The 72,089-nt window shown below is 38.6% G+C and overlaps 1 long non-coding RNA gene across 2 annotated transcripts; it reads left to right on the top strand.

Annotated features, from left to right (window-relative positions):
* The first annotated feature begins 34,889 nt into the window (after positions 1-34,889).
* On the top strand, positions 34,890-38,745 carry LOC146002127 (uncharacterized). Of its 2 annotated transcripts, none has more exons than XR_014443680.1 (4): positions 34,890-35,122; positions 36,228-36,399; positions 37,005-37,131; positions 38,511-38,745. It is a non-coding gene; the product is annotated as an uncharacterized LOC146002127 (long non-coding RNA). The 2 variants fall into 2 exon arrangements; XR_014443679.1 differs by having other exon boundaries at positions 34,896-35,122; positions 36,228-36,389.
* Positions 38,746-72,089: the final 33,344 nt, after the last annotated feature.

A 72,089-nucleotide genomic window follows, 5' to 3' on the forward strand; every position in this document is an offset into this window, starting at 1 on the left:
TGAAATCCGAAGAGCAACACACATTAGACTGGCTTTACGATGGGGGCTTCGCACAACAATTGCGCTCAAGGTTACCAGAAGAGTATTCCGAAAGAGCCTAGTATTCCAAGGTCTGTGGACCACCCATCCATGTTGATTCAAGAAGTATGTCACCCAAGTCAACGGCCATACCACGCATAATGAACGGTCGGAAGAAGGCAAAAACATGACTGAATATAATTCCAGCGGATATGGTTTTGTTTTATTTTATTTTTACCAACAAAAGATGTTGCGAGGGAAGTTTTCCATTTTCTTCTTCTTGCACAAGTATAGATTTTGAATCGTTTCTCTAATCAACATAAGCAGGAAAACTAAATAGGCAACGGTAAACTGATTTACTAACAAATTAGTAGTCCGTTGGGATATGAAAGAATTGTAGCTTCCATCGTCTGTCCATGAGGGACAATAATATATAGTAGTGTAATTGATACTAATATAAACTCGATGAAGTATGAGCCCCCCTCAGGCAGATTTGCTACACTTAAACCTAGCTCAAGATGTGCATATGAGCTTATTGCTCAAGTGTAGTACTCTGTCTAATCCAAGATTTTTGTAAAAATGCCCTCGGGAATTTCCCGTGAAAGTATGAGCCCCCCTCAGGCAGATTTGGCTACACTTATAAAAGGCACTTCTGTGAGATTGTTGTCCATAAGCTTGTTAAAAATATTGTTTTGGATACACTTAAAACTAAGCCAAGATGCTCATAAGAGCCACCCACACCCACCCACACCCACCTACACCCACACATATTTACTTCCGGTCCACTTCCGGTCCACTTCCGGTTTACCCACACCTACACCTACCTACACCCACACTTACCTACACCCACACTCACCTACACCTACTTACACCCACACTCACCTACACCCACCCACACTCACCTACACTCACCTACACCTAACCACACATACACATACACACACACACATACACACACGCGCGCATATACAAAGTATACAAAGCGCACTGCTGAACCCAACTGATATTTTTTATTAAGTATAGAGTTTTGATTTGAAACCCAAGAAATTTTATATAATAAACCAACAACAAAAATACCAAAGCCAAACATATTTACACACTAAGTATACACACTAAGTATACAGGGTTAGTCAAAAGTATCGTGACAGGCCAGTAATAACGAGATGCGTGGACGGAGCAAAATCACATGTTGCAAGTGGGTATTGGTGCGGAAACTGCATTGAATAGGGGTGTGGCCATCATGGCAGCCATCTTGGATTCCGCCATATTGGATATCACACAATATTTTCAAATGGAAAGGGGTATGTATGACACATCAATTTAGGCTAGTGTTGTCCCACAAATGACAATCCGAACTCATTTTTGACCTATCGCCATTCGTGGAAGAGACAGGGTGTGCTACGTTTGACTGCAAAAAATTAGATTTGTCTGAGAGAGACGTTTGGACGGAGGACAATCACATGTTGCAAATTAATATTGGTGTGGAAACTGCAATGAATGGGGGTGTGGTCATCATGGCAGCCATCTTGCATTCCGCCATACTGGATATCACACAATATTTTCAAATGGAAAGGGGTATGTATGACACATCAATTTAGGCTAGAATCGTCCCACAAACGACAATACGAACTCAGTTTGGACCTATCGCCATTCGTGGAAGAGATAGGGTGTGCTACGTTTGACTGCAAAAAAATGAGATTGGTCTGAAATTATTGTTTACTGTATTCCTGTGGGTAACTGTACACTGGAAATTACAGAGAGCATGAACAAGAAAACATGACGTTGAGTTACAGAATGCATCAAAGGAAGTGCTCAAACTGCTTCCCGTCGACTGTCTGACAATATGCCAACCGATCGTAAAAATTGAAAAGTGCACGTTGAGCATATCCCAAGAAAGTCCTCTTGTTTCGTCCACAATGCGATTCCGTAGATCATTCAGGGAGTGTGGTTTGGTGCGATACACTTTGTCCTTCATGTGCCCCCATAGAAAGTAATCCAGGGGTGATAGATCGGGAGATCTTGCAGGCCATTCAATCATACCTCGTCTTCCAATCCATCGTTGTGGAAAGGTTTCATGTAAGTATTGTCGTACATCCCGTCCATAGTGGGGCGGCGCTCCGTCCTGTTGGAACCAAACACGATTAAAGTCCTGTGTGGACACTTGGATAGCAGGGACAATCTGTTCACGAAGCATTGTCAAATATTCTCACCTGTCAGATAGCCGTCAATGAAGAAAGGGCCAAGAATGATGCCTCTCATCATTCCTACCCAAACATTCAGTTTCTGTGGATACTGCGTATGATGTTCCATCATCCAATGCGGGTTTTCATCGCTCCAATAGTGACAGTTATGTCGGTTCACCTGCCCGTTTAACATAAATGTTGCTTTATCAGAGAATACAATGTCATTGAGGTGAATACTATCGTTATTTACATTTCGCATCGTTACTTCGCAAAATTCAATACGGCGATCAAAATCATCTTCCATCAGTTCGTGCACTAAACTCACTTTGTAGGGTTTAAACTTACTGCGCACTACAATTCGTTGCACTGAACTCTGGGAAATGTTCAGCTTGTTGGCAACGCTGGTTGTCGATGTTTGCGGATTTTCCACAAATGATTGTAACACATCTAAAGAAACTGCCTCGTTGCTACACGATTTCGGCCTTCCTGATCCCACACGGTTCTTAACACTTCCACTTGCTGCAAAACGTCGAATGGTTCTTTCGACGGTTGACTTTGAAATTGGGTTACGTTCAGGGAATGCAGAATTAAATAACTGTCGCACCTCGGTATACGGTCGCTTGCGATCTCCATAGCCACGCATCATTAATAACGTAATACGTTCTCGTTCACTGAGCTCCATTTTGACCACTGACACAGACACAAATCTCCTTCCTTTGGCACAACACTCACCAACATGAGCGACATGCAGAACCTTCGCAAGGACGATAACAAATGCAACTGACCTTCGAGGAAGTTGACTACAATCTACAAGGGATGTGTGCAGGAAGAGTCCATATCCAGATGAACACTGTTATTGCTGTCCGTGGAAGGGAAAATAAAACAAACACGTACCTGATGCTCTTAATTCGTCGAATAGGATTGTTAGCTACAAAAGAGTATGTTACGCTGTTGTAAGGAAGGATTTTTTAGACTGGCATTATTCGGTTATTTGCAATATTATTTTTTTCAACATACTATCAAAACAAGCCGGGGAAAGGACTACAGGCAGAAATGGAAGAAACGAAGAGAAGTAGAAGTCACGGCCTCGAAGTAAGGTTTCATCCCGGCATTCGACTGGGGGAACTGAGGAAAACCAACTCCCGATCTATCACCCCTGGATTACTTTCTATGGGGGCAAAGTATATCGCACCAAACCACACTCCCTGAATGATCTACGGAATCGCATTGTGGACGAAACAAGAGGACTTTCTTGGGATATGCTGCAATGTGCACTTTGCAGTTTTTACGATCGGTTGGCATATTGTCAGACAGTCGAAGGGAAGCACTTTGAGCACTTCCTTTGATGCATTCTGTAACTCAATGTCATGTTTTCTTGTTCATGCTCTCTGTAATTTCCAGTGTACAGTTACCCACAGGAATACAGTAAACAATAATTTCAGACCAATCTCATTTTTTTGCAGTCAAACGTAGCACACCCTATCTCTTCCACGAATGGCGATAGGTCCAAACTGAGTTCGTATTGTCGTTTGTGGGACGATTCTAGCCTAAATTGATGTGTCATACATACCCCTTTCCATTTGAAAATATTGTGTGATATCCAATATGGCGGAATGCAAGATGGCTGCCATGATGACAACACTCCCATTCATTGCAGTTTCCACACCAATATTAATTTGCAACATGTGATTGTCCTCCGTCCAAACGTCTCTCTCAGACAAATCTAATTTTTTGCAGTCAAACGTAGCACACCCTGTCTCTTCCACGAATGGCGATAGGTCAAAAATGAGTTCGGATTGTCGTTTGTGGGACAATTCTAGCCTTAATTGATGTGTCATACATACCCCTTTCCATTTGAAAATATTGTGTGATATCCAATATGGCGGAATCCAAGATGGCTGCCATGATGGCCACACCCCTATTCAATGCAGTTTCCGCACCAATACCCACTTGCAACATGTGATTTTGCTCCGTCCACGCATCTCGTTATTACTGGCCTGTCCCGATACTTTTGAGTAACCCTGTATAAAGCACACTGCTAAACCCAACTGATATTTTTTATTAAGCATAGAATTTTGATTTGAACCCCAAGAAATTTTATTTAATATACCAACAACAAAAATACCAAAGCCAAACATATTTACACACTAAGTATATACACTAGGTATACAAAGCATACTGCTGACTCCAACTGATATTTTTTATTAAGTATAGAGTTTTGATTTGAACCCCAAGAAATTTTATATAATAAACCAACAACAAAAATACCAAAGCCAAACATATTTACACACTAAGTATACACACTAAGTATACAAAGCACACTGCTGAACCCAACTGATATTTTTTATTAAGCATAGAATTTCGATTTGAACCCCACGAAATTTTATATAATAAACCAACAACAAAAATACCAAAGCCAAACATATTTACACACTAAGTATACACACTAAGTATACAAAGCACACTGCTGAACCCAACTGATATTTTTTATTAAGCATAGAATTTTGATTTGAACCCCAAGAAATTTTATATAATAAACCAACAACAAAAATGCCAAATCAAAAATATTGTAATCAATGCAATAAGAATATATCCAGCCCCAATTGGGCTAAGCATCAAAAGAATTGTAATCCAGACAAATGCAGAACACCCACAAAAATACGCCCTAAATGCCATACATCAACATTGCCCCCACAACCATCTACATCTGGTCTGAAAAGGAAGTTTGAAACACCTGTTAATGCTAGACCGGCAAAGCAGCCACGCTATGAACCCATCCATAGCAGTTTTGCTGGCCAACTTAGGGATTACCGGTTTGTATCAGAGCAAAAATGTGGTATTAAGAATTTTTTGAACAGTATAAATCCTGATGTGCAGGCAATTCTAAATGCACAAAATGGCTCTTATAAGCTGTCCCTCAAATTGTTTACACAATATAAGAAACCTAATGGCACAAAATTTACACAGCCCCACATAACAGAAACTGTAGCTATATATTCAAATACAAATTCAGACAAAATAATAAGCAGTTTGATAGATCAATTGAATATTAAACACTCTGAATTTGCAGCAAAAGAGTCAGGATGGAGCCTATGCGGATCTCCACACAAGCTCTATGTTAATATTTCTGAATTCAACCCATTACAAGGATCTACATATCTGCCATTACCTGCCAATATTAAAAACAAAAGAGCCGTGGTTAACATAGAAAACAATAATGAGAAATGCTTTCTGTGGTGTATTTTAGCTGCTTTGTATCCAGTTTTAAGGAATCCTCAGAGAATAACTTATTATAAACAACATGAACATGATTTTGATGATGCAATGGAGGGCTTAGAATATCCAATGTCTGTTCAGAATATTGATAAATTTGAAAAAAAGGCCAGGGATATCAATGGTAGACAATTATCTATTAATGTTTTTATTTGTTCTACTGGCCGTGGGAATTGCTTGATAGCACCTCTCAGAATCAGTACACTTGATGATGATTCTACTGTTCCGATTGATCTGCTCTTAATTGAAGGGGATGACACACACCATTACACTCTGATACACAGTCTTGAAGCTTTAGTAAGAAAACAAATAGACAAATTTAATACAATATTCAAGTTGTGCCGAAGATGTTTAACTGTATTTGATGGTCAAAAAATGGTGAATGGGGTTCGTGAAAAAAATGCAGAAATTGCTAAAAACAAATTAATTGAACATTTTAAATACTGTGGCAACCATAAACCTGTTCATATGGTGATGCATAATCCAAATGAAAATGCCAAATTCAAAAAATTTGAAGCCTTGTTGGAACACCCAGCATATATAGTCTGTGATTTTGAATCGAATCTCAAACCTCTTGCATTCTGCAGCCCAGATCCTGATGAATCTTCAATTACATCATACCAGTTACATGAACCTTCTAGTTTTTGTTATGTGATTGTACAGGATGGTGTTGTTAGTAAAGAATATTTATACATGGGAGCAGATGCCATCAAAGAATTTGCACATAGAATAGAAAATGAGTGCCATGACATACCATCTAATGTCTTATTAAAATCAAAACCCATGTTGCCTTTAACAAAGGATCAGATTGAAGATTTCAACAATGCAGAAAAATGCCCGGTATGTGATTGTGAATTTTCAGATACAAATATCAAGGTGAAACACCATTCTCATACAGATGGTAAATTCTTAATGGCCCTGTGTAATAGCTGTAATATTAAGATCCAGAGACCAAAATTTGTCCCTGTATTTTGCCATGGTGCATCCAATTATGATTTTCATCATCTGATCAGGTACAAGGGGTTTGACAAGCAGAATTTAAATATTTTAGCAGAAAATAATGAGAAATATATTGCTATTAGCAAGATAATTAAAGTTAATGGTGTTCCCATTCACTTAAGATTTCTTGATTCCTACAGAATTCTGTCTGCTAGCTTGGCTACACTGGCCAATCAATTATCTGATGATCAATTCAAAATCACATGTGCTTCGTTTCCAAATCAGGACCTGAAATTAATTAGGCGGAAGGGTGTATATCCATATGATTATGTTACAGATTTTTCTAAATTTAATGAGTGTGCTCTGCCACCACAACAAAAGTTCTACAGCAAACTCAGAGGATCTGGAATCACTGATGAAGATTATCACCATGCCCAGTTGATGTGGAACAATTTAAAATGCCAGACATTTGGTGATTATCACAAGGCATACTTGAAACTTGATGTCACTCTCTAGGCTGATATACTTCATGCATTTAGAAAATCTTCCATGGAAAATTATAAGCTGGATCCAATGTATTTTTACAGTGCACCAGGCCTAGCATGGTCTGCAATGTTTTTAAACAGTAAAATGCAATTGGATCTGATCCAAGATCAAAATATGTATCTGTTTATGGAACAATGTATAAGAGGGGGCATGGTGCAATGTTCTCAGAGATATGCCAGAGCTAACAACAAATATATTCCTGATTATAATCCAGCACTGCCATCAAATTATATACTTTATGTGGATGCCAATAGCCTCTATGGTTATGCTATGATGGATAAACTGCCATATGCAGGGCTTGAGTGGGTTGAAGATTTCAATATTGAATATCTTCAGGATTTTGATGACAGTAACTATGGCCTGTTCTTAGAAGTTGATCTGACAATTCCAGATAATTTACACAACACATTTTCTGATCTGCCCCCAATTCCTGAGGTTGAGTGTTCACCTGGCTCTAAGCAGAAGAAATTGATGATGACTCTGGAGCCAAAACAGGATTATGTCATATATTACAAAAACCTCCAGTTCCTGATGCATCATGGTGTTCAAGTGACCAAAGTTGGCAAAGTCTTAAGGTTCAGGCACTCAAGATGGTTGAAGCCATATATTGATACAAACACAGAGCTTCGAACATCTGCAATGAGCCAATTTGATAAGACCTTGTTTAAATTGATGGTAAATTCAGTGTATGGCAAAACAATTGAAAATGTCAGAAAACATATTGATGTAAAATTAATTACTGACCCCAGCCAGAGCAAAAAATTGATTGCAAAGCCTAATTTCAACTACAGAAGAATTTATGATGAAAATATGGCACTTTTCAACATGAAAAAAACAAAGATTAAGTTTGATAAGCCTATTTGTGTAGGGGCTGTGATATTGGAATTGGCCAAATTACACATGTTAAAATTGTATTATGATGTGCTGAAACCTTTTTATGGTGATTGTGTAAAACTGATGTACATGGACACAGATTGCTTTATTCTTGATATTCAAACAGAAGATGTTTATAAAGATATGTCACAGCCTGTATTGCTTGAATATTTTGATACCAGTGAACATAGAAATATTCAACCCCACAACAAAAAGGTGCCTGGCAAGTTAAAGGATGAGACACTTGGTGATGTTATTGTGGCATTTGCTGGGTTAAGGGCCAAGATGTACAGCTTTGAAACATGTAGTGGTGCTGTTGCCAAAAAGGCCAAGGGCATTGGCAGAGTAATTGTTGACAAAGAGCTTGAATTTGAAGATTATGAAGATTGTCTCAAAACCCAGAGTTCAATCAGAACATCAGAATGCAGAATTCAGAGTGTGGATCACTTGTTGACTACAAATGTTGTAAGAAAAGTGGCTCTGGACCCACATGATGATAAGAGATGCATTTTGTCATGTGGGATACATACTCTACCATGGGGTCATTGTGACTTGATAAGTGGCAAACAATGCCCAATTACAGAGCATGATTTGAAATAAATAAACATGCCTATGAACTTATTTGGGTTAAAAAAACAGGCTATTATGGACCTGCCAACACCAGCACCCTCTCCTGATATACAATCTGTGATATCTAAACTAAGTGGTTTGTTAATTATTCATCTGAACAGCATACTTACAGATGTTGATGATAAAACAGGTAAAACATTGTACATATTTAACAATAATTTAAATCATTACCAATTACCTGTAGGTGGTCAATTACAATTTATTACAACCCCCGAGGGTAATGTCAAGATTTCAACAGGGAGAAATATTTATAGAATAAAGCACTCAAACATGATTTCTGGCACTGTATATACAGTTTCTGCTGGTGACTGCTTATATATTGAGGTCCCGGGATCCTATGACAAGCTTATACCTTTTTTTATAGAATTAAGAATTAGATATTCAATAATAAATAACCACTAAAACAAAATGCCTAATGATATATTTGGCCATACAAGGCATGAAGATCACAGTGATGAGATTCTGATGCTTGATGTCAGAGTCAAGAAATTAAGAAGTGATTTACAAGCTTTACAAACCACACTTAATGCCAGTCTTCAACTAGAAATTACAAATTTGTAATCACAATGCATGGACCCTCTCCTTAAAATTGATTCTGAACTCAAATTATTGCTTCAGAAATATACTGATTTGGCCACATTGGATAATTTTCAAAGTTTAGAGGAGGCTGTAGCAGCTCTTCAAGCCAAATTTAAGACCCAGGCCACCAACTCTGAGCAATTGAAACAACAATTGGAAGAGCAGATAAATAATGTCCAGACACAGCTCCAAACAATTGTCAAAAGCATAAAATCACAAGAAGATTTTGATCTAGTGATTTCCACTCTAAAGGAACAGATTCAATCACTACAGATACCTAATCTGGACCCTCTGAACAATGCCATAGCCGAGGTTAAAGAAAAAATTGAGACACTTGAAAATTTTATGAACAACTTGCCATCTTCTGATGCTTTGAGTGCTATAACTCGGAGTGTTGCCAACATCAAGCTGCAACTTGAAACATATGAAGATTTTGGAAAAATTCAAAGTACCATAACCCATCTTGAGGGTACAATAGCAGCAGTGCAAAGTGATCTGACAAATGTACAAGAAACTCTAGAATCCCGCTTGCCTGGTATTGTAGACACTCTTGTCAGTGTCCAGCAACAGATCACAAAGCTTGAAAACCTCAACACTGAATCTGAGCTATCTCATTTTCATGACTTGATCGATGATATCCAAACAAAGCTTGAAATTTTACAACAATCAACACCCACTCAGGCAGATATAGCCCTGCTCCAAGATGCTATGCAAAGTGTGGCTAATGCTTCTGAATTAAATATTGTGAAATTGGCACTTGAATCTTTGCAGAATACTGTATCAAATCTGCCTACATCACAGGAACTTAAAAATATTAAGAGGCAGTGAATCGCATATTGAAATCAGAAGATATCAAGAATATCCAAACAGAGATCAAACAACTTACTCAGACAGTGGCCACTCTACCAACTAATCAACATATTAATGAACTGCATGCTCTGTTTGAGGATATCACAAGACAAGTCCATGATCTTACTGCTCAAAATTCAAAATTGGCAGTTGTTGAAAATTTACAGCAAATTGTAGCTAATATCAAGCAACAGCTCGGGACCATGGAATCCAATCAAGCAAATGCTCTGTCTGTTTTTGCCACCCAGCTACAAGAGATTGTGCAACAATACAAGAAACTTGTTGTGGACATAAAGATCAAGCCAGGCCATGATGATGTTGTTAGGACTATCAATGAGCACCTTGAATCTGTAACAAGTAGATTGCTTACAGCAAAAAAAGAAATAACTGGCATAATCGAGAATCCTAAACATACAGTAATCCTTGAATTGTACAGTATCCCCAACAAAGAATATGATTCACCATTTACACCAGGTGGCAAAATATATATGCTGTCTCCTGCACAATTTTATTACCAGTTTTTTGTTGGGGGCACACTGAGACCAATCAAGATCAAATATTGGCTACAACCACAGGCACACCACTACCCTACCTTATCAATAACAAATGCTGACAACAAAGCAAAAATCACCAGTGTAGAGTTAGAGGATTTTACAGACCCCAATACATTAGAAACATCTTATGCTGAAGATGATGGTTCTCTGGAATTTAATATACAAATAGGAGACAAACTGTGTTTAGAAAATCCTGTAGTATCAGCTGCTGAACACCCTATAGTTGCAATATTCTTGTTTACAGACTATGTCTAGACAAATTATTATTGATGAATTACACAGACAAGCCAGACATAATTATAAGAGACTGCCAGTGGTTACAAAGGGCATAGATGATTTATGGCAGTGTGACTTGGTGGAAATGGCAAGTGGACAGCTGAAAAACTTAGACAAGATCAACAATTGCTACAAGTATCTACTCACTGTCATAGACACATTTTCAAAATTTGCCTGGGCTGTGCCACTCAAATCCAAGACTGGAAAATGTGTTACAGAAGCCTTCAGGACAATCATCAATCAGAGTGGAAGATCACCGCGCAAACAGATAATGGCAAAGAATTCTACAATTCTGTGTTCCAACCATTTATTAAAAGCCAGTCAATACAACATTACTCGAGTTACAGTGATCTCAAGGCCTCTATTGTAGAGAGATTCAACAAAACCCTAAAAAATCATATGTATAAACAATTTACCCTCCAAGGTAATTATAAATGGCTTAATATTCTTCCAGAACTTTTACATAGATATAACAACTCGGTCCATTCCACAATCAACATGAAGCCCTCTGAGGTAACTTCATCTGATGAGCAAAAATTGATCAAAACTGTTTATTATCCTAGATACCAGCCAACAACAAGAAAAGCCAAATACAAGGTGGGTGATCAAGTAAGAATCAGCAAATATAAGCACTTATTCAAAAGAGGCTTTACAAGAAACTGGAGCACTGAATTATTTACAGTGGCTCAAGTTAAACCTGGGACCCCTAACACATATATAATAAAAGATCACCGAGGAGAAATTCTCAAAGGCAGGTTTTATGAAGAAGAACTCAGCAAAACTAAACAGCCTGACACATATCTCATAGAAAAACTCATCCGCAGAAAAGGCAACAAGTTACTTGTCAAATGGCTAGGACTCCCAGAACACAGCTGGATCGATGCAGACAAAGTGATACTATGAACATCTGGGATGTTATAAAAAGGCTGCCAGAGCCTGAACAGCAGAATAAGAGAAATGGAATGCTGCTGCCTGATAATATTAGATGTCTTATTGTTGGGCCATCAGCTTGTGGTAAAACTACACTAATGATTGATAATTTTTTATTGGCACCCAACTGGTTAGACTGGAAAAACAGGCACTTGTGTGTCTTCTCTAAGAGCTTGGAACAATTAAAATATCAGCAGCTGATGAAGCTATATGATGGACTGGATATAGCCACTTTTGAACCAGATGTTAAGCCACTTCATGAATGTCTCGATAATTCTGTTGTTGTGTTTGATGATATTATACTGGATAATCAAAACAAGGTTAGAAATTTCTTTACACAGGGCCGACACAAAAACATTGATTGCTTCTACCTGGCACAGACCTTTTCTAAAATACCGAAGCAGCTGATCCGAGACAACAGCAATTTTATATGTGTGTTTCATCAAGACCATACCAACCTCAAACACATACATGATGAATATGTAGGTGGTGACTTGAGCTACAATAATTTTTCCAAGTTTTGCAGTAGGTGCTGGAACCAGGACAGCTATGGGTTTGTCACAATTGATATGACAAGAAAACCTAATAGAGGTAAATATAGAAATAAAATTAACAATTTTCTAGACATTGAAACATATATAAATAACCATGAAAAGGCCAATCATTGATGATCTTAAATTAAGAGATTATCTTGTAAAAAGATTTAAGGGATGGAAATCAGAGAACCGAGGAATCTATGAAAAACACAAGCAAACAGAACAGCCTATTATGGATGCTATTAGTGAATTAGGTAAAAATATCAAAACTGTTACAGAGCAAAATCAAAATTTGATCACAGAGCTTGTACCTGTAGCTGCTAGGAACATATTAGATTATCCAATCACCCCACTTTCTAGTATTCATACACCTAGTCCTGTTGCTCCTCGAAGAATTGAAGCTACTCAGGATCCTATTGAATTGGGTCTTCTTGCTCAAAATATTTAAGCACACCTAAAGACAACAAAGATGAGGTCTTTGGCTTATATGCTGACACAGAGCGTGATGGTAGCATCATACATAGAATTGGCAATTTCATAGTAACATTTATGGGAGATGATCTCATTGTATATTCAGAATCTCATCTTGGAGAAAAAGGTGGTTTTGTTAAATATCCTGGCACACCTGGATTGTGGGAACTGATGACTAGGAAGAGGCCTGGCAGCTATACAGATCAAGATTATGAGCATTACAAAGAAATATTAATAAAATCAGATGCTCTATACCAGAACAATGATCCCACACAAAAAAGAGTCAAGTCTAGCAGTGGAGCAAAATACAACAACTTAATCAAGCCCATATGGTCACAGATCAAGACAGGTAGTGGAATCAAACAATACAACACCCTGCCTAAAGAATTTGTGTGGGTTGATGATGTCAGGAAACTTGTAGATAGGTTGCTGGTGATAGCTGGGGAGGAAAATGCTGGCAACCACAATTTTTACAATGAAAAGTTTGGAATTATGGACATGATAAGCACAAAATTGTCTAATTTTATAGTGAATGACACTAAGGGCATTGGATATCTTATAAAAATTATTAATACTCTACCACCTAAAGTTTGGAATGTCTCTGAGGGTCGGGGGCTGGTTAATGACATCATAAACAAGCTGCCATTTGAACTACATATTCCAGGCTATCAGTATTGTGGTCCAGCACAAAATTGGACCATAGATTAAACAGAGGTGATCCTGGTGTTAATCCCCTAGATGCTGCTTGTAGAGACCATGACATAGCATACAACACACATACTGATCTTGACAAGAGACATGTTGCAGACAAGAAATTAGAAGAGGCTGCATTTGGTAGATTTGTAAGCAAAGATGCTTCTTTAAGTGAAAGAATAGCAGCATTGGGGACCACCATAGCTATGAACACCAAACAAAAACTGGGGTGGGGGTTGTGAATATATATATAATAAACCTACAATGAAGGCCAAGGGTGTTATGTATCAGATACCTTATGCAGGTCTTAAATCTCTTAAAACTATTGATAGTCTTTTAACCAAAAAGCAGCGCAAGAAAAAAAAACTCTTGTCTTGCCAAGGGCCATGGTATGAAATTGTTGCTTAGTACCCCCCAATTAAAAAAATTACAGCATTCTAGAAAAAAATTGCATACAGGTGGCTTCATATTTACTATCCCGGCCATCTTAGCTGCACTTGGGGCTGTTGGGAGCTTGGCTGTGGGATCAGCTGCTATAGCAAAAACAGTAATAGATGCCAAGAAGAATAAGGCAGAATTAGATGAAATAAAGCGCCATAACCTGGCCATGGAGAAACAAGGCAAAGGTGTTAAGAGAGCCATGAATAAGTTTAAAAAAACAACAGCCGTTTACAAACCAAAATATTGAAGCTTTAATCAAGCCACTGGGCATCAAAAATTTTAGAGGTGTGTACATGTCTGATTCTTTACCAGAACAACCACTTAACAAAGAGTGTGGCATAGTTAATTTGGATAAGTACAAAAATCAGGGCACTCACTGGATCTGTTATCTTAAATATTTAAACAATGAGGCATTTGTGTTTGATTCATTTGGAGGTGTTCCACCTGAAAATTTAGTAAAATATCTAAAATCAGCTAATCTTTATTACAATAATGCCCGTGTTCAAAATTTCAAAAATGTTAATTGTGGACATCTGTGTTTATCTGTTCTTAGATATCTGTCTCAAATAAATAAACCATCAATTGAAGATTTTCAAAAAGCCTTGTGGTATCTGAAACATCATGGGGGTATTCCATCTCACCAGCCAAAATTCAATATTGAAACTTAGATTACATGATGATATAGTGTATCCCAAAACAATAGCTCTCAGAGCATTTTATGGCATGTACTTGATCCCTAATATTACACACCACAACAACACAATTGCAGTTGGTAATCAAAAAATTGTTATCACTCCAGAGCAATATAATCTATCTACTCTAAATGCTCAATTACCCAGAGGTATAGTCTTAACTCAAAATTCTGTCACTCACAGAGTAGAGATTGTGTCTGCTACAGAAACAGTGGATCTGGGTACTATAGGAGAGCTGTTAGGCTTTGAGAACAACACAAAACTTGAAGCGGCCATCAAACACACTGCTATTAATATACCCAAATTCTTAGCCATAGAGACTCTGAATATTCACTGTAATGCGGCCGAGGGTATGATCACCAAATCAAATGGCATGGGCACTCACAAACAAACTGGCATCATTGCAACATTCAAACCTAACTCTGAATTTATGGAGCCAATCATCTACACTCCATCCCCAACATTATATTTTCCTGTGTGCCATAACAAAATAGATTATATTGAGTTGATGGTCACTAATGAAAAAGAAGAATTAGTTGATTTTGCTGGAGCCACAACAACTGCAATCATAGAGATTAATATTTAAATGAAAATACATACAAAAAAAATGGAAAAAATTGAGAGTTATGAGCTACAATCATTCCTTCCAAACAGGAGGACCTTTGCAAATTTAAATCAACCCAACACAGAGATTGAGGTTGATCTTGATGTAGGAGATGGCTTTATACACCCCCACAGAGCAGATCTGTACATCAAGTTTGATGTTGTAAAGCTCGATGGTACAGATTATCCGGCAAATTCAAATATAAGATTGGTAGACAATTTTGTGCCACATCTGTTCTCTGAAATTGAGATCAGAAAACATGGTGTTGTTATAAACAGAGTAGATTACCCCGGCATTACCTCCACAGCTTTGGCCACACTAAAATTATCCAAAACCGAGGCATCATACTACAAAATAGGTGGATTTAAGGCTGGTGATAAAATATTAAGCAAGAGCCACACAGTGTTGTTCCCTATGCGCCTGTTACCTGGATTCTTCTCAGATTACAAAGACATTATGTGGAAGGGTGGTTTAAGAATTACATTTAGAAGAGCTGCAAATGATAATAATGCTTTGATGAGGTACAGCACATTAAACTCTACCGGGGCAGCTCTGCCTAATACCCTACCTGATGAGGGCAAATGTATTATTCAGACTATGGAGCTAAGAATGCCAGTTGTTGAATATGAAGCCAGTTATGCTCTTAAATACAAAGCAGATATAATAAAAAATCCACAGATTCCTTTACAATTTTATACATATCAATGTGTACAGAAGCCTGCCACTGGTACCTATTATGAATTTGATGCTACAAACTCATTCTCCAGTATACAATATGACATGCCGGATTTTGTGGTGGTACTGTTTCAGACTGGAAGACACAATAATCAGGAAAAAAATTCAAGTAAATTTGATAACTTCAACATCAAGAACATTTATCTTAAAAATGGCAGAAATGAGGTGTTCCCTAGAGAAAATTATAATTTAGACATGTAGAAGGATGATTTCCTTAAATTATATGAAGCATTTACAGCATACAAAAGGGTCACTACTGGCAATACTGACATGTATTACACACCAGATGAATTCAAAGCACAGAGACCCATGTTTGTTATCAACACCTCAAAAAGGAAACAAGTTGTGGTTAATGACAGGACAAACATTAAAATTATCTGTGAATTCCACGATACACTCCCTGATGACACCATATGTAGTGTTATTCTTATAGGTGAAAAATCATATGTTTATGATGTAAGAAATGAGAGAGTCACAGAGCAATTCTAGAAGATTTCTGCATATTACATTGTTTTAGTACTAGATATGCAAGTTGAGCCTGGTGCCCAATTGAACTTAAACCGGAAGTGGACCGGAAGTAAATATGTGTGGGTGTAGGTGGGTGTGGGTGGGTGTGGGTGGCTCTTATGAGCATCTTGGCTTAGTTTTAAGTGTATCCAAAACAATATCAAGAGGGCCATATTTTTAACAAGCTTATGGACAACAATCTCACAGAAGTGCCTTTTATAAGTGTAGCCAAATCTGCCTGAGGGGGGCTCATACTTTCACGGGAAATTCCCGAGGGCATTTTTACAAAAATCTTGGATTAGACAGAGTACTACACTTGAGCAATAAGCTCATATGCACATCTTGAGCTAGGTTTAAGTGTAGCCAAATCTGCCTGAGGGGGCCTCATACTTTATCGAGTTTATATTAGTATCAATTACACTACTATATATCTTACATGATCTACTTGTAATGGCACGAAAATTCATTAAATTCAGAACTTGTATTTTTCCGAATATAAAAATGTCTGCCATTACTTTTGCTTGAAAGATCTCTCCTTGAAGCTCTGTTCTCCACACACCCTATACGCCTTCATGGCGCTGTGCAAAGCACAGGGGAGCACTTTACTTTTTTTTTTACTTTTCCTCAAGGTGTCCGATGAGAAGAAAATCCCTTCTTATGGACCATCGTCTAAGAACCAATGACAGATCTTAAATTAAGCCTTCATTTTACTAGTGTTGCCCACGAGACGAGACTTTGGCCTGTCTCGTCTCGTGGAAATGCTGTGAAATGCTGTCTCGTCTCAAAAATATTCGTTTGTATCGGGACACATGATCAATCTCGTCTGGTCTCGAATTCTTAAAAGCCTGTCCCGTGTCGTCCCGCGGGCAACACTACATTTTACACTCTCATTCTGTCTTCTTGAAACTGGATTACGCTAAGATAAAGTAATTTCCTATTACCTATAGCCCCTACACATGGATTGTCCGCTATTCATCTCCAATGATACGACAATGTCAATTCTATTTTCCAAAGTTGTAGTAACTATTGCAAACACTGTGATGCTAGTTGCGTCAGCTTACGAAGTCTCCCCCCCCCCCACTCGCTCCCCAATTCTCAAATCAATAACCGGACCGATGCCAGAAGGCATAATGACATGTAATCAAATATTCGGAAGCATATTAAGATAATATGATGTAAGGTGTCTAAGACAATGTAACCATTTATTGTATTAAGGGTAATTCAAATAATACAAGGAAAGAAGATACCTGTTTGAGTATCTGAATCTCCAAGGGTGATCGATATGAATGTTATGGTTGGATTGTAACAAGCACCAAGGTAATTAACGTGACTAAGAGAAAGGTTGAATAAAATTTTGATAGTTAAACATTAAAATTGTAAAGAGGACTAACAGTTTTCAAACCACATGAACCAGTGGCTAAGCCAGGAATCAATTACCAGAGCGGCCAAGAGAGGACCAGAACGGCAAGTGAAGGGGAGGGGAGGGGGCACAAAAAATATAGTAAAAAGTCTATTTTTTGGCTTCTCTACCTTCATGCAAGACTGTGGGATATGTGTAAAAAAAAATCCCCGGTGCATTGCAACGTGCCCCAGACGCACATGACACAGAGCTCCACATATTCTCGGCCATTGTCACAGTGGACATTTTTGCTCCATAGAATTTATTATTTATTTGAATTTAATCTTACCATATTTTCACAATTGTATTTAATATGCTTCCACTGTTTTTAGTGCAACAACAACATGACATCCATTTCAAACTAGCTATTTTCTTACTTCATTTGGGAGGAACTGCATAGCCTATCCATTAGGTGGACCGAAAGGTTACTGTAATGGATGCGACCGATAGACGGGAGGGGAGGGAGGGGGGTCTGAATACATTTTTCCATGGGAGTGAAACGTGGCAATCAGACATATTAGCCGATCTATTTTGATTTCCAGGGAGTTCAAGGCAAATAATACATAACAACATACTCCGGTTAAGGTAGGTTCGCCATCATTATTATTGTACGTGCACGAAAAAATAAATAAATAACGGTATTCTTTGTTTCAACAATAATAGGGCAAGTAATGCATATTAAGTTGATATGAGTCAGAAACATTTGTATTTTGAGAGCAGCGAGCAAAGCGACAACAATATTAATGTATTGCTGTACTAATACTTTCAAAGTAATAGGAGGTTCCCTTACAAAGGTTTGTATTGCGAGAGGAGTAAGCACAAGCAAATTTGTTGAATTTAAAGTACGAGATCGTACATTACTGATCTGCTATCATATCTACATGAAATACTGAGCTTCCAATCTATGGTAGCAATTACATCCACGGTTTTCTTAAAGTTACTTTGATCTACGCTGCGAGTTTTGAGTCAGGAAAAGTGTGTGTGGGGATGGGGAGAGGAGGTAGACGTGTGTCTGGCTGTTTGTGGCCAACCCTGGAACCCCTTAGCGTTGCCACTGATATGAACACTAGGCCACCCCTCCCAAAAACACTTATCGCTCACCGAGAATACACATACTTAACATGCTATCATTACGCATCGTTCATGCACCAGCAAAGTAGCAAATACAGTTAAGAAGTGCAATTTTACGTCACAAATTGCACAAGGAACGTTTCTCCAAAAGTAAATAAAATACCAGAGCATTTCATCCAAAATTATCCATCACTGGTTCGGAAGAAACAAGATAAAAGAAAGGAACTTCGGTCCCGAGGTAACACCATTTGCGATGAGCGTCGTAGCAGGCTGCACTGCATAATTCTCAGCAACACATTAGGCACATTACTCTTCACGCTGAAACTTTTCTTCCACACTTTAGTACTGGACCTTTCTCGACCTTAGTTGACTGATTGATTGGGTTGGTCTTTTAAGTCCACTTTATACACAGTAAGGTTAATCGGGACTGGACCTCCAGCTTAAAGTAGGATCCGAACCACTATGTGCCTCCAGTGGGTATCGAACCCGGGACGTCTTGATTATAAGGCTATTTGTATTGGATTGATTTGGTGTTTTAAGTCCACTTTTTGCACAGTAAGGCTAATCTGGACTGGACGTATAGTTTAAAGTGGGATCCAAACCGCTATGTGCCTCCACCGGATATCTAACCCGGGAACCATTGATTACAAGGCGAGGACGCTACCACTCCGCCATTGTGAGGCCCTCTCGTCCTTAGTGATAGACAACAATTCTTGACTACAAGAATAATTTCTTCTGGACTTTCTTGACCTACTTGTTGATTTCTTGACTTTTCTTGATTTTCTTGACATTGTTGACTGGTAGACACCCTGTAAATACTCGGGAAAAGCCAGAGTGGTAAATGCAAGCCCCATAAAATGACCCCCAGTTGCCATTCTTTACAACATTGGGTTCTAAGTTAAGAAAATATCTGAAATTCTCCTTTCCATGTATTATGATATTAATGCATCATACTCGCTATTTTCAATCTGTTATTTACTGATTTCAATACGCAAATACATAATAACAAATATAATAGTAATAACACGACAAATTATCCCTACAAGTTTGCGCCACTGAAAGCATCCAGTTATTAATTTCCAGCCCCTCCCGAAAAAAAATCCTGCGTACGCCAGTGCTTACAGTACATTTAAACCATTCCTTGTTACAAAATGGGGGTTTACCTCTCCCCCTTCTAAACTACGCATTTTCGTCTCAAAGTTTGTTACTAATTTATATTCCAACCAACATGCTAAACTTCGAATAAGAAAAAAGTACTGTAGTTCCATTGCTTCACAAACGTCTGAAGTCCGTGTGTTATTTTTTAAAAATTAATTTGCATTGTTTCTAAATGAACAAAACAATATACAACATAAATTGAAAATTATAATATAAAATTTGTACAGGTTGATTATTTTTCCGCCTCCGTTACGATGTCATGAGTGTAGCAGGCTTCGACGCCAGAGGTTCTCTGTCATGTTGGAATCCTGGGGAGATATTGGATTTGTGTCTATTTAATGATGTTTTTCATCGCTTCATCATTCATCCTCAGCTTGCGATTATACCAGTCCTTTTTCGCTTGAAGCGGGCGACAAAGGCAGTGGAAGGACAGACGAGATGTCTTTCGGGGGTGGGGGGGGTGGTTGGCAAAGGGACAAGGTTACTGATGACTAGAGACCGGATGTTTAGGCACTGAAAACATATAAAATAGGCAGGCAAATAAGCACTTATAATTTTCAAAATAGGCAGTAAAATAGGCATTAAATACAAATAGGCAATAAATAAGGCAATTAAATTTAACTCAAAATAATGAAGATAGACATACAAAAAGAAATAGGTGTTTAAAAAATATAGAAACATACCTGTACATTCTTTATAGTTGTTTAAAATAAACCAGGAACTCAGCATTAGAGAGAGACAGCAGTCCAATATTGTACTTAATAAATCACTGCAAACAGGAGTCACGTCAGCCCAAAATTTTCCATTGTATAATTGCTACACACAATAGTCTGACAAAATAAATTTTTGGCTACTTCCAACCAGTACGCAAATTATTTAAATATATATTTTATCACTGCTCACAGGGTTATTTCAGTTAAAAAATTTACACTATATATTCCACACAGCAGTTCGAACTAAGAATCTGTTTAAATGCATTTCAAGTTTGTACTGTACGGTTTGGCAGTCTCTGAATAAGAAGCACTAATTGCGGTACAAGGTATTTCTTCAGGTGATCAACCGGCAAGTTATGTCTGCAATCGGACAACACATTTTTTAGAATTGAAAAATATCATTCAACCTCCACAGATGTTACCGGAGCATACCTAAAGCACGCGAGAACATGTGGATCTAACTCAGTTTGTATATTTTCACCTTTCAGAACTTGTTGAATTGCCCTTAATTTGTCCAAGTTCTTATTAGCTGCAATAACTCGCTAACTGTTATTTTTAAATTTCTTGGAAGCATCGGAAACTAATCCTGGGAACAGGAAATTGTATGCACCGAGTTCAGTCATGTCCCAATTTTAAAGAAAATGCCTAAAATAGGCAATATCTGGCATTTATGAAATAATATAGGCAAAATAGGCAAAATTAAATTGCCTTTAAATGAAGCTAATCCCTACCCCCTGGCCTTCGCAACATTCGTTTTCATCATATCTCTAACAGGAAAGAATAGGCATTTTGCCTAACATCCGGTCTCTACTGATGACAGTTTTATGAGGGTCGCGTCAGCCCCAGGTTTCAATTGCCGAAATACTATATACAACACCTTTCTGTTTCCTGCGTGCGCTTGCTGTCATGGTCATCAATCATGAACCTGATTTCCTGCATTTGCAATATATCATAATATTATATAAAGAAAAAACCATTTGAAAGCTCATTCAGTACACAATTGAATCGTTTATTTAAGAAACCACCTATCGACCACTTTTGGCCAAAACGACATTTTTGCAGTTTCATTTAGCCCTTACCAAGATGCATGATTTGATGTAGAAACCGCTCATATAACCGCATCCGTAACGAAGGTAAGTGGCCTTGAAATATCCGTTTACTGCAGAAACCCCTCAGGCGCCGCAACATAGAGGGTTTCTACAGTAAAGATGTAACTCAGTTGGCACCAACTGATTCAATCGGACGTTCCGTACAGTTGGCAATACTACGTACATTGTATCCAAGAACAAGTGTTCTCCTGTGGAGTGGTGTGTTTAACATTTTCGTGCCCAAGGGGAAGGGGGTGTTGGTGGAGGTCATGCCCACCCCCTTTGGCCCAGCATTCAAGAAAAGAACATCAAAAGCAGGAAAAGATGGCAAAATGAAGGCTGGCGACTAAACAAATGTATACGTAAACCCCTCCCCCTTTAGAAAATCCTGAGCACGCCACTGCGTGAATTGTTGCCTGACAAAGTTCATCTTCAGCTAAATTCACCAAAAGCCAACAGGAAAGGTCCCATAATCAGGAAGAAACTGGACGATATTCGTAAGTTGCTGGATTACACACGAGAATATGACAACTTCTACGACAACATTCTGCTGTGGCCAACAACACATGCTGAATGCTTCAACTTGGTCTAGGACAGTGGCGTAGCAGCCGCCCCCGCAAAAACCCTGCAATGCGGGGGGGGGGGGGAGTTTTAGGGGTCCCACTATGTTCCCTCTCTGTCATCCTGAAATTTTATATAATCCCAGAAATTCAGCAGTTACTGTCGCTTATTTAAAAAATGGATTTACGAAACAGAAAGTTGGTTCCCAGTAACATATCATATGACGACGTCTGCGATAATAAGCAGAGGGGCCCGGGCAACTTGACATTATGGGTCTCTTCCGAAAATCAGAATTAAGTTACTTGCTCATAGATGGCAATCGGTTGGAAGATTCTCTCATCTCATACCTTTATACCTACGTGGTTTTCGTAATAATAGTGTAGTGTAGTGTAGTACAGTTGTGAATCGAGTAGAAAGATTCAGTTGCTCAACCGGTTGATGTCTTATTGTTACACAATACCTAAACAAGCAAACTTGATAATTTATGACATTTTTATTACCAGTAATATTACGTGATATTTAAAATGTAACTTCCCACCAAATATTTTCAAGCCCCCCAAGCCTCAGTATGAGATTGAAATAAGATAAATTTCCACATTGTCCACACCTATTACATTTTACTTCAAAGGGGCCCAAAAACTCGGGATGTTGAGCCCAGGGGCAATTTTCCCTTTGCCCTTAGGTCCAATAGCCCCAATTCCGCCACGCAGGGTATACAACGTATACAGTACTCGAAGTGCTCCAATCGCTCCAATAGGCATTTCATTGAGTGACAAATTTTCAGTGAATAAGTCCAGTCGCTGCTTAATTTTCTATCTCTCAAGACTTGAGTCCGCCTCTATTTCTTAGCAGCAGATTGCAATTGACCCGAAGATATTAGGTCACCATTGACAATGTAGAGGTCCAGTTCAATCCCCGTAACTGAAATGATAAGTTTGCTTGAGTATATAACTCAGTATTAGAAGCGTAATGTGAAGGCTCTTACGTTGAATCTTGGCCTGGCATAGCCAGAGGATAGCTTTTGGCCTGAAGGTGCATCCACCTCTAAGTCCAAAAAAGGAGTGTTTACTATCCTTTAAACAATTTACCCAAAAAGTTTTTTTTTTTAAATATATGTGTATTATATGTAACCTACAGTACATTAAAGAAAAAAGCTTCGAACAAAAAATACAAAGGATCACAAACAAAATAGTTGCCTGTGTGAAGCTTCCACCCTCCTTAAAAAAATAATCTTGGCCTTGGCACCGCGTTGAAGTAAGAGAAAATATTTCTAATTTCTTCATCCAGTTATTTATGAGAGATTTAGACAACCCTCATTTAGTTTCGACAAATTACTAAACTGATATATAGCCTAAGTTGATGTCGAAAAATTGGAAGGAAGGGTTAATTCATTTTACAACTTTGGAGGGGGGGGTGCTAACTATTGTGCGTCTGTCCCAGGCCCGTAGCTAGAACTGACCTCCACGGGGGGGGGGGGGCTTATGGGTATCAGGTGGGGCTTTGTGAACCAAGTCCATTTTTCAAAAGTTCAATAGTATTAAATGAAGGTAAATTATGTGTGTTGGGGGTCATCAAGTTAAATTAAAATATAACATTTAGAAATATCATACAAATACTACCGTTTTTTTCTATATATCTTCTAAAACATCTCTTGAAGTGCTAATGACTGCCACTGACACCATCCCTTAACTAGTGTTGCCCACGAGACGAGACTTTGGCCTGTCTCGTCTCGTGGAAATGCTGTCTCGTCTCGAAAATATTCGTTTGTCTCATGACACATGGTCAATTTCGTCTCGTCTCGAATTTTTAAAAGCCTGTCCCGTCTCGTCCCGTGGACAACACTACCTTTAACACACTTTCCATAATATTTTTCATGATACAAATATTTTTTATCATACATGTTAAAATGTACAATATTCACTTCAATCATAGTGCCTACCGTACATTCCACCTCCGCCCATAGCAATAAAACTTGGGATCTGTTGACATTTTGACGTAGATGTGGAAGGAATGTGGATAATGACATCAAAGTCACAGATTTCTGTTAAACGAGAGGCTGCAACAGGTGCAAGGAAGGTACAGATAAAGAAGGCTCCTTATGAAAGAACATTATAAAGTCTTGAGAATCTTCTAAACACTTGCCGCTGCTTAGACTTCTGCTCATAAACAAGATGAACGAACGAAGTTGTGAACAATATAATATATTCTGTCTAAATTTTCGCTCTTCACCTAAAATTAGAATACAAAATAGTTTTACCTAATGTCAAGGGACTGGCGGCAGTGCCAAGGGGGGGGGGTGGCGACCCTGTTAGGGGGGCTGAGCCCCCCTGGCCCCTGCCTGGCTACGGGCCTGGTCTGTCCCACTCTGGCATCATCTCGATGTTTATTCTTTTCCACTGAGGGGGCCCCAATATTTTACTTGCCGGGGGGGGGGGGGCAGAGAACTGCGCTACGCCACTGGTCTAGGAGAAAGATCAGGTACGTTAGATTACTACCTATTTTGTTCTCTGAAAATGTGAATTTTTTAATTGATTACGTAGAAGATTTTTTTCTTTTGTCCCCCTTAAGTTTAGCTCAAATAATTTGAATAGCTAATGATTATTATGAAGAAAACAATACATTTGTGTTTTCAACCTTTTTATTTTCTTCACGCTCATCTATTTCATGAATCAAATAAAGTCTTATTGTGATTCGTTGCGATTTTCTCCCTCCATAAACAAAAAATAATAATAAATGAGCATTATAAAATCTCGCTGATAATGGCGGAAAATAAATGTACGGAAGTGGTTCACTGAAGAAGAAAAACCCTGTGAAATTGGAAAAATAATTATTTCCCCACTACTTAATATCGGAAACATTCAAAAACCATGTAAATGTGTTTGGACAATGGGACTTAATTTTGACCAATTTGTTTTACTGCGCTCAAATATTATGTGGGACAATAGCATTTTTTTTTTCTCACAAACGATATTTGTGGAAGTAGGGGGTTTCTGAAATAAACTATTCAATTTCTGTCTAGGAACATAAACAAGATTTATTAGTTCCTCTTGACAGTAGTGTATTTGAAGGAAGGGTGTCGGGATGGGATTTTTAGAGAAACGTTTCTAGTGCGAACTAGTAAAGAAAACTTTTATGACTTTCTTAATTAGCAAGTCAACTGCAAAATTACTCAGGGAACTTATTTTTTTAAAAGGGAGATAAAATACAATGAAAAGTGTAACGAAAGCAGGGGTGCCGACTTGTCAAAATTATTGGGGGGGGGGGGGGCTCTGATCACTGAAATAAATGAATGAATGACTCACTCCCTCTCTTTTTCAAAAATAAAAATTACGTCTTCGTATAGCAGTTTTTAAGCAGCTATTACATTCCTCATGCAAATGAAATGTAACATGAAAAACGTTTAGAAAATGTTTCAAAGTCTCTTTATGTCTTTTGTGTCTGCTCATTTGTTTTTTAGATAACAATTAACATTTTTATTGAAAAGTATAACAGTTTTATGCCGGCCTCGGTAACCGAGCGTGTTGGGTCGTCGACTCAACTCGCTTTGATCCAGAGGTCTCGGGTTCGAGTCCCGGCGAGGGCATGGGTCTGTTTTAATGTCCGCAACAGACATGTGATGGATTGCAAATAACCATAGTGTTGACGTACCCATAACATAATGAATATTTACAATATTTAACAGTTTTATTTAATTAATTACATAAATGCTAACACAAATCGCAGGAAAATAGTTTTACTTTTCTGTTCTTCCTACAATATTTAACTTTTTAAATTTAATTTTGCAATAATAAAAAAATAGCATGTACACTAAGATATAAAGTAACATACACAACAAAAACATATGAACATGATTTAAAAATAAAGCAAAAGTTACAGTGGGTTATTTTTTTATGAACTCATTAACGATCGGTCTCAGGTCCAAATTGTCAAGCACAGTTTGATGTGTGTGGAGTACCGCTAAGCTACTTAGTCTCTTCTGCCTCATTGTAGATCTCAAATATGTCTTTAGTCGGCGAATAGCACTGAATGACCTTTCGGCTGTGGCTGTCGTCACTGGCACAGTGCGGAGGACCATTATGAATTTGGCAACTTCAGGCAGAAGCTCCTGGAGGGTGCTGTCTTCCAAAAGAAACTTCCTTATGTCACGCATGGTAGTTAGAACCACTTTCTTCTGTTTGGCGATATCACCAAGCATGGACATGTGTAAGGAGAGCCTATCGGTATCCAAATCTTGGCGAAAGAATTCTCGCGTTTGCTGAAAGTTTGTTGTGCAACTGTTCACAGCTGAGATGCATTCTTTCTCTACGACTGTTATTTTGTGTAGTCCTGTAGATTAATGTCCTTGTTTAACACATGATTTTGCTGTCCCACACGTCAGTGTATATTGATTTATAATACTATTTTGGAGTGTAGAACTTGTCAGGTTTGGCAGCATCAGGATTCAATTCTGGCTCATCAACGAGGCTCGGTTTGCCCTCTGTGCATTTCAGACTGAACTGCTCAAAACACATTCACTTTTCTTGAAAGATGTCAGTCAAGTATTTTAGTTTTGATTCCACTTCTGTAGCACCCAGTGGCGTCTCGTGGCCTCAAATTTGGCCGGGGCTTATTTTTTAAAGAATTTAAAATATAATGACAATTCACATGAATTACAATAAATATGTATTTTTTTCTTATAGACTACAAAACTGGACTTACTTTTTTGAAAGAATTTAAAATGTAATGACAAATTACATGAATTACAAGAAACGGATATTTATCTTCTTCTAAACTACAAAACTGGACTTATTTTTTTAAAGAATTTTAAATATAATGACAATTCACATGATTACAAAAGAAACAGGTATTGTTGTGAAACATACCTTTCTACGAACGTTGACTCCTGTTCTTCTGCTCAGCAAATTTTGTTATTACTTTTTCGTTGAAACCCTCTATGTTTGAAATGTATTCTTGCTCTATTGTAAGCAAGTGCCAAGCCATTTGGTCTGTCTTGTCCCATTGCATTTCTTAAGCAGGTTTTAATACGCTTCAATGTGCTGAAACATAGTTCAGATTCAGCTGTTGCCACTGGAGTTATTAAAACGATGTTTGTCATTATTACTGTTTCTGAAAAGATACCCTCTAAATAATTTTAAATAAAAAATGAATGCAATCTACTGATAGAGTTTTCAACTCTTCACTACAATAAAGAACACGAAGTTCCCTCTTTAGTTTTCCCTCTTCTATGAAGGGATAATAAATCTGGGAAGATGCCTCTCTTTCATTATGTCCTCGTAGAGCAAGTTCATGTCGACCACAGAATTTTAAGCAATCGATAATTCAATTTAATATATGCCTATTTTTCCGAACAAATTCATTGTGTCTTGTAATTGACAGCCTACGTCCTTCATCAATTTGTGTTCGAACATCAACCCTGCCAAACTATCTCAAACATAGCGAATGAAAGCCACCAAAACACTACAGAACAACACGCGAGATCGAACGCGACGCAACGGAACTAGCCCCGAATCAGCACTCAAATCCATTGCACTCTCCCCTCCTCTCTCTGCTAGCACGTGACCTTCACTGTAGCGTAGGTGGGTGTAGGCCACGCCTTCCTTTGCGACGTGCCCCGGAAAACGATAATTGACATCAATGCCGCTAGGAGCGCTGTCGTATCCATTGCAACAGACGATGAATTTACGTGGGTAAAAATCGCCTTTTAAAAGACTGTGTGATAGTTATGCGTTATGGTGACTGATAATTACGTCAATACGTCCGTTTTTCTTTAGGGGCTAAGCCCCAAGGGACGAGACGCCACTGGTAGCACCAATGCGTGGAGACTGAATCTTACAGTTTACCTCTTCTATTGGACCCATCACATGGCAGTAGAGGGAGAAAAAGAAAAATGTCTTGAAGTGAAGCATTGTCTCCAGGTATCCAGCACATTTTAATGCTGCGTCAGTAGAATCTTTTACTGAAAATTTCTCAAGAAAATTGAGAAGGTTTTCATAGTTCCTTAAGATATATTGCATACTGGAGGTTCTCAACGTCCACCGACGAGGGCAAAGTGGTTTCCAGTCCAAATATTGCATTCTTTTAAGGGATTCCCAAACAGTCTTTAACAAGTCGTTGGCTAAATTCATTATGTCTCTGATTAATATATGTATAATAGTAAATAATAATTATATACTTATAGTATATAGTAATAAGTCATGTGTTTTGCTGTCTCCGGTCATAGCCCCCGAAAGTTGATAGTCTAGAACATTTGTAATGTGTATTTAAAGTTAAGTTCATGTGGCACAATTCAGAGAACTTTACAAGAGAAGAAAAATAATACATTAGATCCTCTTAAGCAAAATTATTTGGGGGGCTCTGCCCCCACTTCATTAACATTGGGGGGGCTCGAGACCCCCGAAGCCCCATGGAGTCGGCGCCTATGAACGAAAGGTGACCTAAGAGAATTATAGCTGAATGAAAGTGAGAATGCATAAATGCATTATCTATTGTTCTTTTATGTCTGCAATGTGTCTGTTGTCAAAGGGAAATACGAAAGAACATAACGTTTTTTAATGTGTTTACGAGCCATTATTTTGAAATTCGAACCAAAAAGTTATATTTGGATAGTTGTACTTTTTGTTTTTGTTATTTTTTTATATGTTGAAGTAGGTCATGAGAAATGAATTTTGTGCAATTTTCAGACGCTGGAAAAATTTTCCCTACCCTGTAGAAAATGTCAAAGTTCAAGGTCAAACCGTCCACTATTCATGAAAAGTGAAACATGAGTACGTTTGGAGTGCTGTATCTTTGGAAAGCAACAACACCCCGAACTTTTGTTTCGATATACTGTAAGTATAAGACTGCTTGTATACATTCAATTGTTTTGATGGGGTATTGTTGCTTTCCATTGTTATGCGGCAACAAAGAGGATCCAAAATGCAGTTTTTGCCTGTTTTCGGCCCTTAATATCTTGGTTAAGTAACACTACCCCATTTTTGTTTTTTTACTGGGCATGGAAACTCACTATTAGGGCAAGCTACCTGATATAGCACCTTACTTGGATATTGACGCAGATTTAAACACTCAAAAACTGCGAAATCGGCAACTTTAGATTTAGGCTTATCTCAAAACAGCGGAAGGGTAGCAAAAAACGTGGTATGCCATCTTGTAGCTGAATACATGTACTAACACATGGAAATAAAAAATCATTGGGGGCTCGTCCAATTTTCGAGAAAAAAAATCAAAATATTAAGAAATGTCAATGTAAATTATCACGCTTCCTCTCCTATCAGAAAGGGGAACGGCTATTTCTCCTCCCTTTCTTTGGTCCAAATGGAACACTCCATGTCTTGAAAAGTTGTGGGATAGTTTTAGCTTTTATTTCTTTGATAGATAACGTAGTGGTAATGTCACCTCCTTGCAATCAAAGGGTCCCGGGTTTTATGCAGGGTGGAGGTACAAGTGGTCCGGATTCCACTTTAAACTGCAAATCCCCAGTCCCGATTAGCCATCTTGTGCGTAAACTGGGTTTAAAGACAAAACTCTAGATACCGTGGCGTAACAAGGATTTACGAAATATACGATTTATAAATTTTTACAATAGTCAGTCATAATTTCGCCACCTTTTTCTGCTTTGACATTCTTTTTACTGCGCCAAAAAGGATAATAATCTCCTCCAGCCCCCATTTTTGGCACGCCACTATATATATTTTTTTGGAATTCATGCGATGAGAGTATGCTGTATCATTATACCAAAGAGAACAGAACTTTCTTGTAAACGTCTGTACTTGTAACACCATACTGTGTGAGAGATTCCCAAAATAAACCAATATCAATTCAGGTAGGCATAGGAGCGGACTTCCTTGCGTAGTGGTTTTCAGAGCACGCTACGATGCCAGGGGTCCTGGGTTCGGATTCCTGTCTGGTGTTGATTGTTCTTTGTGAGTGTTCATTCATCAATTTCATAAATCATCACTCATACTCACCGTCTTGATTAGCCAAAAGTGCCAGAAAAGCGACGTAAATAACCTAGTATCAAGTAATCTCAAATAGGTCTAGGAAAAGCAGGTTTAGTTTATTTACATCATCTTAATATTGTTTCTGCAAAAATATCAATTTATTTTTGTCATAATCATGGCCATTGTTTCAAAGGAATTTAAAAATATCAGACACAAATTTATATTTTCGGATGCTTTACCTTGCAAGCATAATGGCGCACTCCAGATGCGCTTGGTTTTCTTTTGATTGTGGTGCTGTGACCAGTTTTTTTTTTTTTTAAAAAAAAGAAAAAATAACGTGTAAGTAGGGAGGAATCCAGAATTTTTCTAGCAACATGTTAATACAACCTCAGCGACAACTGTTACCGTTGCACACGGACATTGGATTTCGATTTAGAAACCATTTGTTTTCGTAAATCCGTTTCTCTTCTTTTGAGTTTTGATTGAGTTGGTGTCTAAGTCCACTTTATTCACAGTAAGGCTAATTGAGACTGAACCTACAGTTTATAGTGGGATCCGAACCACTTTGTGCCTCCACTGGGTAGCGAATCCGGGACCCCTTCATTTCGTTTCTCTTCTTTTGACTGATGCCAAGTACAAGGGACGATTATTATGTTGGGGCAAGGGGAGAAATGCATTCTTGTTCCAATAGCCAGTCCGTCCTACGGCCGTATAGTATTTTTCACATCTTTGGTACGGCCTTTAACAGTTACGTACGCTCATTGAAATGCCTTTGTAATCACATGTGATTGAAAAATTCAGATGTTTTTCACAGCTTCTAGAGTTCCACTTCATACTCGTCAATGTGACATTTTATTATTATTACGTGCCACAATCCAACTTGTCAGGTGCAATCTTCGAAATTCGAATATCCTTGAAGATTGATTTATTAATTTGGTGTTTTAAGTCCACTTTATGCACCGTAAGGCTAATCGGGACTGGACCTACATTTTAAAGTGGGATCCGAACCACTATGAGCCTCCATCGGATATCGAACACGAGACCCCTTGATTACAAGGAGACGACACTACCACTGCGCCATCGGGGAGCCCCTCAATCTTTCAAATAAAAGGTCAAGTAATACCCAATCTAGACAGAAATTAAGAAGTAGGAGTTGTAATGGTCGGGTTGACCATTACTGGTTTTGTATTATTGTATTAATTAATTGCCGGCCAGCTACAAGGTCTAGTGTTAAGTAATATGTTTTCCATGTGTGTACTTTTATGATATTATTACATGTAAGTGTATGTGCTTAATGAATTGTGATTTTTGCTGGATATTAGATTCCACTGTTTTTTAGCTTCCCGGTTTGGGGGAAGCTACGGGGTTCACATTCACGGACGTTTACCCCGACTATGAAAAAGGACCAGTTTGGCTTTAGGAAAAAAAATAACAGTTTTTTACTACCTTCACAACGACGAAGACCCTTCGAAAGTCTTGTCCACTCAGGGTGGCTAGACTGAATGATTGAGAAGAAAATGTAATACTTGGCAAATGAACAGCTTCGAGAGTCTTAGTCCACTTATGGTGGCTAGACTGGTGACTGAAATTAATGCATCATTTGGCCAAGGAACCTACTTCGAAAGTTTAGTTCACTTATGGTGGCTAAACTAATGATGGAAAATATATGTAGCATTTGGTAAAGCTAACCCCTGTTTGAAATCCCCAAGATTCCCAATTAGCAAAAGATTTGCATTTGTACGATATTGCCGAGTCGCATCAGAATGCCTAGCAGGCTGAATGAGGATGCTGCGTAAGGAAACGCAAAACTAGTCGGAATATCAAGTAAGTCGAGGGTAGGCTACAGAGATAGTTAGGCTAACTCTGTGTTAATGAAAGTACCAATGGTTAGGCCATAGGTACACCTTTGCTTGAATTAAGAAATTGGTTGATTATGTAAATGCACATACGTATGGAAACGCTTTGTAAATATGTAAATAATAGCAACGTATAATAAATCCATATAATCCTACTAGAAATGTCATGATTTGCTGAAGTAACTCCAAGAACTACAGTTACTGTCCATTTTTAACAAAATATTTTTTCACTTTCTGTACATGTGTAACGAACCAGGGACTAAAAATATAAATGTTATGTGACCCCCCCCCCCTCGTAATTCCGGCGCAAATATAATCTGCTCGCTTGGCACGCAAGGTGAGGTGGAAGGAGAGATTGAAAGGAAAATACAAGGGAAGGGAAGTAATCCCGAAGGCCGGAGTTAAACCAGGGATTGGGGGGGCCGAACTTTCACAGAGTCTAGTGGTGGTGTTTTAGCTGTGTGTTAAATTTAACAATCCCCAAATTTTCTCTCTCTGGCTGTTGTAGTTTCTGAGATACTCACTTATGAGTGTCTCAGAAGCTATGGTTGACACGGAGGTATACATACGATGGATCTCGATGTTAATGTAGAACCTAACATTGTGACTTTTAAATCAAGGCTTCTCGAGTTTGATCCTGATGGAGGAACGTTGCCCAGTGGTTCAGACCCATCATTTCGTTCGTTGCCTCATTGACTTTTCAAATTTCACCCCTAACGATCGAAAAGCAAGTAAATAAAGTAGATTAAAATAGTCGCAATTTCGTACTATATGTTCTGCTGCAAGTGACCCAACAAAGGCCCTTAAAATCTCATGCCAGTGACGTTCCCTGTGCCGTCAAACAAATTCCGGTAATTGCAATTCCGTAATTTATTACTTCATCTTTCTTTGTCATGGTCAAGCGAAACCTGTAAACATTGATGTAAAATAGCCAGAAATATAAATAAATCATGGAATTCAACATTTAGATTTACTATTGTATCGTTAAAGATAATCAGGTTGCACATAAATACCGTCAATATCAATATAATCTATAATCTTTGTGGCCCTTTGAAGATCGTTGAATATCTCAAAAGAAGCCCCACGAAGTGGTACACCCACAGGGTAAAGTTGGTACCGCCTTTGTTCGTAGAGTGTTTACTCCAAGAAGGGAAAGTGTTAGAACTAACAAGGGAAGTACAATAAATGTGAAGAGAGTGACGGTTTTCTCTTTCTGAAAGGGAGATCTCTACACTTTCTCTTCTTGCGCCCCAGCCTGCTAACTCCACACGTGCCGTTATGTAATCCCTTAACCATCTGAGGGGTGTTTCTCTCATTGAGGCCAATTCTTAAAGGCAGGCTCCTTTTTATTGTGTTTTTGCGAGTTTATGTGCAACACCCCTCTTGTTCCCCATCCCTCTGCACGCTTTCTCTGCCGACCCTTCTCTCTTAAATGTTTTAACATTTTCATCCGTATCACAGCCTCATCAATTTTACCAGAAGGGTTGGACATTCTGGTTCGAAAGATCGATAATTTATGACAGCTTTCCCCATCTTTAGTGAGTTTTCGAAAATTACTTGATTGACCCCTAACGCATTTCGTTTGAGTCGCACCCTTTTTTCTCCGTAGTCCCACACTTTTCACTTAAAACAATATAAGGCAGAAAGGTCTGTCTTCAGTGTCCCTACACTGACCAATAGCATGACTCTAAACTGGCCTAGAGTTTCTAAATTTCTTGACTGAATTTATTAAAATTAATCAGTATTTGCTCACATATTGGAGTGTTCAGAGGACGGAAGGGTGAGTATTCTCTTGAACAACCACCACTGAAAATATTCATGTTTTATATACTCCAGTGCATATGTTATTTGTTCCAAATTGCTTAGCTTTTATTGCTATTTTTATTTAGTATTTTTTTGTATTCATTTCGCACGTTCAGAATATTTCCTTCTGATGTTTTTAAAGTATCGTGAAAGAGTTTTTGCAGACCAATATGAATATGCAAACGGAAATTGTGTCTTCGGTAGTGTTTCTGGTAAAATAGATGCCAAACTATGACAACACGAAGGCCTGTAGCTTGGAGTGATCTCTTGACGAGGCGTTCACGGGTTACTGGTGAGTGGGGTGAGCTTGTTTCAAACATGTAAAACATAATACTTTTACTTTTAATAGTTAAACAGAAATGAAACATGAACTGCAACTAGAGATGTTTTTTTTTCTTTTTTTTGTTCAAAATGAGAATAGAATTCTGTGCTTCTTGAATTCATACATATAACTAAATTCTTCTATCAGAATTGTATTACTTTTGAGAAAAGTTGTTGTGGTGGTTTCAAGAGCACTTTCATTGCGAGGGGAGCAAGTGAGAAGATTTTTACTCTTCTTTCTATTTTTTTTTAAATGGACAACAATATTAATTTTACCGGTGAGAGGGCTAGTTTCCATAGTAATAAGTATGAAGTTGATATGACTAATTTACAAATCAACGTGGTGCTAGCGTATTGAGCAAGAACAAATTACTATTTTTTCGTTGAAAAAAATTGATAATTTAAACTTAATTATTAGTTAAAATTTTGAAATTGAAGGGAATGCATTGTTCCGTCTCACTTGCCCCTAGTAAATGTTCCCGTTTGCGATATAAGAGATGCAAATTTATTAGATATCAATAAACTTGTAAATTCTTTCTGACATGCATGTGAAGAAGAAGCATGGAAGGACATTGTGAAATACGATGAAAGGGGTCTCGGTCCAGGTGCCTAAGTCTTGAACTGTCAACACGTTAAGGTCTAACGAGTTCGTGACGTTTTTGTCAAGAAAGGCTAACGAATGCCATTTAGTGTAGTCTCCACTCTTCGTTAACGAATACGGTTACGCACGCGCTAACAGAAAACGAGTGGAACCTACTCACAAGCCAGGCACCTACCGAGTTCGTTCACGGCTGCAGATTTTCAAGATGGACACTATCAGCTGTTGCGGAGGATGGTTTTGAAGAAAGAAGAATTGCAAGCCCACTTCGTTTCAGTCGTATTTCGAGTAAGTACGTCATATTAGTATGTTATTAATATTATTGGGTATGAACATAAGGGCAATTGGAACAAATCTGGGGGAGACTGAAATACGTATGTATTGTGAATTGTTGCTACGATGTACCTAAAGAATAAATACTTCGTGCCATTTTCCTTTTTATTGTTAATTACATTGTTCCACGTACTTTGTAAGAATTAGAGCTGATATTTTTGCAACATTCCTCTTAAGCTTAGCAATCGCGAAATAAAATACTACTGCAAAATATATTTTGATACACCTGGGAAATGTATGCCTACATTCCACCCACGTCACATCAAAATGTAAAATAACGATGCCGCACAAAATAAGAACAATTAATTTTCTGCAACGTATTGTCCTGTTGCAACCAGTAAATGAAATAACGGTACTATAAAATACTTCAATTAGGCACCACTACCATACGTTATATATAGGGGGAAAAAATTGTACGCATGATTTATACAGTACGTGAACTGATGATAAAGATTTTAAAGGAAATTTTGACACTATATTTTAAGTTGTATTAATTGCAGGTCGAGTGTACTAAATTACGTACTCCCTCGAATTTCCATGAAAAATTCCCTATGGAAGGATTAACTGTTGTTAAGACTATATCAGAAGCTTGGGGGCATAGAAACGTATATTTACAGAGTTACGGACGTTAGAATTTATCCCAAATCTATTTTTTTTTATCACGACGGGAATGTAAAATTATCTTTTTTTATTGTAATCACAAAATCTAACCTAAGCACCAGTAAAAGTGAAAGTACTCTGTTCCGTTGCCCAGACACTGGTGAGAGAGAACCTTTTTTGTGACAAAAATGTCATTAGTAATGTATATGTGTGTGTGTGTGCATGGGAGGGGGTACTTTGTATACTGTATTCATAGCCATCAATTGAAAAGGGGAAAATATTTTTTTCTATATGAAACCATCAACAGAATGCACTCAGTTTAACTACCTTATGTCATGTGTTGATAGTGCGTAGCATTAATTTATTTTAAGCATGAAAATCTTTGAGTCAGTGGGAACTGTTTGATAGAAGTTTGCTTGTAAGAGAATTTATATTTATTTTTTCTGAAATAATTTTATAGGTGCTAGAAGCTCTCATTTTCACAACATGGAGGTACCAGCCAGATGGTTATAGGTCATCAGCCAGTGTATAGAGCAAGTGTGCAGTGCTATGGTGGTTATTGCTCCTCACAATGGATGAAGTTCCCATTGATACAAGCAGAGCAGCTGGATGTTAAAAGGAGGTAAGATAGTGTACGTTATTTTTGTTTCATATAACACCTATTGACATCCATCATGTGGTGGGTTTTAGACAGCTTCTACAATAAAATGTAATAAAACATAAATACTGAAATGAGTGGCTGACTGGCCATGTCGGTAGGTATATTGTGCAAGTGAACATGCTAGTTTATTTTCAATACTATCCATATAGTTCTGGATTAGCAAACAAATTTGTATCACTTTTTATCTCGTATTCCTATTTGCATGGACAAAACAATACAATTATAATTGTTAAGACAAACCAAATCAAAGGTGCTCATGGCAATAACAGTTCTAGAGTGATATTCTTTTAATATTTTATTATTTTTTATTGGAACACAGTAAAAGGTGAATTTGTGGGGTTTTCAAAACAGTTGCTATTTTCAAATAAATCAGAAGTAAACAACTGAGTAATGTGTAACATCAGATGGATGGTATTTCTCATTCAGAATAACATGAATATATATATATATATATATATATATATATATATATTTAAAAAAATCATTAACTTTGTGCAGTATCTTATTATGATCAATACCTCAACTTGTTAACCCAATTATTTGTGCAAAAGTTACAGTACTTTTCCTCTTTTGCAGATAGCCGATTAAAATGAAAATATTGTGACTACTCTCGGTATCCAGGGTGGACACATGAGGAATTCCAACATCAGATACTTTTGTCAATATAAGAATAAGGCAGGTACAAGGAACACTTGGCTGTTAGGTATGTAGATGTTCTAAGTCTGGAATAATTATTGTTAATAATTTTTCCATGAAGTATTTAAATTGCACTCATCTCATATATGAACTGCATTATTAAAGATGTGAAGTACTATGTTTATTACCATTACTGTATTATGAATACATGTGCAGTGTTGTTTCATAATTATCTATATTCTACAATAAGTCTAGTATTTTCTTCTCTCACCTTTTTATTATTACAAAATGTGCATTATCCGCAAATTTTAAACTTAACATTTGAAGAACTCAGAAATGTTTATCAAAACGTTTTATTCTTAGATACAAGTAGTAACAATAATAATAAGAAGAAACCCTACCAGTATACAACAAGACCATGCTAGGGACAATTTTATGTGGAAGCATTTTTATTAATAGAAATGTTACGTGAATGTTTCATAAAATCATATAAATATTTTTATTCCAGACAATACTTTACATGGAAGCCTTCACATAACATTCACAGTTAGCATAATCTATAATGTTTGCCACACAATGAGCATGTGATTAAATATGATACATGTTTAATTTGGATATGAATAACAAGATTATTGAAATGTAATAGAATTTGTAGAACGTAAATTAAGGATGATAAATTTATCTAACCTCGTTTGTTGTAGGCAAGTTTATAAAACATCTAGGAGTCATAACACATTAGCCCCGTCTAGTTGACTGCACTTGTTGACTCTCTTTGCACTGAAGCGTCTAGTTGGTTGCACGGTGCAACACTGAGTTGTCTAAGTTTGTTGATTTGGAGTCAAGTAGTGTATTTGGTGTCTGCACTACCTTTCGGACTGGTGTATGGTCAGGTGGTGTGTGGTAACTAATCAAATGACCGTTCAAAGCAGCAGACAGGCATTTGTTGAATCTTCTTAACTGGAACACTGCTTTCCGTCTAGTTGGTTGAACGTGATTTCCTTGCACTACTCTTGACACTGGATACACCTGCACTGCACAGAGTGTAAAAAAGTGCAGCAACTAGATGGGGCTATTACATGTTCATTTGTTCAACATTCCATTTGCTATGGAAATAGAGCTTTTGTGGAACACTTGCGTATTTTTAGAAGTCAAACATTGACATTGCAATTTGAACAAAAGTACTCAAAATTTCTATAAATGTGGCACTTTAGAGGATTGCCAAATTTAACATACAGTTTCTTCATAAGAGACTGGGGGAACCATCACCGGATATGTGCACTTTAGATGTTTTGAAGTAAAGGAATAGATTATAGAAGTGCTCATAAGTTAATACTTGAATTCCTGCTGATCCTTTAAAATCTTTTGAGTGAAGTTACTTTCAGTTGTTATTGAGAGATTTATTATCTACAGTGGAAACTCAGGACAGGCCTTTCTTTATCTTTGCAGGTAACAGTGGGTATCCAGAGGACCATGGGTCATGACACCAATAGATGGTGCTGGTGAAAACACTCCTGAGGTGCATAGCTGTCTAATGTAATGGACCATTGGCATCCTAGAACAAAAATGGAAGTGTCTTTTAAAGAACATGGTGCTTCACTATCGCCCTCCTATGGCAACAAAAATCAAAGATGAAGGGATGGAAGAAAATTCAGTTTTCCATCCACTGTCAACTCTGCATGTGTGTGTGTGTGTGAATCTTCAGATGTGCTTTAATGTTATTAAGTTTGTTTCTGGGACATTCTTTTTGAAATATAACATTGTAACATTCCTCACTTCTTTCATTTAATTATGGAATACTTTAAATGGTTCACTTATTTATTTTTACTACCTGCTGGAAAGTTTTTTTGAAGATTGGAACTCAACCAACAGAAAACTAAATATCTGCTTGAGCCATAATTTTCAGATAATTTTTCAGTAAAATGCACATCAGCCATTTCATATGGCTTGGATGGCTGTTACCTTAAAATATATTTCTTTAAAGAAAGGAGATTTATATTTTCATATGCAAGATGAAACATGAAAAGGTTTATTTTATTCTGTTTGAAGCTTCCCCTTTGCAACAGTTTTTAAGCCTTGTTTGTCGTTATGAAATATCAATGTACTTCATTGCCTTAGTTACTTTTGCCATAAAGTAGTGTGTTGTTGTAGAAGATTGTTATTGCAAGAGCTGTAACAGAACACACAAAAGGGTTTTCCTAAAGTTTTAAAAAGCTGATATTACATGCAAAGTTCCCATCTAGTCAGTTTTTTTTTAACTATGCCTTTTCTGTGTACAAAAGGTCTGCATCAGTGTGTATCTGATTTCATGAATACATGTTTCATAATGTACACAATCACCTCCCACTTGATTTAGAAAAGTTTCATTGCAAATATATTTTTCAGTGCTGTTCTATCTGAAATTGGTTTACTTTACTCATTTGCTCACTGACAGTTCAAGCCTCTTCATTGGTGTATTGGAAATGTTGCATGTTGCCATCTTGTAATCAAGGGATTCCATGTTCAATACTCAGCAGAGGCACTTAATGGTTCAGATACCACTTTAAACTGTAGCTTCTTTGTGCATAAAGACGACCTCATGTCATATGTTGCCGTGTGAGAACCAGAGGAACGTAACTCTAAAAAAGCCGTGTTTGGAGTCAGATTCACCCATGTCCAGCTTTTCTCATTAGTGGTAAAGAGGATTTAAGTATCTTCAAATTACTGACTTTTTTATATTCAGACATAATCACTCGTGAAAATTACATAAATTTAAGTTAGGTCCATCTGGTTCTCGTACAACAATATTGCAATAGTCATTAATGGGAGGACTTCTTTGAACAGTCTCCCCATTAATAGATTAGTCAAATCTTAATTACCTCAACTTCAAGGGTACTCCAGATTTCATTTTCAATCTCTTGAGATACTTTTTTTTTATTATTATTTTTACCTTTTGATGCTATATTTCCATTTGCATACGGCATCCACAATAATTTTTGTTACATCTACTTCAAATGGTAGGGGTGCATCCCCAATGGCATAGTTGTAACATATTTGCTTTGCAATAAAGAGGTTCCAAGTTTGAGAACCGGTGGGGCATAGTGGTTCGGATCCTACTTTAAACTGTAGGTCCAGTCCCAATTAGCCTATCTGTGCACAAAAGTGGACTTAAAACTCCACTCCACTCAAAGAGTAAGGGAAATCCTACACTAAGATTGTCATTATAATTCATAAATCTTTTCACATCACTGTCTCGGTACTATAACGACTGAAAATTACACTTCACTGAATAAATAGTTTTGAGGAATTATAGTTGTTGTACCAATCATTAAATAGCATCTAGGAATGGAAAATTTACATGTTAGAGACATTATCATTGACTGAAAATTTATGAAATGGAAAAACATGTCTCTGTATTGCACTCCCATAATTTCCACAACTTGGATCTTTGTGTAAATTTACAATTCCAGTTCTGTAACTTCTTGGTTCTGTTAGGCATTAATAAGTTACAGCATACAATTTGTCATGCAATTATTGTGTTCTTCCTGCAATGGAGGTGCCATCTAGTTAAGCATATTCACAACTTGCCATAAGCTATTGCATATAACTAGCTAAGGATATTCACACCTCCAGAAATGTTAACTTGAATGGTAAGTAGATAGGTTGAGGTACACAATGAAGATTGTGTGGCTGTCATAAACTTCCAGAAGTAACAATTTTCATTTTTGACAAAGCACCTTGATGAAATCAGTAAGTATATGTTCAGATTTTTTTCCCCTTACTGGCCTCAGATTTTTGTCATGTTTTTATCCTAGCTTATTTCTCCACACCAAATTAAATTTCCTATCTTCTGTGAATGCTATGATGATGCTGTCATTTGTCATGTAAATGCATAAAAAAACCTAAGGCATATTTTTTAGCAAATTCATTGTATGACAGCATATTTTTGTCATTTTTGAGGTATGTTTTCTGTACATTTCACTGATCAAAATCACACTTGTATTGGTAATGCAAAGAAATTCTGTATACTTCCATCTCCATTCAATAAATTATGAATTAGTGAGGGGAGGAACCTGGATTTACCAGGAATGTGCCATAAAAGAATTACATCAAAAGGTTGCTTTTGCACTTTAATGTTATGTCAACAATGGATAACTCCTGTATTTCCCAATGTTTGATGTGTTCGTTCGATTTTTCAATTTTTTTTTTGTAAATAAAATTTGGAAAATTAGGATAAAATGCATACATATTCCTACAATGCTCATAGAAAATCAGCCCTCATTCACAAACTCCCACAATTACTTACCGAAAATCAATATTCTGCCATTAATAGAGAAGTTGGAAACGGTTCCGAATGTTGAATGATATTCTTTTCTTTTTTCTTTCTTTTTCATTATTGCAAATTTTATAGATGTATTAGAAAGTAGTTTGGAAAACTGGAAACAATATGTGAAGGTAAGTTTGAAGCTTGGAGAAATGAATTAGCACTGTTAAATTCTACACAAAGTATTATTTACCCGAGATACTTCGATTTTTAAAGGAGCTTACACATGTAGCTGTGATTTGCAGCAAATAATCAATCTTGGTTTCCGGTTATGTAAGACATGGAGTTTTAGCAGATTTTCATCAAGGTTCGAAGGGAGTTTTGTGCTTGAGGCTGGATGTTTTGTTCACTTAGAGATATTGTTATAATGCTAAGAACCCTAAACCTGACTAACCCAACCTTACAACGAAAGTATTTAGGAATGTTTTATTAATTCTAAGAGCCTTATATCTAACCTGCTTAACCTAAAACGTAAGATACCAATCAGCTATTTGTATCAAAGACAAGCAAAACATTCATTTTAGGAATATGTGTGTGTTTTTGCCCTTAAAATTTCGTAAAATATTATTTACTAAGAAAAACCTAACCTTCAATATGTTGCAATATATATATACTCCCAAACAATCATGTAGGTATGTGTGGAAGGGAAAAATCGTTCTTCACACGAATGCAGCAAGAAATCACTAAAACTATAAAGAATGTGTGGTAACGATGTGTTAATACAGATAAAAAATCGAGCCGTGTAAAAAATACCATTGCACCATTAATTTTGAATTAAACGATCGGAACTTGGACTGAGAAGTTACCACATATTTGAAACACCTCTTTTCATAATAAATTTGAAAGAAACAACCCTCCCTCTCCCTGCCTTCTATGCAGTTAAGAAAACTAGTATTACATCTTTAAAAAATATTGGGCTGGACATTCATAACATTGTACAACTTTTTTCTTTCTTTTTTAAGTCTTGACGTTATTAGCTAATTTGGTAAGTGCATAGATTTGTTTTATTTTTTCTTCCGAAAAATCCTCATGCAGTGCCACTCACATACATGAATATTATCTATTCGAATAAACTCACTATTTATTTTTCCGTGCAGTTTTACATTTAAGATCAATTTCGACATTTGGCCAACTTCGTAAGACAGTAAACAAACCACAATCGATTTTTAGGAAGATCGATCGATTCTTCACGACTCTCGATTTTAATTCTCGCAATCTCATTGGTTCTTTGGGTGTAGCCTCTACGACAAACTTGTTTTGAGTGCATCACAGACTATATTCTCAGTCGTTAGCGAGAACTCGTAAGCCATCGAAGTCGGCACTCGTTAACGACCAGTCAGGACTACGATTTTCTCTCCAATCACGAGTTGGGGTGATAACAAATGGTCGTTTCCGTGCTCACGTATTGAGAGTCGGGACTAAGCACCCAGGTTAGGCTAAGCCTCCCTCGTCCCTGCCTAGCTACGGGTCTGACAACACGATTAGTGTTGCCCACGGGACGAGACGGGACAGGCTTTTAAGAATTCGAGACGAGACGAGATTGACGATGTGTCCAAAGACAAACGAATATTTTCGAGACGAGAAAGGCCAAAGTCTCGTCTCGTGGGCAACACTAAACACGATATTAAAAAAAAATTATTTGTGTGTTCCATATTCCATACAGCTTTTCTACTATTTGCTATCAACCCTTTAATACGTCGTTTTATTTTGAGAATATCTATACCAAAGGGTCAACAACGGTATTAATTTTCCCGCTTGGTGCTATCGTGCGATTGTAATAGTCAGTTTATACTCGGCATATGCGTGTGCTAGCAGTGCAAAGTATTTTACCAAAGCGCTTAATTTCAATTTGGACTTGAATTGAATTTTGGACGCCGATTTTCTGCCATTTTTTGACTAATCGCGACGATGCAGATGAACTGCATCAAGAGTCAGTAGCTTACGACATATGAGGTGAGTTTTGTCACAAATAGGAGTCTCCAAAGACCGAGTTTCCACTTTCTAAGCAGGGGTGAGTTTTCTCACACTAGTCTAGGCTTTGTAATTATTCCTCTAGCAAATGTATGTGGTGAATATGCTTACCCTGGCTAAGGGAGTGTATTTACACCATTTCTTCTGCATACAGTGCAAATGCACCCCCTAAGCTCGGCTGAGTATAACCACCCCTCATTTCGCGGGCGGATAAATGCGCTTCCCAAGTTCATGAAGGAAAACTCACCTTTGTTTAGAACGAGGAAACTTGCCTTTTGTGGACGTCTATTTGTTACAAACCAAAGTCACCCCTGTAAGGTGAATTTACAGAGTTTGTTTATCAGTATACTCAAAGCGCTCGGCTACCAGGGCGTACTTCATTTCAGTTGAATATCTGATACTACATATAATTGTATGTAATAATAATAATAATAATTAGAAATTCAAATGAACGTGTGTCGTGATTGCAGGGGTTTGGTGAAGGGTGTGGTCAGTAAAAAAAGGTTGGGAACTACAGCATGAATATATCCAAAAGCTTCGGAATCAGAATCATGTGTACATTCTGTGTCTTAATAATACAACTGGGATGGTGTTTTAAATAATACCATGAACTTTGGGGAAAAAGACCCCCTGCACCCCCTAAATACATCATTTGCAATGACACCATTACTTTTATATATTATTATTAATGTTATGATTATAAACTTGGTGCATTTCTCTACTCGAAACAGCCGGCCCCTGTGGCGGAGTGGTTTGCACATTGAGCTACGACGCCAGGCGTCCCGGATTCAAATCCCAGCCTGGGCGTGGATGTTTGTGAGTGTCCATTCATCAATTTCATCATATCATCACTCATCCTCATCTTTGCAAATTAGGCAAAAGTGGCACTAAAGGCGAAGTAAAATAAAGCAAATCAATCAATCAATCAATCCACTCGAAACACCTGATGAGCTAATATCTGGCATAATTGTATTTTGTCAGATGTCAATGAAGGACAATTGTATTCATGAAATTTATGTTGTTTTATCTTTAACTTTATCGGATTTCGGTAATTTGATAAACCCTTTCACGTAACAATTTAATCATTTATCATCATCGTCGCGATTAAACAAAAAGGTAGAATGGCGACGTAAAATAAGAAAAATAAATTAGAAATAAATATATTTTCCTTCTCGCATGCACTACAATGTATTTTCTGATTATTGTAAAGTCTCATACACATCAGTACGAAATAAAATATCCATACAGTGCAAATGAATGGAATACAAGTAGAAAGGAAGATTTCTACTTTCGCTAATATTTCTAAGAAAGTTTCCATGTAATATTTTTGGAAAAGTCATACATATGTAGAAAGTACAGTAAAAACGTATACTAAAAACGGAGAATCCGGATTTCGGAGGGAATCTTGATTTTGAATGGAATCCAGATTTCGAATTCGATCCATCCTGGTTCACGCTTATTTTAAATGTTTAAATAGTACGTAACTAAGTCTACTGAATATGTTTGCAGCTAATTCCAAACTGAGAAAGAGGAATAGTTGGCTAACTGAAAAGCAATGTGCAGTAGTATTGCACAGTCCTGGAAAAAAGTTCTTCCCCATAAGGCTTTAATAGGAGCAAGTAATGCAGGAGGGTAGGCAACACATATTGCACCCTTCGATGATCGGGTGATTTTGCCTGTCTTAACACCGAGAAATGTGTTCCACGCGAAGATCAACATGACAGGAAAGCAAAGATGGTCACGTGACTATTGGTTACGTGGAGTGTTGTGCTTCTCCACATCCCCAGTTCTTGATCCACATTGCAGAAAAAGTAGAGCTGCATGCAATATATGAAAATAGGTTGTTTTCAACTACACGCTTAATTATGATTTTCCCAATTGTAAATCTATCAGACGTGTCTCCCGATTTAGTCGGGAGAGTCTTTTACTTTGAATTCCTGTTTGTCATAGGCGTAACTTGACGGGAGCAGAAAGGGCATTTGTAACCCCCCAAAAAATCAGGTTTCTTAAAGCTGCTAAAACAGGAATTAAATACTATGATTTGACGCGTCCAAAAAAAGTATTATATTGAAAGATTTTTCCAAAATACGTAGATAGAAATTTAATACTTTGAAAGTGTCTCAGATTTGTTTATTGTCACAACTTAGTGTGGCACAGGTCTACTACAAAAGTGGAATTTCGTAACAGAAATATGAACCCACTCCTTTTATTTCGTAGCCAATTTCATCTTGAAACTGAAATTAAGAATATTAGTTAATAATGTCATTGGTAAACAATAAAAAAATGTGTTAGACCCAATTCTTTAATACCTTATCATAATCTTTATCGCAAGTTGAAATTTTGTTGTAAGTCCACTGTATGCAAAAAAAAAAAAAAAAATGTAAAGTTCTCACCTGTGCTTGGCGCTACGCCATGAAGGCGTATAGGGGGTGTGGGGGTAACGCCCCACACTTTCTTGATTCGTTCGTGAGTGGGGGTGATGTGATCAGCATCACGCCGCCCCACACTTTCTTGATTCGTTCGTGAGTGGGGGTGATGTGATCAGCATCACGCCGCCCCACACTTTCTTGATTCGTTCGTGAGTGGGGGTGATGTGATCAGCATCACGCCCCTCACCGCCTTTACCACCAGGGTTTCCCCCAGGTACCCATGTCATTCGACGCTGGGTGGGCGCTGGGGCCGCTTCCAACGTTAGAAAAGTTCCCGGGCTTGAACCGGCCGGGAATCGAATCCGGGACCTATAGCATGGTAGTCAGACGCGTTGCCGACTGAGTCACCGGCACAGATAGACTAATCTGAAGTGCATACAGTTTAAAGTGGGATCCGAACCACTATGTGCGATCACCTGGTATCGTACCCCAGACCCCTTGATTACAAGGCCTTACCACTACGCCATCAGTGAGGCGCACACAATCTTTGTATTTTGACCTTTTTAAACCTATATGTATCATATAAGAGGTTGTTTAACGTTGCTATGCCTCTATGGATTATATTTAGCCAGTATTCGAGCACATAGCGTCAGGTTTCATAGAATATAAGCTTCTCTTCCATGTTTATGGTTTCCTGTCTGCAGTAGAAAAACTGGCAGGTTCCCATAGCTTTTCTTTCAATAGTCTTCCAATGGTTGCATATCATATCACTCAAATTTGATTCATTCGTTTCGGACACAATCCCCGATGGCGCAGTGGGATCGTGGGCGCCTTGTAATTAAGGGATCCCGGGTTCGATACTCGGTGGAGGAACATAGTGGTTCGGATCCCCCTTTAAATTATAGGTCCATTCACGATTAGCCTAACAGGACATAAAGTGGACTTAAAACACCAAATCAAGCAACTAACACAATCCCGTTATTGTCCAGATTATCGAATCCAGAACCTTCGTCGCGAATAACATAAGCAGGAAGACAACGTGAAATAACCGAACAGAAACAGAACCTAAAACCTACATCGGATAGATTGGATTAAGTCGACTATACAGCACGGGTTCTGAAATGAAAAAGAATACGAAAGTTGAAGGACCCCTATACGCACCCACTTTTCCTCCACTCAATGGGGAAGATATCCTTCTAGCTGAGAAGCCTTTACGTAGGAGTGCCCTGAGGGAACTTCAAGGCCACGACGATAAAGTGTTCTGCGTGCAATGACGGGACCAAAACATACGTCAGATAGCTGTGTTCCTCCTTATTTCGTACGCCATTGATAACTGGAACACGTGACCTCGTCTTTGGTAGAGCAGAAGCCTGCTTGCTTGCCACCACCCTTTAGTTCAGTGACCTTCGCCCGTAGTCAGCAAGAGTGAATGACTCACCATATACTTGTCTGTGAGGCTACACAAGAATAGATATTTCGTTAGTGGCTGTAAGTATTGTTTCATCTGCAGTTATATCAGTTACCATTTCAATAGTTTCCTTCCTAATGGTTACTTTAGTGATAAACATGTAAATTAGTTCTCGAGAGTGAACGTTTTATCTATTTGAACGGGGGATTTTTATACAGCCTGCATGTATTATTTTTTTCCTGAAACAAGAAGAAATTCGAAGACGCAAAAAGAGTTGTATAAGAGTAGTTAACAAAAGGAAAAAAGAAGAAGAAATCGAAAATGTAAATGCTGAAATAAATTATGGTAGAGATCGAGTGAATAACATTTTGTCATGGGGCCTCCTCGATGGCGTAGTGATAACGTCGTCGCCTTGTAATCAGTGGATCCCGGGTTTGATACACGGTGGATGCACGTAGTGGTTAGTATCCCACTTTAAACTGAAGGTCGAGTCCAGATTAGCATATCTGTGCACCAAACCAAAACTAAGAAATAAATTGTCACAGTGTAAGAAAATTTCATGTTCAACCACATACGAAACACAAGGGAATAATATATTGCAGTTTGGAGTTCACATCTGTAGCATCTAACCAGCACAATTATGAATCGCAACATATCGTATCAGATCCATTTTTATTATACATGTATGATAATATAAGAGAAGTAGAGGAAAGAGAAAACCAAGCGAAACACGGACGCCTTCTCCAGAATTTCAAATCTCGTTACATAAGGTTCTGGGTTGGAGTCCCGAACAGGCATGACTTTCTTGTTCTTGCCCTTTTATCTGCTTCATTTCATCATAATTCATCGTTATGGTTTACCTGCAGGGGAAGAATACTGGCAATAATTGCCAATACAAAGCCAATGACAAACAGAACAACTCGATTACGGAGGTGCCAAGAAGAAACGAGACTTGACAGTTTCTCCGTCTCTCGGTTTGTCGAATTGAAAATTGCTCTCCCGTTCTCGGTCTCGATTAGTTAAATATAGAAATCGAAAATGTATGTGAATGAATATACATGTATTTTATATATTCCGGTTTTGTAGGAGATTTCGTGAGAGATGAAATAAATACTCTTCGATCGTATTTATTTTTATAATTTTTATTCCCTGTTCGATGATCGCGACGATAAGGACGAGTGACCATTACATGAAATTGATGACGAAATAGTCAAACACCCCCGACAAGGACGGTACTCAAACCCGGGGACTTTGGCGACGATATCGAATGTCAATCACTTAATGAGCTTGACCACCGAGCCTGCTTAATGTTGTTTCTGTCAGGTAATTCGTAATAATATCCCACATTCACTATCATTTGCTTCATAATTTATCTTATTGTTGTGATTAACCTGAATTCAAAGAATTAGTTGAAAGGCAAAAATGCAAGATTGAATGTCTCTGATGTTACTCTGTGCCGAATAATATGACGTGGTATTATGATATGAATTTATTAATCATATAATATGCCTATTCATTCCATTGATTGATCCCAATTGAGCTCACAAAATATGCTATAATGTCCACTCCATGGAGGAGTGGTTAGCACAGCGCGCTACGATGCCATGGGTCCCTGGTTAGAATCTCGACTTCATCTTCATCGTCGCTATTTGCCAAAAGTGAAAGAATAGCAAATCTAAATAACAAACATCCAATCAAATCGAACATCTCTACCGATTTAATTCTATACGGTACCGAATTCCCACTTTATTACTGCATAAGTCATTTTACAGCATCTCAATTGTTTTCCGATTCGAAAACATTTGGAATGTTGTTTTGTGCAGTTGATTGTGCATTGTTTCGTTGTTTGGATTGTTTAATTAACGTCGCATTAATTAGTTTTAGACCAATCGTGACGGGGGAAGCAAGAGCACAAAGAAAGCAAAAAAGACAAGGAAGAGACCACGGCTTTCTTTAAAGATAGCATCCCGTGAATACAACTCAAGTGACTGCAGAATATTATGAATAAAATTTATTTCGCTTTTTCCTTTTATTTCTGTTTCAGTTATTTTACTTCGCTTTTCTTCTACCACTCGCGTTACTCGTGTCGGTGAGGAAGAATTATAAACTCGTGAAATGGACGATGGTACAAAAAAATATATGCCTCTCCCACGGTTCGAAACTGTCAGTACAAAATATTGTCTTATTTTTAAAATTTACGGGCAAATATGATTTGTCACGTAGCAATTTTCGCTTATCTCTTTCTCAAGGGGTTCCATTGCCTCTCTGATTTCGTAGTGGTAACGTCTTCGCCATGTAATGAAAGGCTTCCGAATTCAATACCAAATAGAGAGGCATTTGGTTCGGATCCCATTTTAATCTGTAGGTCCAGTGCATGAACTGGACTTAAACAATTAACGTGTGGCATGTGGTCTGTGATGAGAACCATCATTACAGCGAACCTCTTGACAATGACTCTAATATCACTTGAAAGAATAGTATTTCTTTACGAGTAGGTCTTGTCAAGAAACCAGTTCCTGAAATTTTCTTCTGGAGGCATCGTAGCACCCAGCTGTTTGTTGTGGCTGGGGCACGAGTCATGTGACTCATGCTATCAAAGCTCAATCCTTCCCGAGAACTCAGAATCACCAGGCAAACTTAAGAGTGGCCTGGAGGTTGGCATGAAAAGAGTTTTCCTGCCCCGGCGCGATACAGAGACACCTATCGACATATCAGGGAACTAGCAACTTCTCGCTTGTGTCCTAAACTACTAGAGGAAGAGCACAGGCCGGGGGGCAGAGGACCTCCCCCCTGCCTTCACCAACCCCTCTCCTTTGTGACCGCTGCGAAAGGGCACCACATGTTTCATTTCATTCTGGTTCTCGCTTCTTTCCAGATTTCTCCACTGGCAAAATATTCACTGCAAGGGAAGTGGAAACGGCAAACAGTCAGGACCTTCACAAATGAGATTTGGATTGAATAAATGTTGTTGATTACAGTGGCTGCTATAATTATGTGGAATTTCTCTTTGTGCGGTTGAGATTATAAATTGATAGTAAAGAAGGAGGTAGAGATTATCAGTTGAAAGTAACGACGAATCAAGTAAGAATAACTAATTGAAAGTACGCTGTGTAAATGTATAGCATACCAGTGGCAGTGATAACAAGGCAGAGGCATACTAGTCGCCATTTTTTTTGTAGGGGGTTTCGTGTTGATACAAAATTTGTATCTAATTGTAATAAGCACAAAAAATAGTAACAGTTATTATTTTAACTACTACGAACAGTGCTGATAATAATTCGAGATGGACGGGAGCGAGACTATTTCGAATTTAAAGGAAAAAGTCTCGGATATGTGGAATGACCTAGGGATAATCAGAAGACTCGAAAGACAAACCAATGGAACAAAATGTACAACTACAGTAGTAGCAATGATGTAAGGTAACGAATAGGTAAACATTGAACTTACAGTTTATGTATTACCCATCTTAAAAACAGCTCAAACGTATTTGAAACTTTCTACATGTTATCATTTTGTATCATTATGACACGTGCTTTCCCTCGAACTAATATTTATTGTTGTTAATTTCCTTTCTCGTTGCACAAATGTTTATTGCTCTTTTAAATTCTAGAAATATTTTTAATGTTATTCGTAATACCTTTAATTTGCTGCGTGATTTTTGTGTTAGTTAATATTAAGACCTATTACTGATGATGTCACAGAATAGTGACTCACCTGTATGTATATATCTTGTAAGACCTGATGCTATGGTAATTATGGACTGTGTTTAGTTTTTAGCTTTGGCTTTCGCACCCCTCAGGATAAGTCACGTATCATATCTGGTCATCTTGCTCCGAAATAACTACAAGTATTACGGTCACAATGGCAGTCTTACGGATGACGTCAAGATGGAATGTTTACTGGAATCCGAACAATTGAAATGTAACACCACCGAGAGTGTAGATACGTTGATTGATTGGTTGATTATTTTTCGTCGCTTTCTGTCACTTTTGGCTAATCACGACATAAAATGGTGATTACATGGAATTGATGAAGGGATACTCGCAAAGAACATCCGTGCCCTGGCAACTTATAATCCCCACCTCCCCATTTCTTTCAATTGATAATACGCACCTCTCCATTACTATCATGAGTGAATATATTTTACAGTATTTTTCAATAGTTGTTAACTCGACATAAATCTTCTTTACTGATTTGAGTTGATTTTTGTTATTTAGCGTCGCTTTCCCGTCACTTTTGGCTAATCGCGACGAGTTTAAAATCCTTTTTACACCACAGTAAACCATCTTATGAACATGGACGTCCGCAGGATCTTTTCCAGGGCGCGGGGGGGGGGGGGGGCAAAGAAGGCAGATTTTCCCCATGATAGTGATGCCCGCTCAAAATAACATTATTCCAGTCTGAAATTATCACGCTCCTTAAACACAATTATAATGAGTAACATAAATTACTGTGATGGAAATTAAATTATCTGTGAAAGATATATATATAATTATTATGTGGACATTCATTCTCCCGTAGGGGGGACATGGCCCCTCTTGCTCTCCCTTACGGACTCCCATGCTTATGAAGGCACAGGAACTTTTTTCCTAAAGAGAAAATAAACTGAATAAATAACAAGCAATAGCTCTGTCATTGACAGCTAGCACTAAGTTCCTCTGCTTGAATGAGAAATGGATATTTCTTGCATGCTTTAGTGTATTAAATTTTATATGTATGTAAAGCAGAGGAAATATACCATCTTGCGTGAATAATATATTGTTAATTTCATACAGTGTTTATCCTCTGCATATGTTTCTAATTATACATTTTCGTAGTTGAAAATTACACGTTTGACACGTCTGTACTTGTATTTTATTTTCTGCTTCTGCCACATTTGACAATTAGCGACGAGGAGGATGAATGAAGACACGCACGCACTCACTCACTCACTCACTCACTCACTCTCTCTCTCTCTCACACTCTCTCCCTCTCTCTCTCTTACACTCTAACACTCTATGTCCAGGCTGATGTCACGGCTGGAACGTGGAACCTTCCATGGTCAGACCATCGGTCAACTGCTGAGCGCGCTCGGCCACAATCTCCTCAACAGGTCCTATAGACCAGCCATGTCAAACTCAATTCGTGAGTAGGGCCGCATAACGATAATGTCAAAACTTTCCGGGTCACACATCTAGAACCCTAACACCTTGAAGTCCAGAAGTAAGTGGTTCGACCCAACGGTGCCGGGATTCCAGTGATTATTATTGCAGCATCGATATGTAAATTATATATAGACCTCCCCCCATATTTTCTCATGGTTATAGTATTTTACATGTTACTTTCGAGTATAAATTGGTTACAATTGTGCAAAATTTTTTGCAAGAAACTGTTTGTGTGCAATTATAGTTTCGTTTCGCACAGATTTGACAGTTTTTTTAACAAGCTTCTCAAAAGTCTGCAATAAGTTTTTTTGTGAGCATGAAACTCTTAATGCAGACAACAAATATTTTGTCAGTCATTCTTGATCATTCGGCAAGGCTGTTTCATTAATCTTCATTATGGAAAACAACTTTTCACCAAGGCAAGTGAAAGCAAAATTAATAAAATTTCTACAGCAAAATAGCTTATTCGAGGATACTGCTATGGGAGATATGAGAAAAATCAAGGATAACCCACCTCGCGACATTTATTTTTCAATACGAGTTGCACTGCAATTCAATAAGTTCCATTCGAACGCAGGACTTGCACACACATCATCAAAAGAAAAGGGAGCAGAGCAGAACAAGAATATTGCCCTTCGCACCCTCTGAAGTCTTGAAACCTGTTTCCAAATTCATCACGTAGTATTTTTACTGTGGACAAATATTCCTGCCATACCTGGTATTCCTGAGAAGTTGAGAAGGACAAATTATAACTTTATTAAAAAAGTTTTAATATAACGGAAGACTGTAACTTTGCAAAATGGCCTCCACTTCCTTCAAAATATCAGCCCTTGTGTCACGGGGAGGAATCATTCAAGTAGTTTTACTGTCATATCGAGATGAGAATCGCATCCACGAATGAAGGGAGCTAACCGAGCTAGCTCGCAGACGTTCGTAATTTCACATATTGTGAGCGAAAAGGCAACACCACGAACAATTTTTGCTTTCAATTGTTCGTTGACTAAGTCATCAATCCTCTCCTCAACTGTATTTCTGATTTTTTTTATATTTTTTTTTATTAGCGTTGCTTTTCTGCCACGTTTGGCTACTGGCGACGATGAGGATGAGTAATGGTATGATGAAATTGATGAAGAGACACATACAAAGAACACCCATGCTCAGGCCAGGATTCGAACCCGCAACCTCTGGTGTCGCAACGGGCTGTGCTAACCACTCTGCCACAGAGGTTGGCAAATTTATTTCGTGATATAGAAATATTTCTGGATGAATAAACTTTATCAGGGTACAAATTTTCTACGCTTTTCACTATTCACTTCACAACAAAAGTAAGCATTTCACTTGAAAAATCTACATTCCTCGTCTGTAGTCCTTTTCTTACTCCCACGAAGTTTGGGAAGCCATATGGTTCTCTGAAACTTTTACAGAAACTGACTTTTCTTCCAGGTAAATCCTTGAAAATCAAGAAACAAACTCATAGGCGACAGAAAGTATGCAAGCTGCCCTCCCCCAGCTGGCAAGATATTTTCGTACTTCAGAAGTAACATGTCCATCAGCTTGCTTAGTTGACACAACATCTACTCTATAATGGAATGTATACCTGTGTAGGGAAAATTGGTCAATGTGTTGAAGTTTGGATGAGTCTGGTCTTGTATCACGAGAAAAGAGAAAACGGGATAACTACAAATGTATAGATAATTTCAAGCATGAAGTGTTAAGTGGGGCCAAGGCGGGCCGCATTAACGGATGCTGGGGCCTACATGCGGCCCGCGGGCCGCGAGTTTGACTGGCCGAAATATCAGGAGAAAAGTCGTTACGCTTCTTCCAGGGGACTCGAACCTGCGCGCGTCCCGTAGCTGGAGAACCCAAAGCATGACGCCTTAGACCGGACGGTCATGATGCAGGACAGCAGGCCCGTAGGCAGAATTTTTTTTTGGGGGGGGAATGCTCACCCCTTATCAGCAGCTGCCATCTAAGGGCGAAAAAGTGAGGGAACCCCTGAAGATGAGTTTTTGTTTCCTAATTTTGATTTTGCAAAGGGGAGCTCTCTCACTGCACCAAGCGCCGTCAACCCTATACCGGTCGTTTGAGTATCTTGAGTTTGAGTTTCTGTAAGTCTTCTTTATGTATAGATAGGCTAATCTACATTTATAGTGGGATTGAACTATTGGGCGTCCAACAGGTACCAAACTCGGGACCTTTTTTGACATTACGAGGGTCATCTTTACCATTACGCTATAGGGAAGACATTTTGAATGGACATGTAGAATGTAGGAGGCAGGGTTCGCGCTGAAAAGGAAGAAGACGGAATTCTCTCTCCCCTTTCCTAACCTGTACATCTCTAATGTAATTCTCAACCAAGCCAAGAGTCTTGTCTAGTGTTGCCCACGAGACAAGACTTTGGCCTGTCTCGTCTCGTGGAAATGCTGTGAAATGCTGTCTCGTCTCGAAAATATTCGTTTGTCTCGGGACACATGATCAATCTCATCTCGTCTCGAATTTTTAAAAGCCTGTCCCGTCTCGTCCCGTGGGCAACACTAGAGTCGTTTTCACGTTCAGAAGAGACAACGGCGCTTATGGAGAAACCGCACAGTGTTGCCAATACAGCGCTAGCTCATGTCGCCGGGAAATGATGACCTTCCTTCACAATGAAGGTGTTACATATTTTGTATATATAATGATAATTATATGTAATTATTAACATTAATATTATATGGTGAACGTTACAGTTACCCTTTTTACTATGTTCCATTGCGATCACTACACACGCGAGTGTAATGCACGAATATGACACTTCAGAAATCACTTAAAAAAGTAAAAATCACTGAGAGCTCACACAACTGAAAACACTTTTTCGGGAGAGGGAAAAAGTCTAAACAGACCAAAGCAGATCTCTCACTCAAGTAAGGGGAACCTGGCACATGGGTTAGATTAAGTTGCAACCCAAACAAACAAATGAGTTATGGCCCACGTGAACTGATAAGACGTGAATGACTCGAGCAAGCATGTCATATTTCTGTCTTGAAGCCCCATATTTTGTCACGTGTTGGAAAGCCTTTCAAAGGTTAATATGGTGTCTATGAATTTATGTGTACGTTGGAAACTGAAAGGTGATCTTCATTTCAGCATTAATGTCGACAGTAATGTAAACGAAAACAACGTGTATTTGCGACAGCACTAATGTTGCTCACAACAGCAGCATTGGAAATAATTGTCAATTATTAAATTTAAGTAATTTCAATTCTATTATAACAAACAGCATGAAGTTCATATTTTTACTGAATGGAAATAAAATAACAACTGGAAAACTTTGTGGTGATAGCCGGAATGCTGCGGTGAGTCGGCTCAAGATGGCCAGACAACGTCTCCTTACTTCGCGCGCGGTTCGGGTTAAAAAGAAACTCCAAATGCATGGAAGTAATATTTCTGGGAACCTTTGAGTGGTTATAAAAAATAATTTCATTATTTTCTCCACAACTTTGTCGCTGAAAGTTTTTACTTGGAATTACAGAACAAAAAATGGCCAGCGACGACATTTTCTACTGCACGAATATAAAAAATCTCCACATACTTTATTTGAATATTTTTTAATGCAAATATGCTTTAAAGTATTGATAAATTCTGAGTACCACCGTCACCTATGACAATTAAAAAACAGCGTCAATTTTTTTCATAATGAAAGCTTCAATTTTACGGCATGTTTCAACGTTAGAAATGAAAACAATGTAAAAATTGTGTTTTCACAGAAAATTTGCGTTTTTAATTTATCTAAAATTATGTAAGCAAGTTACCAGTTTTTTGTGTTCACCATCGTATTCTCTTCCTGCAAAACTGCAGGTACCGATTTTACTTAAGCTAAATTTGTAAATCCAGAAATTTGACAACAGCGCGCTCGTATTTCCCATAACAAAAGCATTGCCCATAAGAGCCCATTGTGTCTTCTGAACGTGAAAACGACTCTAGTCTTGTCCTTCTACATTTTATGTCACTTTTGTTATTGTTATGGAGAATTCAAATTAATAATTTGTCTTTAAATCTCAAGTTAGCAAGTCAGCCAAAATTATGTTTTTATACTAAATTTTAGATTAATTGAAGATTTGCAAAGAAACAGTAGACCTTTTCATGATCCTTCCACTCCAAAAACAAATGTTTTGTAAGAGTCACATCAAGTTTATGTTTGGAAATAGTGAAGTTCTAGGAACCACACACACACACATATATGTAAGCAACAACGATAGTAGGCTATTGTAATTTGGAGAGGATATTATTTGTGAGCGGAACAAGCATGGGAATTTAACGAAGTTCCTTTGCGAATCATCAATTGTGTGTGTGTGTGTGTACACGTATTTCCTATCTGCACCGTTGACTCACAAAGTACTACATGTGAGGTAAAACTATCGAAATGTAAAAAGAGGAAGCGCTACCACCCTCCCCGCCTTTTCTACATTTTATTCAAATCGAACACCAGGCAGGTATCGAGATATATATTTCGGAGGGGCGTCCTAACGTAATGTCTCAAAATAATAATATTAATAATGTTAAATTAAAATAAGTATAATTATATTAAATTAATTAATATACGTATTTTTATTACATTAATAGATAAGAAAGCGATATAACAACAGTGATACAGTATAACATCACGTATTCATTATCTAGCTTACGTGTAGTTAAGGTCGGCAAAATTTGTAAATAAATAGAAACTGCCCTGGCAAGGAAATTAATGCCAAATAGATAAAGAATATAATATTTGTTGAGTATGAAAAAATGATGTTAGATCCAGTTGACGAAAGTAAAATTCCTGGTAATATTTTGCATGTTATTATAAGTAGTAATAATTCTTGCATAAATCTTCTTTGGTACTGTCATTCGAAGTCGTATTGCTTTCCAATATTTTTGCGGAAATAAACAAATTGCGATTAGACAACAACCTTATTTTCATTACTTAATTGAAGTTATTTTATGATCTCATTATTTAATTTTTGTACTTGGTAAGTCTTTCGGGGGAGGTTGGGACTCCTGGACCCCCCTGAATACTTCCTTCGCGGTAGGGATCGAGATAAATTTACTGTGTCACTGGTTCCAATTCACGGTAAATATGCTCTGCTTCTCTACACTCAAACATACACAAACTCATGGCCTTCCTGCTTTCTTGGTTTCTTGCCTGGGAAAGAGGCAATAAATCAAGCTGTGACAGCTACGGGACCTTCTGACGAGGGGACGGAACCCAGCTGTGCAGTGGATTCAAACACCCGCGCGAAATAGCCCTCCCGTCACCCTGGGGCAATTTTCGAACAGAGACATCTAGTGGCCAAGTGGCGAACTATGATGAATGAAATTCGGCTGAAGCGGCCGTATCTTTCGCCGTCGATAATACATGACATTTTTAAACAATCATTTTGGGCCGTGCAAGTGACTTTTGAAAGAAAAGCCCTCCCTAGCTCAGTCATAAAAGGATTGAGCATTACGTTAGTATGCATCATAATGGCCATTTTCGTTGGTGCTACCCACAAATCCTATAACCATTCTGTGCTTATTTACGTATTTCCTTATGGGAAATTGAAAAAAAATAATGGAATTTGTGCACATTTAACGAACTGAAATTGCATAAATGTGTCATGTACTCAAAGTTTCATAAACTAAGTTCACATCCACTGCGTGTTTTCCGGCAAATTTTTGCCCTAAAACGTTATATTCAACAAAATGCAAAAAAGCCCATGTAAAATTTAAGCGCTTTCCACGGCGACCTTCGCCAAACTCCACCTCCCTCTTAAGCGAATATTTTGTTATTTGGGTTGCATAAACAACAGGCTTTAAGACGTTACGAAATTCTACGTCCCGTGGCCCAGGTATTTTTTTCTAAGACTTTACAACAGTTCTTTCTTTCCGCCAAACATGCCCACATTGCTCGATAACTCCTTATCTGTCGTAGCAGTTACACAAGAGCGATATTTTGATAGATTTCAAAAGTAACCGATGTCGTCCGTCACCTGTCGTAAAGCCTCTTGGCTATCATTCCTATCTCTCCTCATGTATGTGTCCCTTCCCTGATGCCCTTCAATTGCTCCATTGAGGATGAATTGTGATAAGATGAAGCAGACGAAAGGACAATCACAAACACACATGGGCAAATCACACAACCACAAAAAAGCTCCACCTAGGATTGTACTGGCTGTGAGTCCAGACGGCATAGTCTTGCTACGTTTGACTAATCGTGAAGATGAGTTTCCATCGTTTTTATATAAACGTTTCAACAATACCATAACAAATAGCTTCTAAAATTTTAAGATATATCCTACCATATTCTACATATTCCACGAATTCATTTGATTACAATGCAACAACGTTTTATTAAAGTGGTTGAATAATTTCGAGAAGTATTTCTTAATAGGAGACAGTGTTTTTTACTTTTTTTATTTCTTTCTTTCGTGTAACCACTATGTTATCGATGGGAACAAGGCAAAGCCATCATTACCACTATGTTATTGTGTTGAAGAGGATTTTTCCATTATCAATTGTGTCCACACGCAAAACTTAGTGTCTCTCTGCATCCATACCTAGCTCAAAAGATTCGAACCATGTCTCAGCCCCATGTAACTTATTTAATTATTTACACTTGTGCTTGTATTTGCTCTCTTCGGGTTTAAGAAGTCTAGAGAGTTAGTTAGTTGTTTCCCACTGCACTATTTAAATTTTGAATAATCACATGTTAGTTATAAACGCATTGTTGACATCCTGTCTGATAATATATATTTGTTTGGGTTGAAGCTTCGTATCTGACCGAAACATTTCTTTTCTTCTTTTTCTTGTTATCTGCTTTCTATATAGAATATTAGAAACAACACATTTCCATTAACAGTATTTCATGTTATGCAAAACCTTTAAGCTTATACACCATCGGGGGTGGGATTGCAACAACGTTACCACTACGTCATCCGACAAAGGCCAGGATCGGTATTGTTATATTTTATTGCTCAGGTCATTTCTTTTTATAGTATGTACAGCTATAGGTGAACATAGTAACTTAAGCCCTCAGAGTCGTAAACCAACAAAAGTACATATCTGTTAACTGCCTTGTGTGGGGGAGGGGGGACAATTGTAGCTGTTGGTGCAATACACTTTGAAGATTTGTTTTCTAAGTGCCACCCATCAATTTCATTATAATTACCATTATTCATCCTTATCGTTGCCATTAGCCAAAATTGCCTTTTCTTTTTTACAAATTTTCGTACTGATATCCGTACACCCTGGGCCTTAGCAGATTAACAGAAATCGTCTGAAGTTTGAACTCGTGACCCCTCCCAATACCGTTGCAAGCTTATTTGTGATTGTTCTCCTCAATTATTCAAAGTATCTCACTTTCATATTCAAATACACACAATTGAAGAGGGTTCATATCACATTAGTGATTTTAAATTGTATTCTTGGGGTCATGCACACACTTTCTAACATTGTTGCCTGATATTAAAATAAGCGAAAACACACTGCTATGCTTTATAAAAAAAACATCCATTCATTGCCAGACTGTACACCTGTATAGGTCAAGGTTCATAAGCCGCATCCATCTCATTCTAGGGACTGCATATTTTGTATACAGCTTATAGTGGCATCACAATACAGGTTATAACTTATTATTAAGTCTATTAAAAAATTATCAGTAAATATGAAAATTCTTTCTGTGAAATTTTTATGCTGTTTAACCTAACAGGATTCGAATCCCTGAGGGAACCAAGTACTGAGCTTTTGCATTCCATATTAGCAAAACCTTTATATTTATAACCCCAATTTACTAATCGGGAAATTCCCCTTAGTCAACCAATCAGCACATTCACATAACCTCCTATAGAGAAAGGGGGTGGTGGCATAACATTCTTGAGCTAGTATTATTGATGTGACATTCTTAACAGGTTAATGCCCACACATAGCTGTAAGTGCATCAATCTCTACGCAGACACTTAGGAATGTTTGGAATGCAAAGAATTCTTGTAACAAAGCAAGTAATCGGGATTGCCCCTTAGACAGCCATTCAGCTCCAATCACATAACCCTCTCTCTCTTTTTTATAGAGAAAAAAGAAGGGCATAACATTCCCGAGACAGTATTATCGATGTAACATTCTTAACAGGTCAATGCCATAATGTTTACACACACATACATAAGCACATCAATCTCTACACACTCACACACACACACATAGACACACACACACACACAGGAATGTTTAGAATGGAAAGAATTCTCAGGAAATTCCCCTTAGCCAAGCAAGTTACATGATCCTCTTTTTTTTTATAGAAAAAAGGGAAGGTCGTGACATTCCCAAGCTAGTATTATTGACGTGACATTCTTAACAGGTCGACGTCACATCTACACACACGCACGCACACTCGGGGAATGTTTGGAATGCAAAACTATTGATTTGTCTGAGTAAAAACAACTAGCTTACATGAGAATTCTTGCCAACATTTCTGTGTTGCAGAAGTTTCTTTGGAAAAATAATTGCAATTAAGAAATTATTAGCCCCGTCTAGTTCGCTACACTTTTAGACATATAGTGGAGTGCAGGTGCATCCCAGCGCCAGGCAAGTACAGTAGAACTGTGTTTTTTGAACTTCTGCAACTATAAAATAACTTTTATGCAATAAAATTGGAATTTAAGCTCTTACGTAAAACAAATTTTCAGTTTTTACACTTGGAAAATCAGCTAAAATCATGATTTTCAGTTAAATTACACTAAGAGAGCTCACTATGAAATTGCTAGATGTTTTGGGGGGGTGATCGCTCGTGCCCCCTCTATGACTACTAATTTTCTCGGGGAAAAATACAAAACACATAATCAAGTCAAAATTCAATCTGTTTGAAAAACGACTTAACCATCTTCAAAATAAAATAATTGTAGCTATTACGATAACATTTTCAGCTATGTTATTTATACATAATTTCCGGAGACAACAAGTAAAATCTGATCACACCAAAACTCAATCTGATCGAAATTACTATGAAAAAAAATCACTTGATACACTTTCTTTAAACTTAAAAATAATAAATAGTATGTAGCTTTAAAATAAATTAAATACTTTTAACAAAAAAAAATTATGAGGAGCACTGCAACAACACGTCCGCACTCTTCAAACACTCTCACGATACTGACTGATCTGTAATGCAAAAACCCATTAAGTAACCTAAGCGCGGACCGCGTTGAAAACATCCTAAACAGTGAGCCAATCAGAAAATACCACATCATCGCATTACATCATAATCCAACCAATCAGAAAACAACACATCATCACATTACGTCATAACCAACCAATCAGAAAACAACACTTCAGATACGGGGTCATCATAAATTGTTGCGCAACATGATGCAATAATTTACCCTTATGAGCCATCGCAATGTTACGTAATAACTTGCTGCGCAACATGATGCAATAGAAGTAGACCGGAAGTAGACCGAAAATAAATTTGCGTGATTGTGCGTGGATGGGCGTGGGTGTGCGCGGGTGGGTGTGGGTGTGCGTGGATGTGCGTGGGTGTGCGTGGGTGGGCGTGGGGGGTGTGAGTGGGTGGGTGTGGGTGTGCGTGGGTGTGCGTGGATGTGCGTGGGTAGGCGTGGGTGTGCGTGGGTGGGTGTGGTTGTAGTTGTGGGTGTGCGTGGGTGTGCGTGGATGTGTGTGGGTGGGCGTGGGTGGGCGTGGCTGGGCGTGGGTGGGTGTGGTTGTAGGTGTTAAGAAATTATGACACTCGTACGAAGTACGAGATGAAAAATAACAGATTTGCAATAGTATAAAATCGACAAAAACATCGTCAAAATAGGTTTTCCATTGTGCTTAAATTAATAAAAATAATAGGCCTCGTACCAAGTATTATTTTGAACCGATCAACTACCTGTACTCACCTCTGGCACCCCTAGGGGTGGGGGTGGGAAGGGGTGAAATGTAATACGACCGATATTAGTGTGGAATCCATAGTTTTCGGGGTCACTAAGATGAATAGTGACACTCCCAATGCCGTTCAACTCCAAGTTAATTTTACACTATAGTTAGAATTCAATGGTTTCCTGTTTAATAGAAGATTTGGATAAATAATTACCCGTTCCACGACGGGCAATCAGCTAGTATTTAATATAATGTTTGTTAATTAGCAATAGGTAGAGAATGAAATCTACTTTGTCGTTTTTCTGCCTTCAATCAACTCTTTTATCCATCGTACACTAAGGGAGCTTTCAGACCGAAGCAACAAGCGACAGGCGACAAGCCGCATGGAGAGTTTGCAACGAAGTTGCGATCAACAAGAGCCCCTTCCGTATATAGGCAAATATTCACCCCATAGTATGCACTACCAACTAACAGACCGAGGCTACACTATGCACGATATTAAGTTTCAGCGATAAAGAACACGATCACCTTTTCGTGTTATTTCGGTTCGGGAGGGCACATTTACTGAGTGTTCGATTCCAAGCGGTTGCTTGTCGCTTCTCGCCTATCGTGTGTCGCTTGTCGCTTTGATCTGCAAGCTCCCTTGAGGGAGCGTTCAGATCGAAGTGACAAGCGACATGGTAGTTCACACGTGACACAGGCAACTTCAGTTTATTAGCAAGCATTCACAGTCCGAGGCAACATGACGCACGGTATTCAGAAAACTGTCTAATCCGTTCAACACGCAAGCGACAATCGACCCCGAACAGTTTGTTGAGTCGCTTCGGTTGCAAGGTTTCATGTAAGGGAGAGTTCAAACCGAAGCGACACGCGACACATGCTGCTTGGGAACTAGCCCATCAACAGCAGTATTGCACACCGTTGCAGCATGAGACGCCGTGCAAGCCTACGTTCGATCTGTGGAATCCCCAAGAGAGACAAGGGTTTCGCACCGAAGTGACAAACGACAAGAGCCCCTTTAGTCTCTAAGCAGGCTTTCCCCACGCATGCGCTACCAACGGACAGAGCCGACACGTTGCACTACATTAGAAAACGGTCAAGTTCGAGCGACACGAAAGCGACAACCGACACGTCCCGCTCGTCATGTCGCTTCGGTTCTGAAGATTATATTTATTACTGAGGGTTCATTTCCAAGTGGCAGGCGTCACTTCTTGCTTCTTGCATGTCGCTATTTACTCCTTTGACTTCAGGCAATATAGATTCTTTACGTCAACGCAGAGTATATAACTATATTGATTGTCCTATTACCAAGTTTTTGGTTCGAAATCTTTGGAGTTTGAAACCAGTACCGAGGGTGGAGCTGTTGATTTTGAGAAGAGGGTTCGCAATGAATGAACTGTTTGTGCTGGCGAGAATTTTATGACTATTGTCCCCAATAAGGCTAGAAGAGGACCTACAGTAAACAGTGGCTACCTCCACATCGTTTGGCGCAAGGATGAATGAAAGGAAGCCCTTGGGGTAGCAGTTGTTGAGGAAATTTCAGGATTTTGCAAGTAAAGATACCTGTAACACGAGGCTATAGTCTGGGCAAATTCGTTACGGGCATCGTGTGGAGAAATTACGATTTGCGAGGGGGAATCTTACGGAAATAACTCGAAAGAGCTTGCTAAAGAATCGGAGAAATGTTTGAACTTCCAGAAATATGGAGAAATAAGAGAATGCTTAACCGACGCAAGAAATTATTTAGAAATGAGATGTTGATATGGGCAGTGATAAAAAATACCTTTTCCCAGCGACACGTGCAGCTGGTAGCGCTACTTAGGTTCGGAAATTGACATAGGTTGTTACTTTGGTCTGGTCACTTCTTACTTCGGTCTGACTTATGGGACAAACAACACAGGACAGGCGGAAAGCGAGAAGTGTCGCTTGCGAACGAACCAACAGTAATAAATGCAATTCTTCGTGCTGAACCGCAGCGACAAGCAGGAGAGGATAACGATCACCCAGGGAAGTTATGCCACAAATTGATTACATTTCCTTACAGAATGAAGCTGCTTCCTTGCTCCAATTTTAGTTTCCATATCTTCCCATTTTGCCGAATCCCGTTTCGCCCAATTACCCAGAGGCGCATTATATCATATTTCCCATCCAAGTAAAAAAAAGGGAATTCCCGTTTCACCAATTATTTTGAAGGGAGGGAATTCTCCCTCCGCTGGGAAATGTCATGTTTAAACAAACAGAATGCTTAGTAAAAAGTTAAAAGGTGAGAGATACCTAGAGAAAATGATTATTGACCGCTTGGGGGTTTGGATGGAGAAATATTACAATTAGCAAGGGAGGTTCCATGTCAAAAATCACATCACTTCCTTCCATGAGAAGACTGCAAAAATTGCTTTAGGTCCGTTCCTTAGATGGCACGATTTTATGTGGAATATTCCTTATTCCTTGTGCGGGAATAATCGTGTTCTGAAGACTATTGTATGTCTTCAGTGTGGTATTTAAGAATTTTCCGGTGGGGGAAAATTCTACTGACTGTCTAGAGACAGCATGAGATAATGACTTTATGCCATATAACATTTCACTGGAGGGGGATACAAGTACCCAGAGGGGGGAAATCCCCCCTCCCCCTACAAATACCACCCTGGGCGTTATAGCAGTAGTTTTTACTTTAAAGGCGTTAAATATGTTTAAGATGTTTTAAGGAGAAACAAATAATAAATTTCGTTACTATGGAAAAGCAAACAAACCCCGCAATTTTCGTAAGGTTTACAATATTTTTCATAAATTTTCCATTCAAAGAAATTATCGAGAATACTTCTCTCTCACAATATTTTTATACAGATAGATATCTGAATCGGTATTTTAGCAAAGTACTTCTATCTGGAGTACTATTACAGCTTAAAATTACTAAGCTTGAATACATTGAAAAATGGAAGTAATACTAGATTTCGGAAGAGTATAAAAACTTATTAAGATAGCCAGCCTATTTTTATGTAATACACGCTGATTTGGGTTTCCAATGAATATCCTTTACTCCGAGTACATAAATATTCGCAACTGATTAATTATTTTGTTTGTATTTTTTCGAGACATTCGAGACGAGACGAGACTTTTTAAGAGCCGAGACAGGTGGTCAGTCCCTTCTCGTCTCGAATTTTGAAACGCTTGTCCCGTCTCGGTGGCTCAGTCAGTAACGTGTCTGACTACCATGCTCAAGGTTCCGGGTTTGATCCCCGACCGGTTGAAAGACCGGGAACTTTTCTAACATTGGAAGCGGCCCCGGCGCCCACCCAGCGTCGAATAACATGGGTACCTGGGGGAAACCCTGGGGGGTAAAGGCGGTCAGGGGCATGATGCTGATCACATCACCCTCACTCATGACCGGATCACGCCTTCATGGCGTGGTGCTGTGCACAGGGGAGCACTTTACCTTTTTTGTCCCGTCTCGTGTCTCGTCTCGCTTTCGAGACGGGACACGAGACGAGACGAGACATGTCTCGTCTCGTGGGCAACACTAATTAAATCATGGAATAATGTTAGCCCGAGTTAGCAACCAACCCCAAGCGGTCGGACGAAACCACGCCTATGCGCGACGATAAGATTGAATGGTACGCCAGGGGCCTCGGGTTAGAATCTGGGCTTGGGCTTGGGTATTCCTTGCGAGAATGCCTTCATCAATTTCATCATATCATCACTCAGTCCTCGCGATTAGCCCAAAAGTGGAAGAAACGAGAAGTAAAGTAAACAAACCAATCACTCAATCACGATTGAAGACAAATTGGTAAAATGGATGAATAGGTAAATAGAAATAGGCCAACACAATGATCTGTTCATGGTATATCCAAAACTAACACCAGGTTGTTAGCGCGATACGATATGGAACTCCAAAACAGATATCGGGTATATATTTCTTGTATTAACTGTAGCATGCAGTGACTAAAAGAGAATTTCTCATTGTTGCCTCTTGAGAACAATAGAAAAATATATTGATGCAAGTAAAAATTACGTTGCTATGAATACTGAGAGTGAAGTTCTGTTCTGTTGTGATACTTGAAGATTTAAAAATTTAAAGATTGTTCTTGTGAACATTTCGATAATACCGCATACGGTACAGCATGCACCTTAGACGCACGGGTTATATAAACGGGAGTTTCAATACGTACGTGGACTCGAATTCGCGGCCGCTCGGTTACCCAGAACAAAAGCGATGTCCATTGCCTCACCAAGAAAGAAGACGTCAGGAAAGGTAAGTGAAATGATTGTCTTATTTACGTCAGTGGTTCTCAGAAGCCTTTATCCCCTGCTCGCTCCCTCTATCTCCATGTCCCCCCTTCGCACCTCCGTGTGAAGTTACGAAGTCAGGGGTCCCGGGTTCGAATCCCGGATAGGACATGGATGTTTGTGTTTGTCCGAAACAAGAAGAAAATAGTTGATCCTTTTGATAGAGAGGACTGGCATGATGTGGTCCACTCTTAGTATGGGGTTGTATGAGTGCTGCTGGGGTCGGAAAGTTGCATTTCATAGAGGAAACAATGGATCAGTACATGTACATTGATATATTGAAGAATAATTTGATCACTAGTGAGGCTCAAATGAACTTGGGTAATGATTACTTGTTTCAACAGGACAACGATCCTAAGCATGCTGCCTTCAATCCCCAGATCTGAACCCCATACAAAATGTATGGAGTGTATTAAGTAAAAAAAGAGGTAAAAAAAAGAAACATATCCAACAAATCCGACCTAAATTAGTATTACAGGAAGAATGGAAAGCCATTTCACTTCAGATTACTGCAGATGTGGTAAAAACTGTACCAGACAGGCTCGAGGCAGTGATTCGTGCCAAAGAAAATCCAAAAAATATTAAATGCTTGTGATTTTTGCAGAAAATATGGACAAGAATGGCAAGTGTCCAAAGACTTTTTGTGTTCAAAATATGTGATATTTTTGTTATTATTGTTTATAGATGGTTTCTTTTTTATATTTTGTATTTTCCTGTTGTATCAGATAAACAAGTATATGGGCTAGAATAATGTGGTTTTCATTCCACTCGCCTAGCTGCACCCACAACCCTGAGAGGATCCCCTGTTTACGTACCATCAATGGTGTTCAAACACTCTTTTACACTCACTGTATACCGCTCGCAATTCCAACTGGCGGCTGGGAAACAGCGATCGGTTGACTTCTCTTCGACTGACATCGGGCATTTTTGAGTCACAAGGCACCGAAAGTTCCTGGCGGGACGAAACAAATGAGCATCGGATACACAGCATGTTGCCAAACGTACCGTAAAACGGAGGTGGCGTGGGGAGTTGATCAACGCCGTTACTGGATGAAAGTTGCGCAATAGTACATTAGTACACAAAACACCAATACACTACATAGAAGTCAACAAAAGCAACTGATAAAAAAAAAACAGACATATTCTCGGCAACATTGTAACGGAAGACCGATAATACCCCTGCAGTTCTTACTTCGAATATGAGGTTGTTAACACTCATAGACGATTGGTGGACAGATAGAGCTAAGGAAGAAAAAGTAAGTCAGTTGCCAATTGGCCCTGCGCTTTCACATCAACATGGCAGTTGCAAGGGCATTATGTTCAGTAAGGCTCATCAGAATCCAAATTGTACAAAGTGGCTACACTGGGTATCAAACCTATGACTCCTTGACTGTGACTACGAAACGATAGTTGCCACTGTACCGGAAGGACCGCGTTCAACAGAAACAGCATCATGTTAAACTTTATGTACCACCACTGGCATACGCGGGATATTTTTCGAAGGGGGCTAGTAAAGTACTGTACAAGTTGTTATTACACAGCTACGTTCAAGCTACGGGTAGGATACACTACAAATTATTTGCTAATTACCAATTTTTAACCTTCGTTTTAAATTTCAAAGGCAAATGTAGTAACCGAAATTGGAAGTTATTTTAAGGCGAGTTTACATTTACCAATTTGGATTTCCCGAGTTTTTTACTGTTTTCATTTGGAAGTGTTGATTTTCTCAAAATTTCGGGGCAGACGCTCTAGTGGAAAATATGGCTTTAAAAAACGAGTTTTCCCCCCCTGGCTTTTTAGTTTTTCTAAATTGATTTTTCCTGATTTACCTCCATATTTCAGTAGGCTTTTTAAATATAAATATTAATTTTATATCAGGATATACATTTTGAAATAGTTTTTCATCGAATGTTTCTGTTTATAATAAAAATACGTGACGATTGCACTGGGTGAGTCTGTTAAAAGAGGCCCCATGGAAAACTTGCTCCTTGCATGTAGACAACCCCGGTACACCGAAGAGAATATCGGCGTAGAGAACAGTCCAGGATATCTGTGCCAAGCAGTTTAGACTTTAGACAGTGTGACAACAACCTACCTAGAGGAGGTGCTGGAAATGTCCTCCTTTCACCTCGAGGCAGGTGTGCAGACGATACCACATGTTCTGAAAAGCACGGGCGAGGACATCCTGCGGGATGGCCTTGATAGCTGTGATAATGTTCTTCTGAAGTTCTTCGAGTGTGTGAGGGTTGTTGCTATACACCTGTCCCTTTAGAGCTCCCCACAAGAAGAAATCACAGGGTGATAAATCTGGAGAACGAGGTGGCCAAGGTTGGTTCGTGCACGGCTGATGACGCAATCAGGAGGGAACACTGACTCAATGCGCGTGATCGTTGCACATGTTGTATGCGCCGTGGCTCGATCCTGCTGAAAGTAAGCGTTCCTTCGCTCATCCTCAGTCAGTTGTTCAACAAACACGTTGAATATGTTACTCATGTAACGAGCCGAGCTCACAGTCTCATGGAAGAACACGGGGATTATGCGGCGCGACACGGCACGCCAGACACCGAGTTTCTGGGCGTGCAGTGGAATCTCCATGAACAAGTGTGGATTGTCACCTGACCAGTTTCGCGTGTTCTGCGAGTTTATGTAGCCTGACAGATTGAACCATGCTTCATCGGAAATGAACAAGTAACCATCCTGCAGCACCTCCGGAGCAATATTGGACAGAAACCACTCACAAAACTGCACGCAAGCTGCCTTGTACACATCTCGTACCTGATGCATCACGGTAAATTTGAATGCGTGCAAGTTCAAGTCCTGCTTCAGGATCCGCATAGAGGTTTACTGGGACATCTGGAACTGTTGTGCCAAACGCCGAGATGATTTTCGTGGACTGCATCTCATTAGCTGCGCCTTTGCCTCAGTGCGGACAGTCTTTGGACGCACTTTTGGCCTATTCAGCACGGATCCGGTTTCCCGCCATTTTGAAATCAGTTTTTGCATTACTGATTTGGTTGGGGCCTTAGCTGGAACTCCATTCACCGCGAACTCCGTCGTAAACAAATCTGCAGACTGTTTCCAAGAACCGAGGCGTGCATACGGCTCGACAACAAAGGTACCATACTGCACCGTTAACACCATGCTGACCCACAGAACCACACTTACAACTTTCCACGCCGCTCAACTACACTCAACTAACCTGCACGCTGCCTGCCTCAAGGTCACTACTGCCGGATCCTGTGGCCGAGTGGTTAACACATCGCGCTGCGACGCCAAGGGTCCCGGGTTCGAATCCCGCTAGGGTTTGGTTGTTTCTTAACGTTCATTCATCAATTTCATCATTTCATCACTCATCCCCATCTTCGCAAATTAGCCAAGAGGCACAATATGCGAAGTAAAATAAACTAAATCAATCAATCAAGGTCACTACTGGACACTTTCTTTTCTATCCCCCTCTATGTCATGTTGTCTAACTTCTTGGCACCGATATCCTGGACTGTTCTCTACCCCGCTCTTCTCTTCGGTGTACCAGAGTTGCCTACCTGCAAGGAGCACATTTACCACGGGACCTCTCTTAACAGACACACCCAGTATGAGTTACACATGAGCAGCAAGAAAGTAGCGCCAGTTTGGAAGATGGCGATTTCCATGCAGGCAGGGAAGCAGTGGCGTAAATAACACGCCTGCGATCCCCGAGCTTCTGGGACGCAGTAAGAAAGATAAAATAAATATATCTTCAATCTTTACTTTAAAATGATCCAATGAGTTCGTCGAAAGGAAAACTTTTGTCATTCTCAATTTATCATTCTTACTGCTTCCTCGAAGTTCGTGTGCAGCTCCACACCGTGGGGGTTGCAGGGGTCAGGCCCATACCCAGGATGCTTTGACGGAGGGGCCACATCCGATGTCTATAATTACGAGAGAGATTAGAGTATATAAAGGTTGTTTTAAGTGTTAGATTTTTTTCATTCTTGCTTTATGCTAATGATTATCAATAAAATTTCAAAATTATATTAGTCTTGCATTCTTGTTTTATTGTAATTTTGTATATGTTGCTAAGGCTCGTACCCAAGATTTCTCTAAGGGGGAGGGAGTAGGCCCGAATATGCGGAACAAAGAAGAACAGAAATGCTGTGAGAAATGTTATTTTAGGTTGCTTTTCTGCCCAATTTGTCTAATCGCGACGATGAGGATGAGCGACGATATGATGAAATTGATGAAGGAACACACTCACAAGGAACACATATGCCCAGGCTGAGACTCGAACCAGGAACTCCCTGCGTCCTAGCGCGCTAACCACTCCGCCACGGTGGTAGCCCTGCATCAACGATTATAAAACTCAAGCTATCCAATATTGCAGACTACAGACTTCTACACAGCAAGAACATTCATTTATGCAAAGAAAGATAATGACATTTTCACAAAGTTGCAAATTTGTTGTTTTCGTAGCCTTTTATAGGTTCATGTTCAAATATTTCATGGTTTGAGGGGGGCCTCACCTGGCAGGGTTGTTATTTACATCCTCGTACTGGCGTCGTAGCGGCCCTTGCCAACCCATCCGCGAAATGAAAACTAGAAGATCCTCCCAGACCCAAGAAGCAACCACAGCAGCAAAGGAGTATCAAGAGACAAAAACCGAGACGGCATTAGTGTATTGGCGAGGGCTGTGTACTACAGACTTTTAGAAGCTGTCACCAATCACTTTGCAAAGCAGATTCTCAGATGAAAGTTTGCAAAGGGCACCTGCAGGATTTTTTCAGGCGCCAGAGCAAGATCTTCCCCTTCTGTCAAATAAACTTATGTATTAGGTTATCCCTTATTATTATTATTATTATTATTATTATTATGTTATGTTATTGAAATTAAGTCGAAAGTACCTTGACGTTGTTGTCAAGTTCAGTCTTATGTCTCCTATTTAAATAGAAACTCGATTCGCCTTGCTTCTTTTCAAAAATTTTATCACTCCGTTAATGAAGAAAGTACTTTGTCTTTCAGTACTTTTTTCACAATGCACAGTTGCAAACACTGAGTTTCAACAAGTGACAGCTGATGCTAAACGACACCCAGCCAGTCTATTTGTCCACATATTTAAAGAGCCTCACATAATATTAGCAACTGTTCGTGTGAATAGACGGTGGCGAGTGATGTGAATGTTGTAAATGATTGGGGCACGGCATTGGTTGATTTCGCAACTCACGCATGCCAAACTACCTGGAGGGATTGGTTGGCCTATTGTATAAACTCTAATAATGATAATAACAACAACAATAATAATAATAATAAAAAATAAAAGAAACAACAGTTATACAGGAGACAGTGAGTTTGATTGAGACCTTCAGTGTCAAGTCACCTCCGTCGTGGAGTGGTTATCACGGCGCGCTATGATGCAGAGGTCCCGGGTTCGAATCCTGACCTGGGCATGAGTATTCCTTGTTAGTGTCTCATCATAATTTTCATCATATCATCACTCATCCTTATCTTTGCGATTAGCCAAAATCTGTATAAAAACGGTGTAAAATAAACCAAATCAATTTTGACAAAAGGGTTATTTTGAGAACCACTGATGTACGTAGTTAGAAAATGCCGTATATAATGTTGGTATGTGTATTGTATACAATACGTCAATGTCTTTCTCTTATGTGTGGCGACAATACCTTCTACTCGAAGATGTATGGCATCATGTAG

Source organism: Lepisma saccharinum, chromosome 18 (assembly GCF_977018435.1).
Source record: "Lepisma saccharinum chromosome 18, izLepSacc3.1, whole genome shotgun sequence".
In the NCBI taxonomy this organism is placed as follows: domain Eukaryota; kingdom Metazoa; phylum Arthropoda; class Insecta; order Zygentoma; family Lepismatidae; genus Lepisma; species Lepisma saccharinum.